General features: G+C 41.8%; 1 protein-coding gene across 2 annotated transcripts; it reads left to right on the forward strand.

Moving 5' to 3' along the window:
* Positions 1-3,791: 3,791 nt before the first annotated feature.
* GPR83 (G protein-coupled receptor 83) lies at positions 3,792-32,827 on the forward strand. Of its 2 annotated transcripts, XM_049889528.1 has the most exons (4): positions 3,792-4,178; positions 8,078-8,203; positions 21,266-21,399; positions 32,203-32,827. In XM_049889528.1, the coding sequence occupies exons 1-4, from the start codon at positions 3,792-3,794 to the stop codon at positions 32,825-32,827; spliced, it is 1,272 nt and encodes a 423-aa protein (XP_049745485.1). The 2 variants fall into 2 exon arrangements, with proteins under 2 accessions (XP_049745485.1, XP_049745486.1); XM_049889529.1 differs by lacking the exon at positions 8,078-8,203.
* Positions 32,828-72,089: the final 39,262 nt, after the last annotated feature.

Consider the following 72,089-nt stretch of genomic DNA (forward strand, 5'->3'; position numbering starts at 1 on the left):
CCCTATCACTTAGAGTGTTGTACTTCAGGATAGATCTTGAAGTGTTCTTTTTGATTACGAATGCAACACCATTCCTCTTTAATTTGTCATTCCTGGCATAGTAGGCCATATGATCATCCAATTCTAAATGGCCAATACCAGTCCATTTCAGCTCACTAATGCCTAGGATATTGATGTTTCTGATTTCCAATTTTCCTAGATTTGTACTTTTTACATTCTATGTTCTGATTATTAATGGATGTTTTCCACTATTTCTTCTCATTTTGAGTGGTGCCACACTGGCAAATGAAGGTCCCAAAGTCTTGACTCCATCCACATCATTAAGGTCTACTCTACTTTGAGGAGGCCTTCCCCAGTCGTATTTTGAGTGCCTTCCAACCTCAGGAGCTCATCTTCCGGCACTATATCAGACAGTGTTCTGCTGCTTTTCATAAAGTTTTCACTGGCTAATTCTTTTCAGAAGTAGACCACGGGATCCTTCTTCCTAGTCTGTCTTAGTCTGGAAGGTCAGCTGAAGCTTGTCCGCCCTGTGTGACTCTGCTCGTATTTGAATGCCAGTGGCATAGTTTCCAGCATCACAGCAACATACAAACCCCCACAGTGCAACCAACTGACAGACGTGTGGTGGGCCCAGGAAGCTAGAAGTCTGAATTCAGGGTGCCAGCTCTAGGGAAAGGCTTTCTCTCTCTGTCAGCTCTGGGGGAAGGTCTTTGCATTCAATATTCCCTAGTCGAGGAGCTTCTCAGCACAGGAGCCCTGGCTCTGTTTTCTTGGTGGTATAAGGTCTCCCTGTCTTTCTGCTCACTTCTCTCTTTATGTCTCAAAAGAGATTGACTCAAAATACAACCTAATCTTGTAGATTGAGTGTTGCTTCATTAACACAACTGCTTCTAATCCTGCATTAACATCATAGAGGCAGTTTAGAACACATAGGAAAATCACATCAGATGACAAAATGGTGAATAATCACACAATACTGGGAATCATGGCCTATCAAGTTGACACACATTTTTTGGGGGGGATTGGGGGACACAACTCAATCCATAACAATCCTCTTCTCCTGGCATCAGCTTTTCTCCTAGTCCAACCTTAGGTCTGTCAGCAGAATTAAGGACAGCTACTCATTTTCCACTCAAGGATGGTATAATTTGGACATGTTATCAGGAGGGATCAGTCCAGGGAGAAGGACATCATGCTTGGTAAAGTACAGGGTCAGCAAAAAAGAGGAAGACCCTCAATAAGATGGATTGACACAGTGGCTGCAACAATGGGCTGAAGCATAACAAAGATTGCGAGGATGGCATAGGACCCTGCAGTGTTGTGTTCTGTTGTACATAGCTATGAGTTGGAACTGACTTGACTGCACCTAACAACAACAACAACAACAACAACAACAACTCTTACCACCACCCCAGTGACACAGTCACTTGAAGAGTGAATATGAGGTGAAGAACTAGAGACAGCAAGAGTGACTTCTTGGAACTTGCTGATTAAATAATGGAGAAAGATTAGCTTAAATCTTTAGAAAGAGTTGAAGTTAAAGGAGAAACTTTTGTGAGTGTGTGTGTGTGTTATTTTTTGTGCTTGGCTTCAACATAGCTGAAAACTTGACAGTCATTCTGATTCCTCTCTCCAACGTCTGTATCAACCTTGCTTTTTCCTGCTCTGCTAGCATGTAGATCCCGTGTAGCAGCACTTTCTGAATCACTCAAACAGCTTTCAAACCTCCTGCTTTAAGCTGCAGCCCCTCTATTCTTACTGCTACTAGTGTTGTTTCTACAAATGCAAACCTGATCATGTCAGCCCTTACCTTAAGCCCCTTCCATGAATTCCCATTACCCTCAGGTAATCATTCAAATCCTCGGCATGACCTATGAGGCTCTTCTTGTTCTGGCCCCTGCCCACTTCTCCAGCCTTCTCTCTCCACTCCATCTCCTTGTATAACATACTCTGGCTACTTTAAATGACATGCAGCCATTAAATGACTCATACTCACCTCCATGTCTTTGCATGTACCATTATTCTTTCCTTACGGAATACTCCATCTTCTTCCTTCTGCCTCCTCGCCCATGATCCAGCTGTCTCCTGCTGGTCCTTTAGGACTAAGCTGAAGTATAACTTCCTCTGAGAAAACTTCCCTGATTCTCTGCAACCTGGGAAGGTGAACCTTGTGTTTTAGTATGGTGACACTTATCAAACCATTTTCTAATTGCTTTTTTTTTTCTTTACTTGGATAACAGGTGAGCTTAACCTGTGTCCCTGAAGTTCAAGGGGGTACAAAATCTGATTCTAACTTTTCTGGAAAAGATTCAAGGAGAGATGGCCCAGTGAGAAAAGAGTACTTTTGGTGGGGGGAGAAAGGGAACCTGTTCTTCCAGGGTTTGGCTTTCCCTGTATTCGGAAAGGTACTCAGAAGATACTTGGGCTTCAGTCATTTGTTCAAGTCCTTGCCGAAGGGCACTGCTTAACAGGGTAAGATAACTCAGTAGATGTAATCTGAGAGGTAGTTACAAGTGATCTGCCAAAGACGTCATGTCTTGTACCAGAAAAATGTAGTGGGAAATCCAGACAGATTTCTGAAAACCCCACACACAGGAAAAAGAAGGCTTTTAACTAGACCAGAAAAGTTAAACAGCTTGCCCAAGGTTTCACAGCCAGCAAGTGTCAAAGCTGGTGTTTAACCCTGATTCCAGAGCCTGAACCACAGGGTTAAGTGGAGGGGTGACAGGAGAGAGGTGACTGGAAGAGACTTTTCAGTGGGAGTGAAAAAGGGTCAGAGCGATGGCAAGATTTCCAAGAGAAGTAGGCGGAGAACAAAAAACAACCTTGGTGGTACTATCCCTTACAAATACAGCTTCAACAACTTCAGCAGCAGAAAAATCTCTGATAAACAAGAAGTGTTCAGATAGCTATATTCCTAATCTTTTATTCTTTGATCCTGTCAGGAGAACTGCTTTTTAAAGGATTTTCTTGAAAAATAAAGCTCCTCACAGTGTGTTCCTAGGTCTGTCAAAGAAATTGTAAGCCTTTAATAAACGACAGGAAACAAGCCCTCCAACACTTCTGAGATCTGTATATTAAAGAGTGGAGATACCCTACTGTCTCTGTTTCCCGGTTTGCCTTGTTCCCCAAACCGTCAGAACTCAGGGATCCACCTCAATATTGAAATTGTGCCAGTACTAAAGCTCAAATAGAAACAAGCAGAATTTATCAATGCGGCTAAACTGGAGCTGCCCAGGGCAGGCATATCAGTCTTTGCAGCATGACCCGGGCATAATCCCAACTCGCCCCATGGGCTTGTCCACCTGCTCCCTTTACTATAACAAAGAGGCTTAAGCAGCAACCAAGTGAATGTTCGTGTTTTCTAGAAACAGCCTTTGCAGCCCTACCGGAGTTTTATTTCTAGAGTGGGAGCCGGGCTAGCTAGGGGCGGGGAGCAGCCGAGCCATCCAGGCAGGGCGGGGGATGAGTCTTGTCAGAGCCACGGCGCGTCACCGTCGCCGGGAGAGACGCTGCACTGCCCAATAGACAGGCGCTCGTTAGCAGCCTGGTGGAAGCAGAGGTATAAAAGTGCTGCAACAAAACCCGAGTGTGCCAATCGAGAGCTGGTGGCAGCGGGCGCACGGGCGTCCTGCTGGGCACTGAGGGCTGTGAGCTGCGCTCCGTTTAGTCCAGAAGGGTGCCCTTCCCTGGGACAGCCCGGTGCCCCCTTCTGCTCACATCCGGCTGCCCACGGGGTCCTGCGGCGAGATCAGGAGTGCAGAGTCCCAGGAAGGAGCGGTCCCTGCAAAATGCTCCCGCACTTCTTGCTGCTCTGCCTCCTGCACTCGGTGCAAGCCACCGAGCTCCCCGAGAGCCGTGGGGACAACCAGAGCCTAGAGGCCGCGCTGGCCGCGCCCAACGCCTCGCACTTCTTCTCCTGGAACAACTACACCTTCTCGGACTGGCAGAACTTTGTGGGCAGGAGGCGGTACGGGGCCGAGTCCCAGAACCCCACGGTGAAAGCCCTGCTCATTGTGGCTTACTCCTTCATCATCGTCTTCTCGCTCTTTGGGAACGTCCTGGTCTGTCATGTCATCTTCAAGAACCAGAGAATGCACTCGGCCACCAGCCTCTTCATCGTCAACCTGGCCGTGGCGGACATCATGATCACGCTCCTCAACACCCCCTTCACTTTGGTAAGGCGAGGGCAGCTGGCTGTCGCCCTGGCTGGGCTGGCTCTCCCTGGCTCCTGCTCGCTGGCTCTCCGAGTCTCTAGCTCATCTCTGAATTCTCAATTCTCTTTGCTTCTGTTTTTCCATTTCTCTCCGTCTCTGCTTTTCGCTCTCTCTGTGTTATTCCCTCTGTCTTCTGCATCTCTCTTTTGTCTTTCTCTGCCGGTCACATACCCCCCGCCCACCCACCCGCATTTCTGTGTCTGTCTTTCTTCCCTACTTCTATCTCCCTCTCTTAATCTCTTTCCTCTCTTGCTCTCTCATTTCTCATCTCCCAACTCTCTGTTTTTCTGCGTCTCTTTTAATGTCTCTCTCTGTCATTCCCTATCTGTCTTCGTTCTCTTTTCTCTCTTTCTGAAGTCTTTCTGTCTCTCTGCTCTGTGTCTCCCAGTGTCTTCATCTTTCTGTCTCTCTGTGACTCTCTTTCTGTCTCTTTATTTGTTGTCTCTATCTCTCTCCTCACCTCTTTAGGACTTTTCCTCCCCCCTCTCTTTTTCTCCTCCCACCTTTTCAGCTAGAGCTTCTATATACTGCTGGTGCCACCGGGTCAGCGATTGGAGTGTCTGCAGTCAGCTATGAATGAATGACCATCTTCTGTGTCATCCCACTGGGCATGGGTGTGTTTGATCAGTAACTCGAAGCCCCTGAAGTGTCCACAGACATTGTTAAGTCACCTCCTCTCCCCAAATGCAACCCACTAAATATTCCCCTTCCACCATGGGATGCTGCTTTGTGCCAGGGCTGGAATATCAAACAATTTCTAATTGTTAAAGGCGCATTAAGTGCATTTTCCTAGACAGCTCATTTAAATTGCACTCCCTTCTGTGGTGTGGCAGTGCAGCTCTGTCTGAGGTGTGTGTTGGGGAGGAGATGAGGGTGAGATGGGCTTGGCCATTTGCACACAAATGGTGAATGGGCTTCCTCCCCGAACCCTGGCTGGTCTGTGTTGCTTGTGTGGTTTCTGCCCCTCGTAGTGGTTAAGTGCTACGGCTGCTAACCAAAGGGTCGGCAGTTCGAATCTGCCAGGCGCTCCTTGGAAACTCTATGGGGCAGCTCTACTCTGTCCTATGGGGTCACTATGAGTCAGAATCGACTCGAGGACACTGGGTGGGTGGCTCTCAAGGGTGATCTGGGTCTTTGAGGGCTATGATTGAGGAATCATAATGAGTTACATCTCATGTTTCTGTGGCAAAAGTTACTTTTTTAAAATTTATAGAATAATATTATTCTCATTTGAGTTATTACCAAAGTTGTATCTGTTCGTCTCTCTCTCTATCTCTTACTCACACAACCAGGAACAGCAGACAAACAAAAAGAAGAAGGTGAAGCCCCACAAATCCATCCACCTGTGTGAATGTCCTTGCACACCCTGTGTTTTAAAAGTACTCTCACATTTCCTTTCTTGTCCTCACTTCTGGGAAGATTATTAAGATTTTGCAAGTGAGGAAACTAAGGCACAGAGTGGTCCAATTGGCAGTAATTGGCAGAGCTAGGACTACTATTACTCCCCGACTCAAGTCCAGAAGTCTGTCTGCTAAGCTTCCCAACCAAGTGGTGGGTAACCTTGGACTATGCTTAGTCTCCACTGCTCCAAGCCACAGACTTTTCTTGCTCTCCTTCCAGCCTACGTCCATTCTATTCATGGCTAGTCAAGATTCTCTGGGCAATGACCAAGGGCAAAAGGGCTTCCAAACACACCCCCTTCACTGTTTCAAAGCACAAGAGGGCTGGGTCTCTGGCTCCCGTTGGCTGCCCACTGGTTTCTGACCTAAGAATCTGCAATGGTAGGGTGGGGCTTGGCCACCCAGGACAGGGCCTGGAAGACCCCAGGGCATGTTTGATCAGTAAATAGAAGCCCCTGAAGTGTCCACAGAGATTGTGAAATCACCCCCTCTCCCTAAAGTACACCCCATAAAATATTCCCCTCCCCTACGGGATTCTACTTTGTGCCAGAGCTGGAATATCAAACAGTACCGTTAATGCTGCACCAGGCACAAATGGGGGGTGGGGGTGGGGAAAAAAGTCACAAACCCAAAGCCAGGCTGCAGCTAAGAGCTGGCAGCCCCTGCCGCAGTTCTTGAAAACCTAGCACCCCCAACAGGATGGTACACAGCATCTTGGCCTTGGAACGTGGCCCATGCATCTGCCCCAATCCATCCCCCAATTAGGGTTTATAAGATGCTGGTAACTGGGGAGTACAGACAGGGAGGGTGTCCTAACCCCTCAGTCTGCTCAGCCCAGGCTCCCCAACTGGGTAATATGTCCTGCTTTCAGCCTGATTGGTGACAATATCCTTCTTCCCTGGTCCCCCCTTCTATCCACTTTACACGTGATCATCAGCAGGAATCCCAGCTCTGGCCATTGAGAGAAAAGCACACCATTACTTACAGTTCCTGTAGTAGGGACATACACAGTACGTGTTGGAATCTGGAGGAAGGAGTCATTCCACGAGAGGGTCAAAGGAGAGTTTACAAAGGACATGCCATGTCAGCTGGGCCTGGATGAGTAAAAATTTCCCCGGTCAAGATGAACATCAGTGCGGACCAGGACATCAGTGCAGGACTACCAGGGAGAGCCAAGGCAAGGAGGCATCGAAGTTCATGATGCATTGAGGGAATGTTGAGTGGTTCAACGTAGCTGGAACAGAGAAGGCTGGAAGCACAGTGAAGGAGTGGGGCAAAGGGAGGGAAGAACAGGAAGAGGGCCCAAAAGGACCTTTCACCGACCTTTTGGTTAGCAGCTGAGCTCTTAACCACTGCACCACCAAGGATCCAGAGGGACCTAAATACTTGCCCAAGGTAACAGCTGTAAGTGGCAAAATGATGCTGTAAGCCACAACACTACTCTTTCTGTCAGGCTGATTTCTTTATTCCTATCTCTTTCATCTCTCTCTCCCTGCCTCTACTGGCCCCCACCCATACCTCATGGCCCGTTTGCCCTTGATCTGGGCCTTCTGAAGGGCACTGCTTACTTTCTGTCTCACACCCGGGTTACTTGAGTCCTTTCTACGTAAACTGGATGCTCGTTGGTCAGAATCCATGTTCCACCTCTCTCAGGCGTGGGGCATTCCTCACAGAGGCTGCTGAAGTACTAATTGACTGAACAGCCCTGAGTGTGTGGTCAGAGCCCTCGGCCTGCTCCTGGTGGCCCACACTGTCCTGTGAGCATGTCTTCTCTCCCCACTGGAGAAAATTTCTCTGCCTCCCCCACCCCCGCTCACACCTCTCCAGAACCCTGGATCCCCTTCCCAAATGATGAGTTTCAAGGCCTGCTTTAGCCAAGATTTGCTAGCTCAGACCACACACGAAGTTGTGAGTTTTCAGATATGTCTCTCACATTTGACAGAAGTCTGTATAGACCAAGAATGAACTTTCTTATTACCCATAAAATATAGCTACTATTTATTTCTAACAATAGCTTTCTAACAATCTGCCAGACACTGTTTTGCCCTTCACAGACTTTTACAAAATTTAGCCCTTAACAGTAAGCTTATAAGGTACAGGTTTTTAAGCCTTTTTTGCAAATAAGGAAACTGAGCTTCAGAGAAGTTACATACCTTGCCCAAGGTTGCACAGCTAGAAAGTTTTAGAAATGGGGAGCCTGACTCCAAAGCCTACGTTCTTCCCAAGATCTCCCAGCACCTAACACAGGGCCCGGCCCCAACAGCATGATCAGGGCTCGTGGAATTGAATGAATGGAGAATGAGGAGTGCTGGAGAAGGTCATGTGTGACCTATGTTTCAGCAGCATAGAGAGGGAAAGAAGGGAGGAGTGGGGAGAGAACTCTGTGGGGCCAGGGAGGCCTCCCACTGGGTGTCAGGGTCAAGGCCATGTGTCTCCTGACCTCTGTGGGCTCATCTCCAGGTCCGCTTTGTGAACAGCACGTGGGTGTTCGGGAAGGGCATGTGCCACATCAGCCGCTTTGCCCAGTACTGCTCCCTGCACGTCTCAGCCCTGACGCTGACGGCCATTGCTGTGGACCGCCACCAGGTGAGGGTACCTACCCCAACGCTCTGTCCTGCTCTGGCATTGCTTTCCAGGGGGCTGCTGGGATCTCTCACGGCAGTGTTTTAGCTCCCTTTTTTAAATATCTATTTTTAAGGTCTTTATTCTGGCAAAATACTTATAATAAAACATCTTCCATTTCAACCATTTTTACATGTACAGTTCAGTGGCATTAATTATGCTTACTATGTGGTACAGCCACCACCATGATCTATTTAAATATTTTTTAAGAGTTTTTTTTTTAATTGTGGGTTAGGTGAAAGTTTATAGAGCAAATTAGATTCTCATTCAACAATTTGTACATAAAGTGTTTCTTGGCCTTGGTTCATTCCCCACAATGTGTCAGCACTCTCCTCATTTCCACTCTGGGTTCCTCGTTTCCTTTCATCCTGATTTTCTACCCCTTCCTGCCTTTTCATCTTTGCTTTTGGGCAAATATTACCCTTTGGATCTCATATAATTGATTGTTCTAAGGAGTATATCTCGGGTATTATTGTTTATTTTATGGGCTCGTCTATTGTTTGGCTGGAAGGTGGTCCCCGGGGATGGCTTCAGTTCCAGTTCAGAAGGGTGTCTTAGGGCCACAGACTTGGGGGTTCCTCCAGTGTCTGTCATAGTAAGTCTGGTCTTTTTTCTGAATTTGATTTCTTGTACTACATTTTCCTCCCTTCTGTTGTGATCCTAGGCAGAGCAGTTAGTAGTGGTAGCCGGGCATCATCTAGTTCTTCTAGTCTTGGGGTCGTGTAGGCTGTGGTTCATGTGGACCACTAGTCCTTTGGACTAATTGCTCCAGTGAGTCTTTGGTTTTCTTCACTCTCCTTTGCTCCAGATGGGAAGAGACCAATAGTGGTATCTTAAATGGCCACTCACAAGCTTTTAACACCCCAGATATTACTCACCAAAGCAGGATGCAGAACATTGTCTTCACGAACTGTGTTGTGTCAGTTGACAGATGTCCCCTGAGTCTATGGTCCTTTACCTTCGAACCTAGGAACTTTGTCCTGCAAAGTGTTTGGTTATATCTGAGAGGTTTCCCAGGCTGTTACCGTGGAGTGCTCTATTGTCTGTATTAATATATGGGGAGCACCTACGGTCATGTATGTAGAAATATCCACCACCAAACCTGTATCTGCAGGTGGGTGTGTTCTCTTACACCCTCCCAAACCTCTAGGCATATCTGTCTACCTATGTATCTATTCATAAATTACTGTTTGTTAATACTACTGTTGCAGGATTATCTGTGATATAGTGGTTACCGTAGTTGCCCTTTATTCTTGGATTCTTCTCTTGCTTTGGTGTCCCCTCTTGCCTTGGTCATGTTGTGCTGACTTCTCCCATATTGTGTATTGCCTTTCCCTTCACCAACATTAACATGGATCTTCTATCTATTTGGTAAGTTTCCTTCCCTCACCCTGCCATCCCTGGTAACCATCAAAGGGTGTTTTTTTTGTCTGTGTGTAAACTTTTTGTTTGTCACTTTCTAATAGTGGTCTCATACAATACTTGTCCTTTTGTGATTGACTTATTTCACTCAGCATAATGCCCTGCAAATTCATCCATGTTGTGAGATGTTTCATGGATTGGTCATTATTGTTTATTGTGGCAAAGTAGTCTGCTGTGTGTATATACCACAGTTTATTAATCCATTCCTCTGTCGATGGGCACTTAGGTTGTTTCTATCATTTTGCTACTGTGAATAGTGCTGCAAAGAACATGGGTGTGCATATGGCTGTTCATGTCATGGTTTTTATTTCCTTAGGGTATATAGCTAGGAGTGGGATTGGCGGATCATGTGGTATTTCTATTTCTAGCTTTTTGAGGAAGTGCCATATCGTTTCCCATAGTGGGTGTACCATTTTACATTCCCACCAGCAGTGTATAAGAGTTCCAATCTCCCCACAACCTTGCCAACATTTATTATTTTGTTTTCTGTTTTTTTGATTAGTGACAGTAATGTTGGGATGAGATGGCCTCTCACTGTAGTTTTGATTTGCATCTCTCTAACTGCTAATCGGAAATTCTGGTGGTGAAGTGGTTAAGAGCTATGGCTGCTAATCAAAAGGTTGGCAGTTTGAATCTACCAGGTGCTCCTTGGAAACCCTATGGGGAAGTTCTACTCTGTCCTATAGGATCACTATGAGTTGCAGTCAACCGACAGCAGTAGGTTTTTTGTTTGTTTGTTTTAGTTTGCTAATCATCGTGAGCATTTCTATGTATGTTGGTTAGCTGTCTGAATGTCTTCTTTGGTGAAGTGTCTGTTCATATCCTTTGCCCATTTTTTAATTGGATTGTTTGTCTTTTTAATCGTTGAGGTGTTTTCTGTAAATTTTCGAGATTAGACTCTTGTCGGATATGTCTTAGCCAATTTTTTTTTTTTTCCAATCTGTAGGATCTCTTTTTACTCTTTTGAAGAAGTCTTCTGATGAACATAAATGTTGAATTTTTAGGAGGTCCCATTTGTCCAGTTCATCTTTGTTATGTGTACATTTTACATTATGCTTGGTATTCTATTTATGCCATGTATTGAGGCCCCTAGCATTGCCCTTATTTTTTCCTCCATGATTCTTATAGTTTTAAGTTTTATATTCATGTATTTGATCCATTTAGAGTTAGTTTTTGTGTATGGTGTGAGGTAGGAATCATGTTTCATTTTTCCACAGGTAGATATCCAGTTTGGCCCACACAATTTGTTGAAGAGACTGTCTCTTCCCCATTTAAGGGAATTTGGCCCTTTGCTGAAGATCAGCTGTGCATAGGTAGATAGATTTACGCCTGGGTTCTCAATTCTGTTCCATTGGTCTTTGCATCTGTCGTTGTACCAGTACCAGGCTGTTTTGATTACTGTGGCTGTGTAGCAGGTTCTGAGATTAGGTAGTATGAGGCCTCCTACTTTGTTCTTCTTCAATAATGCTTTGTTTATCCAGATTCTCTTTCCTTTCCATGTAAAGTTGGTGATTAGTTTTTCCATCTCATTAAAGAATGCTGTTGCAATTTGGATTGGGATTGCTTTATATCTGTAGATCGCTTTGGGTAGCATTGATATTTTCACAATATTGAGTCTTCCTATTCATGTGCGTGGTATGTTTTTGCATTTCTGTAGGTCTTTTTTTTTTTTTTGATTCTTGCAGTAGCGTTTTGTAGTTTTCTTTGTGTAGGTTTTTATGCCCCTGGTTAGATTTATTCCTTTGCATTTTCTCTTTTGGGAGGCTATTGTAAATGGTATTGTTTTCCGGATTTCCTTTTTTTAATTCTCTTTATTGGTGTAGAGGAATCCAACTGATTTTTGTATGTTGATCTTGTATCCTGCTACTTTGCTAAATCCTGCTATGAGTTCCAGTAGCTTTCTTGTGGCATTCTGAGATTTTCTATATATAGGATCATACCACAGTTTTACCCCTTCTTTACCAATTTGTGTGCCCTCTATTCCCTTTTTTTGTCTTTTGCCTTTTCTTAGGACTTCCAGTACAATGTTGAATAAGCATGGTGATAATGGGGATCCTTGTCTTGTTCTCAAGGAGAATACTTTCAGTCTTTCTCCATTAAGAATAATGTTGACTGTTGTATAAATGCCCTTTATTATGTTGAGGAATTGCCCTTTTATTCATATTTTACTGAGGTTTTTTTTTTTTTTTAATCAGGAACAAGTGTTAGATTTTATCAAATGGCTTTTCTGCATCAATTGAGATGATTGTGTGATTCTTATTTTGTTTTATTTATGTAGTGGATTGTGTTGATTGATTTTTTAATGTTGAACCATCGTTGCATACCTCATATGAATCCCACTTGGTCATGATTTTTTTTTTCTTTTTTAATGCTTTTGAATTCTATTGGCTAGAATTTTGTTGAGAATTTTTACATCTATTTTCATGAGGTATATTAGTCTATAATTTTCTTTTTTTGTGGTGTTTTTGCCTGGCTTTGGTATCAGGATTATGTTGGCTTTATAGAATGAATTCGGGAGTACCCCTTCCTTTTCTATTATCTGAAATAGTTTTAGTAATGTTGGTGTGAACTCTTCTCTGAATGTTTGGTAGAATTCTCCAGTGAAGCCATCTGGACTACAGCTTTTTTTGTTTGGGAGTTTTCTTTTGTTTCCTCTTCAATTTTCTTTTGTTATGGGTCTGTTCAGTTTTTCTACCTCAGTTTGTGTTAGTTTAGGTAGGTAATGTATGTCTAGAAATTTGTCATTTCCTCTAGATTTTCAAATTTGTTGGAGTACAATTTTTCATCATATTCAGTTATGATCCTTTTTATTTCAGTTGATTTTGTTGTAATGTCACCCATCTCACTTCTTATATGGGTTATTTGCTTTTTCTCCTGCTTTTCTTTTGTCAGTTTGGCCAGTGGTTTGTTGATTTTATTGATCTTTTCAGAGACTCAACTACTGGTCTTGTTGATTTTTTTCTATTCTTTTTCTGTGCCTTATTTCATTTATTTCTTTTCTAATCTTTACTATTTCCTTTTTTTGGTTACCATGGGCTGCTCTTTTTTTTTTTTTTTTTGAGTTGTAGGGTTAATGCTTTAATTTTGGCCCTTCTTTTTTGATGTGATGTGTATGTTTATTGCTATAAATTGTCATCTGAGCACTGCTTTTACTGTGCCCCAAGGATTTTGGTAAGACGTATTTTCATTTTCATTTCATTCTAGGAATTTTTCTTTGATTTCTTCTATTACCCGATAGCTTTTAAGTAAGGTGTTGTTCAGTTTCCATGTATTTGATTATTTTTCCTTGCTCTTTCTGTTATTGATTTCAACTTTCATGATATCTTTGTGATCAGAGAAATGCTTTGTATTATTATTCTGAATTTTATTAAGGCTTGTTTTGTGGCCTAAAATGTGGCCTGTTCTGGAGAAGGATCCACGTGCATTGGAAAAGAATGTATACTTCGCTGCTGTTGGGTGGAGTGTTCTGTATGTCTTTGAGGTCAAGTTGGTTGATTGCGACAATTAGGTATTCTGTATCTTTGTTGAGTTTCTTTCTAGTTGTTCTGTACTTCACTGAAAGTGGTGTGTTGAAGTCTCCTACTATTATTGTGGAACTATTTCTCTTTTCAATGCTGTCAGAATTTGTTTTATATATTTTGGAGCCCTGTCATAGGGAGTGTGTATATTTATTATGGCTATGTCCTCTTGGTGGATTGACCCTTTAATCATTATGTAATTTTCTTCCTTATCTTTTTTAAAAATTAAATTCAATTTTTTTCTCATTCAAAAATTTATACACAAATTGTTTTGTGACATTGGTTGCAATCCCTGTAATGTGTCAGCATTCTCCCCCTTTCCCTTTATACCCCGGGTTCCCTGTGTCCATTCATCCAGGTTTCCTGTCCTTTTCTGCCTTCTCACCTTTGCTTTTGGACAGGTGTTGCCCCTTAGGTCTCCTATGCTTGATTGAACTAAAAAGCACATTCCTCATGTATGTTAGTGTTTGTTTTATAGACCTCTCTAATCTTTGGCTGAAAGGTGGACTTTGGGAGAGACTTTAGTTCTGAGTTTGCAGGGCATCCAGGGGCCATAATTTCGGGACCTTCCTTATCTTCTGTGGTGTGTTTTGCCTTAAGGTCTATTTTATCAGAGACTAATATTGCCAGTCCTGTGGGTTTTTTTTTTTTTTTGGTTATTGTCTGCTTGATATATTTTTTTCCATCCTTTGAGTTTTAATTTTTGTCTTTGTATCTAAGGTGTGTCTCTTGTAAACAGCATATTGATGAGTTATATATTTTTTAAAATCTGTTTTGCCAATTTCTGTCTCTTTATTGGTACATTTAAGCCAGTGTGATTATTGATAGGCATATGTTTACTGCCATCATTTTGTTGTACAATTTAGGTTTTGGTTTTTGATGTTGACGATTACTTCGTTCTAATTTTCTGCACTGATTTCTTTTTGTTTGTGGATGTTCTTTTCATTTCTTTTGTTGTTGATTTTGCAATTATTAAGACTTTATGTTTTTCTTCTTTCTTGTTTTGATAAGTTTGTTAACTTTCTTTGTGGTTACCTTGAAATTTACCTGTATCTTTCTAAGTTTAAAATACTCTTTTATTTTTTGATATCACCTTGACTTCCTCTCTATATAAAAATTTGATAACTACTCCATTTATTCCTCCTTTTTGTTTTGGTGTTGTCATCATTTACAGATTGACGTCTCTAGTTTTCTATTTTCAGTCATTCAACTTTTTTTAATTTGGGGAATTCTTGATCTGGGTTGGTATCTGGCTGATGCTGTCCTGTGTCCTAATCTCAGCTTGTTGTCTGATGTTGTGGTTCTCTGTCTGAAAAAAAAAAATAATAATACTTCTTGTAAAGCTGTTCTGGTTTCTACAAATTCCTTTAATTTCTGTTTATCTGGAAAAGTCCTAATTTCCCCATTAATTTGAGAGATAATATTGCTGGATATATAATTCTTGGTTGGCAATTTTTTTCTTGCAAGGGTTTTTATATGTCATCCCACTGCCTTCTTGCCTGCATGGTTTCTGCTGAGTAATCAGAGTTCAGTGTTACTCGTTCCCCTTTGGAGGTGACTTTTTGTTTTTTCCAGGCTGCTCTCAGGAGTCTTTCTTTGTCTTTGGTTTTGGTAAGTTTGATTATGTTATGTTTTGGTGACTTTCTTTTGGGGCCTATCCTGTAAGGGGGGTTTGCTGTGCTTCTTGGATGGATGTCTTCTTGTCTTTCATGATATAAGAGAAGTTTTCTGTCAGTGAATCTTTGACAATTCTGTCTTTCCCATTGCTTCTGTCTGTTCTGAAACTCCAATCACATGCAAGTTTTTCCTTTTGCTAGTGTCCCACATAATTCTTAGGCTTTCTTCATTTTTCTTTATTCTTTTTTTCCTGTTTTTCCTGAAACAAATTGATGTCAAAGTATTTATCTTCAATTTCATTAAGTTTGTCTTTCAGCAATTGAATTCTGTTCCTGTATCCTTCTATTAAGTTGTTTAGTTGTCTATTTCTGAAATTTTATTGTTAAACGTTTGAATTTGTAGTTGTTTTTGTGTGGTTTCTCATTGTCTATTTATTTTGTCCTTATATTGTTTTCCTGAGTTCTTCTATCATTTTGTCTGTGTTTTTCTTGACTTTGTATGATTTTCTTTGTGTTTTCCTTGATCTCTTTCTTAATCTCTCAGAGACCCATGTATATTAGTCTTTTGAATTTCTTAACAGGTGATTCAATTACCATTTCTTCCCCTGGAAGCTTTTCTTGTTCTTTATTTTGGTCACTTGCTGGATCCATCTTGACCTGCTTCTCTATGTGATTTGATATTGTCTGTTGTCTCTGAGGCATCAAGGTGTTACTATATTTATTGATTTATTGTATATTTGTTTGTTGCATCCTGATTTTTTGTTTTGTTTTCATATATCATTGTAGGTGGGCTTGTATGCTACTCTGGTTGCTAGTCTGGCTGCACGGGAGCTCTCACCTCCTGTCTCCAGGTGGGTGGGGCAGTGACTTGGTATTTGAGCATGGTTCTCTGGTGGTTTTACAGGACAGCTGAGAATGTAGCTGGCATTTCTGGTGGGATGCTATGTCTGTCTGGTCAGCCAGCTGGGCGTGGGTCCAGGGAGTGTTCTTACTGATTGCTGGGTTTGGTGTGTGTGTGCACTGTTGGTTGCCAGGTGTTCTGAGCAAGGGTCCCTGGGTTATCGGTCACTGGGTAGGTGGCACAGAAACTCACCAACAGTCCTGGGCAGGGCGGGCTGGGCAGGGGTGGTTGGAGCTGGCACAAGCCTCCAGTTATAGGGGGAGCAATGCAGGGGGCAAGGCAGGGAGATGCCACCAATCCACATGCGCCTGGTTGGAGAGCATGACCCTGTCCACGAGAGCATACCATAAGGGAGGGTGTGTCACTGGTCTTCAGGCCCCTGGTGAAGGTGGCTGAGGGCATAGGAGGTGCTGCTGGACTGCACACCCCAGCAAGGGTGTCTGGGCATAGGAGTGTGTGGGTGCTTCTGCTCACTGGGTTAGTGAGTGAGGAGAGGGGTGATGGGCATGTAAGTGCATGGGCACATGTTCACTGATACCTGCCTGGTGAGGGGGTTGATGGACAGGCTAGCTCGTGAATGCTTGTGTACACAATTGGGCGGCCAGGAAAAGTGGAGCAGATGGCTAAAGCCATGCCAGTGTGGTCTGTTGGTGCTTAGCAGGGTTGGCAGGTGAGAAGGGCAGGGCAGTTGGGTCTATGCTGGAGTGATCTGCTGGTACCCTGCATGGTCAGGCAATGGAAAACGTGTTGTGAGGTGCTAAAGTTGAGCTGGTGTGGCCTGCTGGCACTTGGTGCAATTGGTGGGTGGGAAAGAAAGAGCAAGCAGCTGGGTCCATGCCAGAGCAGCACGCTGAAACTCAGCTTGATCAGGCAGACAGGAAAGGTGGGGCAGGGGGCAAAGCCATGCCTCAGTGGCTTTCTAGTGCTCGCTGGAGTTGGTGAGTGATAAGGGAGGGGTTGGTGGTTGTGTCCATGCCCGAGTGGCCTGCCTGTGCTCTGTGTTGTCAGGCAAATGGGAAAGGCAAGGCGGGGGGGGGGGGGGGTGGGGGCCAAAGCCAAGCCATCACTGCCTGCTGACACTTGGCACAGTCAGGTGGGCAGGAAAGGAGAGGCAGGCCAGCAGGTCTATACTGGAGCAGCCTACAGACACTCGGCTTGATTGGGCAGGCAGGAAAGGCAAGGCGGGAAGCCAAAACTGTGCCAGAGTGGCTTCCTGATGTACAGAGCAGTAGGGCAGGCTAGTAGGATAGGGTGGGTGGCTAGGCCTGTGGTGTAGCAGCCTGCCGGTGCTCGGTACAGTTGGTCAAGCGGGAAAGGTGTGGTAGGTGGTCGGGTTGGGGGGAAGGGGGAGGGTTCCTACCATGGCCCCTGGTGGTCTGGGTTACAAGGATGGGGGGGGGTTTGTGCTGCTGTTCACCTTGTTTCACTCCAGTGTGTCTTCTCGGTTTCTCTGTGTCCTCGTGAGGATTCCATGAAGTTGCCTCCTGTGCTCCTCACCTGGGATCTCTGCTGTTTTTGTCTCAAGATGGCCGCATTGTGCCAGGCCAATTGGCAAGGCACCTCTGCTCTGTTCCTTCTTGTTCACTGTTTTCAGTCAGTTTCTCCTTCCTTTCAGTGTTCAATCTAGCTTTGTCCCTTCATTTGATGTTCAGGTTTCTCAGGTTGACATCTGTATCTGTTTTTCTTTGTTTTTCAGGTCTTTGCTACAAAGGGATGGCATGGCATGTCTGACTAGTCGCCATCTTGCCTCTCCTCTAGTCCATTTTTTCAGTTACTGTGTTTGTCAATATGAACACTCAGGTTAGGGATGGTAAACCCTCTTTCCTAAGTGCAAAAGTTCTTCCCAGTTTGTTGTTCCAGCAAACATTTTTGATGTTGCAAATTCACTGCTGGCAGTTTCTGTCTCAGAAGTCGATGAGCTTATTCTGGGAGTAGAGAAGCAAACATGGAATATCACTAATGAAAAGAGAGAGAGAAATAATTGCAGGTCAGGGACAGGCTCCTCACTGGGCGATGGAGTGATTTTTCATTGGTCCAGGCTGTCAAGAAGGAATGCAGGCTTGGGTGTCCAGGTGACAAGAGTGGGGGTTGGGGTGGAGGACGGCAGAACCCCAGGGGCCGGCAGGCCCTGCTTGCTGTCCCACCCTATGGAAACACCTGGGTTGGCCTGGCGAGGGGAACTGAGAAGGACCGGAGAGTGCTTATCCTAGAGAGTATAGCTCCACGTCATGCACATGATAACACAACAAACCCATGTTGCATATTCAGGCGCCCAGTAAATCATGAAATGGAGGTTCAGAAAAGCATCTATGTAGCTTTCCCCAGATCATACACCTGAAGAACAACAAAACCAGATTAGGACTGAGATCTGCCTGGCTCCAAGCCCAGGCTCTGATCTCTAGGCAACCATGCTTTGAGAAGATTCAAGAGAGCCTACAGGTCAGTATTGTAAGGGCCATGGGGACAAAGAGAGATGGGATTTATTCTGAGTAGCACCAAGAGGTGCAACAAGGGTGAAGGAGTAGCAGGCTACAAAGACAGAGATTCCAAGACACAGTTCAGTTTTGATCAAAAATTCTATAGAACCTTGATCAAAGTGGGTGAAATGTGAAAAAGAATTTCAAATTGTCATGGAATCCAGACTTTCTAGAGCCATTAAGGCTGGATGAACCCCCCAAACTATTACCCTAAGATAGTCTTTAAACCTTAAACCAAAAATATCCCTGAAAGTTTTCTTTAAACCAAACAATAGTTTAACTTAATTGGTAAAGAATGTCTACCTTGACAGTTCCTGTCTGGAGGCGAGATGAAAAGGCAAAGGGGGACAGGAGCTGGTTGAATAGACACAGAGAATACAGAGTGGAGTGGAGCAGCGTGCTGTCTCATTAGGGGGAGAGCATCTATGAGTACATAGCAAGGTGTGTATAAGTTTTTGTATGAGAGAGTGACTTGATTTGTAAACTTTCACTTAAAGCACAACAAAAAAAAAAAAGTGCCTGCCTTTAGCTTTGTTCTTTTTTAAAGAACTATCTATATTGGATCAAATTTACAACAGCATCTAGAGAGGTTAGATAGGAAGCAATCTTAGGGGGCAGTAAGTTTACGTTAATGGGAGGAACGATCCAGAAAAAAGGGTGAGAATGGTTGCACAACTTGAAGAATATAATCAATGTCACTGAATTTTACTTGCAGAAATTGTTGAACCGGTGTACGTTCTGCTGTGTATATTCTTAACAACGACAAAAAAAATTAATTATTTTAAAAAAGCATGCAGTTCAATATAAGGAAGACTTTTCTAATAGAAGTATTCAAAGGTAGACAAAGCTATCTGCGGAGTTGATGAGTTTCATATTACCAGCCATATTTCAGCAATGGCTGGATGATAACATGATAAGGATGTTTGAGATGGGAATCATGCAACTGATAGGAGATTGGGCCAGGCCAACTCTGAAGTCTTTTTATCCCTGAAATACCATCATTTTTTGAGAATCAACTCATGTTTATATTACAAATGCTTAGTGCAAAATGCAAAAAGTTTGCATGGAAATATTTCCTACCTTTTCTTGACCTTCTCCCCTGATTCGTTGAAGGAGGCTCTGGATTACCTTTACTTGTTCTATGCTTAACCCCATTTAACACAGCTAACTGAGAGTGCTCCTTGGAAACTCTATGGGGCAGTTCTACTCTGTCCTATAGGGTTGCTATGAGTTGGAACTGACTCGACGGCAGTGGGTTTTTTGGAACTGAGAGTTGACTCTTGGCCAAAAGGTGTGTAAATCTTGTCCATGTTGTCCACATTGCTGTATCATATACGCAAACATGGGGCACTGAGGCCCTGTCCCAAAGCCAAAGGAGCCTATGAGGGGTGTTTGGGATCTCTGACCCAGGCTGCCACTCCCTGCAGCTCCCAGAACAAAGAAGGAATATGAGGGGCAGACGTCAAAATCCAGAGTGAAAATGTGCTTCTAAAGCCCCGCCACCTCCTCCCATAAAAACTTAAAAGAATTGGGGGGAAAAATAGCAAAATCCTTAGGACATAGCCAGATGGTTCACTGTGTTCTGGGATGACATCTTGAGAAAGGGCAGCTCTTTATGAACTCTCTCTCCAGAACTTTGACCCACTTATCCCAAAATAATTTTTTCAAGAAGTAACCATTCTACTCTGCCTTGAGAATTGTGCTCTTTTACTTTAAAGAACTATCTGTATGGGATCAAATTGACAACAGCAACTCGAAAGGTTAGACAGGAAGCTTGGGAGGGGTGAGTTTATGTTAATGGGCAACAATTCAGTTGAGAAAGGTGGGTGAGAATGGTTGTACGACTTGAAGAATATGATTAACGTCATAGAATTGTACATGTAGAAATTGTTGAATTGGTGTATCTTCTGCTTTGTATATTTTCCATAACAAAAAACAAAGTAAAATATTTTTTTTTAAAAAAAAAGAACAATTCTCTTCCTAAAATGAGAATGCTTTTAAATTCCAAAGTCTTTATTTCACCCTCTTAGGAGAATTGATTGACATGCAGTAGCAATTGCAAGATGAATTTCAACCTGAAGCCTGTCTTAATTAAGGCATGTGACAGCTGGGCCCCATTGCAATTTTAGATACAGTTTTCATGAGCAGTGTTGTGAACATCCCAGTAAGCATCAATGCAGCTTTCCATCATAAGTGATGAGAGTCCCTGCTCCATGTCTGTCACCCTCAGATCCTCTCAGAACCCTTCAAAACCTAGGTGAGCTAGGATTATGGGAAGATAAGCTCAGATCCCAGGGTGGGCTTGCTTTTCTGCTGGCCTTGGTGTGAGTGCCATGCAAGCTGACCCCTTCCAGGTCCTCTCCCTGTACCCTGGCTCTACCTGGATATGACTGGCAAGAAGCATTTGATTCTCATAGATTTCAGACCCTTTGGAGTCATGGAGGCTGGATGAAACCCTCAAAATATTGCCCTGAGATAATTTAAACCTTAAACCTTAAATCAAAAATATCCACTGAAATCTTAAACTTCAGCTTAAGTAAGAATGTCTGCCTTGAACATTGCATTCTTTCAAAGAACTGTCTATATGGGATCAAACTGATGACAGGAACTCAGAAAGTTTAGATAGAATGCTTAAGGAGCACTGAGTTTATGTTAATGGACAGGAACAATTTGGAAAAGGAGGGTGAGAATGGTTGCTTAACTTGAAGAATGCAATGAATGTCACTGAATTGTACATGAAGAAATTGTTGAATTGGTGTATGTTCTACTGTGTTTATTTTAAACATCAACAACAAAAATAAATTATTTTTTTAAAAGTCATATCAAGCACACACACACACACACACACAAAAAGGCAGTTGAACTGCCAAGTGTCTATGAGCCCAGGTTAACAGCCTCTTTCTGCCCCCTGGAGAAGGGCTGTGGGGTGGGGCATGGCCAGTGCAGCTCAGGGGCTCAATGATGAATGTAAAGGCTGCTTGACTAAGCAGTACCTGCCCTGCTCGGCAGTGACAACTGAGCTGCGCCTTCCAGGTTTCTCATTTGCTTCAAAACTTCTTCAGCCAGTAATGCATGGTTTGCTTGTGTTCCAGGTCATTATGCATCCCTTGAAACCCCGGATCTCAATCACAAAAGGTGTGATCTACATCATCATCATCTGGACCATGGCTACGTTCTTTTCACTCCCACACGCTATCTGCCAGAAATTATTTACCTTCAAGTACAGGTGAGGTCCAGCTAACCAGTAGGGAGTAGCCCGGGGACTCTGAGAGGCTGGCTGCCTCTGTGCTCCTGAGATGGGCGACAGACATCCATTGGGGCCTGGATAAGGGAAAGCTGAGCCCCCTCTGAATCTATGACATGGCACAGTCACGGATGCACTCCCTTTGCCTCTTTCTCATTCTGTGACTTCTTGGTGCATGCTAGCCTCTGATTTTCTTCTGTTTTCTTTCTTCTCCTTAACAGCTTTGTTATTGTTAGCTTCTGTCAGGTTAGTCTTTACTCACGGCGACACCACAGCAGAATGAAATGCTACCTGCACCATCACCATGATCAGTTGGAGACTGGATCATTGTGATCCATAGGGTTTCCACTGGCTGATTTAAGGAAGTAGATAACCAGGTCTTTCTTCCTAGTCTGTCTTAGTTTAGAAGCTCTGCTGAAGCCTGTTCAGTATCATAGGCACATGCTAGCCTCCACTGACAGATGGGTGGTGGTTGTACATGAGGTCCATTGGCTGAGAATTGAATCCAGGTCTCCCCCTTGGAAGGAGAGGGTTTTACCACTAAACCCAACAACTGTAACTTCTTCCTTATTCTCTTTCCAGCATCTCTGAGAGGGGACAGCAACAGTTACCAGCACCTGTCACTAAGGGGGATGTACTCACAGACAGGGATTTGAAACCACTTTTTAAACCTTGTTTAAAAAGAGCAATGTTTAAATTCTCTCACACAATGTACAAACAGAAATATGTACAGACAGTTCCCGGATTATGAACAAGTTCTTTTCCTAAATCTGTCTTCAAATCAAATTTGTACATAAATTGGAACAGTTAGGTACAGATTTATCTAACATCAATCAGTTAGTCAAATGTTTGTCTTAGTATATAGTGTACCTTTCTATGCATAAACAACATTAAAGAAAGACTTTAAAATACACTAAAACATCTTTAACATAATAATACAGTAATAATAACAACAATGTTTTGATGCACATCGTCAAGTAATGCCCATTTGTTACTACAAACCATTGTACGTACCTCAGATTTTTAATGTAATAGGCTTTGGGGGGGTTAGTTCATAACTACAGGTTGTACTTAAGTTACAAATTCATGAGGCGGGACCGAGATGGCAGAATAGACAGACGCTTCTGGCAAGCCCTCTTACAACAAAGACCCGAAAAAATAAGTGAAATGATTATATTTATCGCAAGCTAGGAGCCCTGAACATCAATGGAAAAGTTAGGAAATGGACCGAGCGTCAGGGGGAGGAAGAGACTATTCAGAAGCAGAGAGGAGTTACCAGACCAGAATCACTGGGAACCTTCAGACACCATTCCCGGGAGCAGCTGTGGTGGGCTGGTACTAGCGTTTGGTACGGTTTTCTCAGAGAGAAGCATCCAGCCGCACAGCCTACTCACACCTCCGGAACCAGAGAACAGTGCTCTCGACAAAAGCTAAGTACTTGTGTATATTTTACTGTAAACCACCCCCTCCAAGCTGACTTCAGTGGCTGTTGATTTCCCTGGGCCTGAGATAGGCCTTGCTGAGCTCCTAGAGCCATCCTCCTGGCCTTGGAGAAAGAATAAATTTGCATTTGGGGGAAAAAATAATTTTCCAGCTCCACTAACCTAGGGAGCTCAGGACAGAAGCGGATCTTGTCCAGGCATAAATGGTCCATGGACTTTGAGTACCTTTCCCCCCTGCATGGACCTTTGTGGGCCTATTTCAGGAGAATAGGCCCTTGTTGGCAGACTACAACTGTTTCAGCTGTGTGGTGGAGAGGTGGGTGTTTGATGTTTGACACCACCCTGCCTGCTAAACAGGGTCCTCACCTACCCACATCAGGGGTCTAACAACTGGTGGCTCCACTCAGGCCACTCAGTCACCCGTGACAGGGGTTCAAGGATAACTGGTACCTCCCAGTCATTACAACCAAAAGCTTTGGGTGCCCATGGATCTTCTGCAGAACCCACCCACCTGTACACTCTAGGGAAGAGGGATGTGCTTTCCTCAGAGACACTTGGGGGATGATTCAGCCCCCTGCCTTGTTCAGAGCATGACCCCCTGCTGCAACCAGATACCAGTATCTACACCAACCACCCCTGCCCCTCTAGGACTGTAGGACAGAGCTTATATCACACACTTGATGAGCAGCTAGCTGGACACCTGAGCTCTGAGTCCATACAAGAAAAGTGAATGGACTCCTAGACTAATACCTGATAACAGCTCTAGCCACCTGGTGACAGGATGTCAGAGCTTCAAAGGTGAAAATAATCAAGCTAGCTCACTCAAGCAACCCATTTGGGCATATCAAAACAAAACAAAACAAAGCAAGAAGCTAGGATATAGTAAGCAAACATAAGCTAATACAATAACTTATAGATGGCTTGGAGACAACAGTTAATATCAAATCACATAAAGAAACAGACCATGATCATTTCAACAAGCTCTCAAACAAAGAATCAAGGGATCTTCTAGATGAAAGTGCCTTCCTGAAATTACCAGAGGCAGAATACAAAAGATTAATATACAGAACTCTTCAAGACATCAGGAAGGAGATTAGGCAATATGCAGAACAAGCCAAGGAACACACAGATAAAGCAGCTGAAGAAATTAAAAAAGTTATTCAGAAACATAATGAAAAATTTAATAAGCTGGAAAAATCCATAGGCAGCAATCAGAAATTCAGAAGATTAACAATAAAATTACAGAATTAGACAACTCAATAGAAAGTCAGAGGAGCAGAATTGAGCAAGTTGAAGGCAGAATTAACTAGAAGATAAAGCACTTGGCACCAATACATTTGAAGAAAAATCAGATAAAAGAATTTTTAAAAATGAAGAAACTTTAAGAATCATGTGGGATTCTACCAGGAGAAATAACCTGCGAGTGATTGGAGTACCAGAACAAGGAGGGATAATAGAAAATACAGAGAGAATTGTTGAAGATTTGTTGGTAGAAAACTTCCCTAACATCATGAAAGATGAGAAGATATCTATCCAAGCTGCTCATCGAACTCCACATAAGGTAGATTTTAAAAAGAAAGTCACTAAGACTTAATCAAACTTACCAAAACCAAAGATAAAGAGATAATTTTAAGAGCAGCTAGGGATAAATGAAAAGTCACCTACAAAGGAGAGTCAATAAGAATAAGCTTGGACTACTTGGCAGAAACCATGCAGGCAAGAAGGCAATGGGGTGACTTATATAAAGCACTGAAGAAAAAATATTACCAGCCAAGAATCATATATCCAGCAAAATATCTCTCACATATGACGGTGAAATTAGGACATTTCCAGATAAACAGAAGTTTAGGGAATTCGTAAAGCCCAAACCAAAATTACAAGAAATACTAAAGGGAGTTCTTTCATTAGAAAATCAATAACTCCAGGTATCAACCTGAGACTAGAACACTGGACAGAGCAATCAGATGTCAACCTAGACAGGGAAATGACAAAAATAATTCAAGATAAAAAAATGCTCAAAACAGGGACAGAGCAATGTTATTATGTAAAAGAAGACAACAATAAAACAATAAAGACGGACTAAGAAATATAGTCATAGATCTTTCATATGGAGAGGAAGACAAGGCGATACAAAGAAATAAAAGTTAGGTTTAAATTTAGAAAAATACGGGTAAATAATAAGGTAACCACAAAGGAGTCTAACTATCTTACACGTCAAAATAAAATAAAAGAAAAAAAAGAGAGACCCAGGAGAAACAAAATCAAGAGAAACGAATAAGAGGAAAAGACGATATATAAAGATAAACTACTCAGCACAAAAAGCTAACTGGGAAAAAGAAACTGTCAACAACACACACAAAAAAAGACGTCAAAATGGTAGCACTAAATTCGTACCTATACACTGAATGTAAATGGACTAAATGCACCAATAAAAAGACAGAGAGTGGCAGAATGGATAAAAAAACATGATCTGTCTACATGCTGCCTACAAGAGACACGCCTTAAACTTAGAGACACAAACTAAAACTCAGTGAATGGAAAAAAATATATCAAGCAAACAACCATCAAAAAAGAGCAAGAGTGGCAATATTAATTTCTGACAAAATAGACTTTAAAATGAAATCCACCACAAAGAATAAGGAAGGACACTATATAATGATTAAAGGGACAATATACCAGGAGAATATAACCATATTAAATGTTTATGCACTCAATGACAGGACTGCAAGATACATAAAACAAACTCTAACAGCATTGAAAAGTGAGATAGACAGCTCCACAATAATAGTAGGAGACTTAAACACACCACTTTCGGTGAAGGGCAGGACATCCAGAAAGAAGCTCAATAAAGACATGGAAGATCTAAATGCCACAATCAACCAACTTGACCTTATAGACATATACACAACACCCCACCCAACAGCAGCCAAGTACACTTTCTTTTCTTGTGCACATAGAACATTCTCTAGAATAGACCACATATTAGGTCATAAAGCAAGCCTTAGCAGAATCCAAAACATCGAAATATTACAAAGCATCTTCTCTGACCATAAGGCCATAAAAGTGGAAATCAATAACAGGAACAGAAATCAAACACTTGGAAACTGAACAATGCCCTGCTCAAAAAAGACTGGATTATAGGAGACATTAAGGATGGAATAAAGAAATTCAGGGAATCCAGTGAGAATGAAAAGGCTTCCTATCAGAAACTTTGGGACACAGAAAAAGCGGTGCTCAGAGGCCAATTTATGTCAATAAATGCACACATCCAAAAAGAAGAAAGGGCCAAAATCAAAGAATTATCTCTACAACTTGAACAAATAGAAAGAGAGCAACAAAAGAAACCTACAGGCACCAGAAGAAAACAAATAATAAAAATTAGAGCTGAACTAAATGAAATAGAAAACAGAAAAACAATTGAAAGAATTAAAGAGACCAAAAGCTGGTTTTTTGAAAAACTCAACCAAATTGATAAACCACTGGCCAAACTGACAAAAGAAAAACAGAATAGGAAGCAAATAACCCAAATAAGAAATGAGATGGGCGATATTACAACTGACCCAACTGAAATTAAAAGAATCATATCAGATTACTATGAAAAATTGTACTCTAACAAATTTGAAAACCTAGAAGAAATGCATGAATTCCTAGAAACACACTACCTATCTAAACCAACACAAACAGAGGTAGAACAACTAAATAGACCCATAACAAAAGAGATTGAAAAGGTAATCTAAAAACTCCCAACAAAAAAAAGCCCTGGCCTGGACAGCTTCACTGCAGAGTTCTACCAAACTTTCAGAGAAGAGTTATCTTCTCTACTACTAAAGGTATTTCAAAGCATAGAACAGGACAGAATACTCCCAAACTCATTCTATGAAGCCACCATATCCCTGATACCAAAACCAGGTAAAGACACCTCAGTTAAAGGAAATTACAGACCTATATCCCTCATGAATGTAGATGCAAAAATCCTCAACAAAATTCTAACCAATAGAATTCAACAACATATCAAAAAAATAATTCACCATGACCAAGTGGGATTCATACCAGGTATGCAGGGATGGTTCAACATTAGAAAAACAATTAATGTAATCCACCACATAAATAAAACAAAAGACAAGAACTGCATGATTTTATGAATTCATGCAGAAAAGGCATTTGGCAAAGTTTAACACCATTCATGATAAAAACTCTCAGCAAAATAGGAACAGAAGGAAAATTCCTCAACATAATAAAAGGCATTTATACAAAGCCAATAGCCAACATCACCCTAAATGGAGACAATCTCAGAGCATTCGCCTTGAGATGGGGAACCAGACAAGGATGCACATTATCACCACTCTTGTTCAACACTGTGCTGGAAGTCCTAGCCAGAGCAATTACGCTAGATAAAGAAATAAAGGGCATCCAGATTGGCAAGGAAGAAGTAAACGTATGTCTATTTGCAGATGACATCATCTTATACACAGAAAACCCTAAGGAATCCTCAAGAAAACTACTGAAGCTAATAGAAGAGTTCAGCAGAGTATCAAGATACAAGATAAACATACAAAAATCAGTTGGATTCCTCTACACCAACAAAAAGAACCTTGAAGAGGAAATCACCAAATCAATACCGTTCACAGTAGCCCCCCAAAAGATAAAATACTTAGGAATAAATCTTACCAGAGATGTACAAGACTTAAACAAAGAAAACTGCAAGACACTACTCCAAGAAACCAAAAGAAACCTACATAAGTGGAAAAATATACCTTGCTCATGGATAGGAAGTCTTAACATTGTAAAAATGTCTATTCTACCAAAAGCGGTCTATAGATACAATGCAATTCCGATCTGAATCCCGACATTTTTTAATAAGATGTAGAAACACATTACCAACTTCATATTGAAGGGAAAGAGGCCCCAGATAAGTAAAGCACTGCTGAAAAGGAAGAACAAAGTGGGAGGCCTTACTTTACCTGATTTTAGAACCTACTGTACCATCACAGTAGTCAAAACAGCTTGGTACTGGTACAACATCAGATGCATAGACCAATGGAACAGAATTGGGAATCCAGACATAAATCCATCCACATATGAGCAGCTGACACTGACAAAGGCCCAAAGTCGGTTAAATGGGGAAAAGACAGTCTTTTTAACAAATGGTGCTGGCATAACTGGATATTCATCTTCAAAAAAATGAAACAATACCCATACCTCACACCATGCACAAAAACAAACTCAAAATGGATCAAAGACCTAAATATAAAATCTAAAACAATAAAGATCATGGAAGAAAAAATAGGGACAACGTTAGGAGCCATAATACATGGTGTAAACAGTATACAAAACATTTCTAACAATGCAGAAGAGAAACTAGATAACTGGGAGCTCCTAAAAGTCAAACACCTATGCTCATCCAAAGACTTCACCAAAAGAGTAAAAAGATTACCTACAGACTGGGAAAAAGTTTTTAGCTATGACATTTCTGATCAGTGCATGATCTCTAAAATCTACGTGATACTGCAAAAACTCAACTACAAAAAGACAAATAACCCAATTAAAAAATGGGCAAAGGATATGAACAGGCACTTCACTAAAGAAGACATTCAGGTAGCTAACAGATACATGAGGAAATGCTCACGATCATTAGCCATTAGAGAAATGCAAATCAAAACTATAATGAGATTTCATCTCACTCCAACAAGGCTAGCATTAATCCAGAAAACAGAAAATAATAAATGTTGGAGAGGTTGTGGAGAGACTAGAACACTTATAAATTGCTGGTGGGAATGTAAAATTGTTCAACCACTTTGGAAATCGATTTTGCACTTCCTTAAAAAGCTAGAAATTCAACTACCATATGATCCAGCAATCTCACTCCTTAGAATATGTCCTAGAGAAATGAGAGCCTTTACACGAACAGATATATGCACACCCATGTTCACTGCAGCACTGTTTACAATAGCAAAAAGATGGAAGCAACCAAGGTGCCCATCAACGGATGAATGGATAAATTATGGTATATTCACACGACAGAATACTACGCATCGATAAAGAACAGTGATGAATCTGTGAAACATTTCGTAACGTGGAGGAACCTGGAAGGCATTATGCTGAGTGAAATGTCAGTTGCAAAAGGACAAATATTGTATAAGACCACTATTATAAGAACTCGAGAAATAGTTTAAACAGATAAGAAAATATTCTTTGATGGTTATAAAGGGGGGAGGGAGGTAGGGAGGGAGAAGAATATTCACTAATTAGATAGTAGATAAGAACTACTTTAGGTGAAGGAAAAGACAACACACAGTACAGGGGAGGTCAGCACAACTGGACTAAACCAAAAACAAAGAAGCTTCCTGAATAAACTGAACGCTTCAAAGGCCAGAGTAGCAGGGGCGGGGGTTTGGGGACCATGATTTCAGGGGACATCTAAGTTAATTGGCGTAATAAAATCTGTTAAGAAAACATTCTACATCCCACTTTGGAGAGTGGCATCTGGGGTCTTAAACGCTAGCAAGCAGCCATCTAAGAAGCATCAATTGGTCTCAACCCACCTGGAGCAAAGGAGAATGCAGAACACCAAGTGCACAAGGTAATTACAAACCCAAGAGACAGAAAGGGCCACATAAACCAGAGACTACATCAGCCTGAGACCAGAAGAACTAGATGGGGCCTGGCTACAACCAATGACTGCCCTGACATGGAACAAGACAGAGAACCCCTGAGGGAGCAGGAGAGCAGTGGGATGCAGACCCCAAATTCTCATAAAAAGTCCAGACTTAATGGTCTGACTGAGACTAGAGGCACCCCGGTGGACATGGTCCCCAGACCTTCTGTTAGCCCAAGACAGGAACCATTCCCAAAGCTAACTCTTCAGACAGGGATTGGACTGAACAATGGGATAGAAAATGATACTGGTCAAGAATGAGCTTCTTGGATCAAGTAGACACATGAGACTATGTTGGCATCTCCTGTCTGGAGGGGAGATGGGAGGGTAGAGGGGGTCAGAAGCTGGCCTAATGGACGCGAAAAGAGAGAGTGGAGGGAAGGAGTGTGCTTTCTCATTACGTGGAGAGCAATTAGGAGTATATAGCAAGGTGTATATAAATTTTTGTATGAGAAACTGACTTGACTTGTAAACTTTCACTTACAGCACCAATAAATATAAAAAAAGAAATTCATAACCTGGGGACTGCTGCTTTGTGTCTAAGGTCTACCTCCCCACCTCCCCATTCTAACTCAGGTTTCTTTATGATTATGCTCACATAGAATGAGAATTTTTTCTCTCAAAGCACTTAGTTTTTTTAATTTAAACCCTCATTTGTGCTATCAGTACATTCAAAGCAGTTTTATCTGCTAGAATGTAAGTTTGGGGAGTGCTGGTCGCATTTCTGATTTTGTTATCAGCACCTGGCTGACTGTGTCCACGTAATAAACCCTCAATACATGTTTATTGAACAAATGAATGATCCTAGAGTGATTTTCATTGTTTTATAGCGGTTTTATATGGGATTCATTAGAAGCAGACCCTGAGATAAAGGTACCTGTGCAAGTGAGTTATTAAGGAAGTGCTCCTAGGACTAGAGGGTAAGGGAGTGGTGGGACAGGACAGGGAACGGGGGGGGGGCCAAGGAAGGGAGCAATTTCAGCCTGAACCACAAGGGCTGGCTCTGCAGCATAAATTGTAACACCAAGTTTGTCCCACCTTGAGGCAAAGGAGTTGGGTTTTCATATTCCTCCATCTATAAATCATTGGTTCCAGGCCATCTGGGGAATGCAGAAAACTTCCAGCCACTTCTGGCTCCTGTGAACCAGGGAGAAGTGGCTTCAGTGGCCCTGTTGTTGTTGTTGTTATGTGACATCAAGTCAATTCCAACTCATACAGATTATAGAACAGGGTGGAACTGCCCTATAGAGGCTTCTCGGCTGTAATCTTTACAGGAGCAGATCACCAGGTCTTTTTCCTGCAGAGCTGCTGGGTGGGTTTGAAATGCCGACCTTTGGGTTAGCAGCTGAGTGCGTTCATTTTTTGCACCACCGAGGAACTCCCTGTGACATTAGTAGGGTCAAAAGAAATCCAACCTGAAGGCCGATTTCGATTAATTTATAATTTTAATTAATTTGTAAGTGCTCCTTCCCCAAATTCAAGGCTATTGGAATCCCCCAGTATTTAGACTCCCCACCAGCATTCAGACATGGAGCACTTTTTTGCTGCTTTTTCTCTTACTTTCTCTAAGGATGTCCACCAGCACATACAAGAGCAGCCACGACATTAAAAAAAAAAAAAAAAAAAGACACGACATGGATACCCCTAAAAAGCATAAAGAGGATGAGAGATGCATTCCATATAAAATAAATACGTGTTATATGTGTGTGGCAAAAGGTACAAATAATGGATTAGTTCAGGCTTTGCCACTCAACAATCTCAAAGCCCATCATTTCTTCACCTTCCTTCTCCTCTGGTTTGAGAATGGATAGTACAATAGGGAATTCCAAGTTTCATGAATCCATGGTGCTCCAAGGATGAGTTAGTTCTAAGATTAGGAACACTAGTGTCTTCTTCCTTCATTCAACAAATATTCATTCATCTTGACTATGGACTAGAATGAGGGCATTGGTGGTTCAGTGGTAGAATTCTTGTCTTCCGTGTGGAAGACCTAGGTTAGATGCCTGGCCAATGCGCCTGATTGCATAGCCACTACCAGTCTGTCAGTGGAGGCTTGTGTGTAGCTATGATGCTGAACAGGTGTCAGTGAAGCTTCCACACTAAGACAGACTAGGAAGAAAGGCCTGGTGGTCTTCTTCCAAAAATCAGGCACACACACACACAAAACTCTGTGAATCCACAGTCAATCATGGTGCAGGATAGGGCAGAATTTTGTTCCATTGTACATGGGGTCAACATGAGTTGGAGCCAACTCAACAGCAGCTAACAACAACTATGAACTAGAAATAATAAAAGGTTAAGAGGATACAACTATATTCCTTGTCTTTATAGAGCTTCCAGCCTAGAAAAAAGAAAACCAAACCTGTTGCCGTTGAGTCAATTCCGACTCATAGAAACCCTATAGGACAGGATAGAACTGCCCCATAGAGTTTCCAAGCAGTGCCTGGTGGGTTCAGACTGCTGACATTTTGGTTAGCAGCTGTAGCATTTAACCACTACACCACCAAGGTTTACCTCAGCCTAGTGAGGGAGCCAAAAACCATAATGTAATCAGATAATTAGACTACAGTATAAAAAGTGCTGTAACAGAGAAATGAACCAGGAGTCCAGTGGAGGGACAGTCAGTGCTTATTGGGATGAGACCCTTCCACACTAATACCTTTGTCTCTGTCTTCTCTATGCCCCCAGTGAGGAGATTGTCCGCTCCCTATGCTTGCCAGACTTCCCTGAACCAGCTGACCTCTTCTGGAAGTACTTGGACTTGGCCACCTTCATCCTGCTCTACATCCTACCCCTCCTCATCATCTCGGTGGCCTATGCCCGAGTGGCCAAGAAGCTGTGGCTGTGCAATACAATCGGTGACGTGACCACGGAGCAGTACCTTGCCCTGCGGCGTAAGAAAAAGAAGACCATCAAGATGCTGATGCTGGTGGTGGTACTTTTTGCCCTCTGCTGGTTCCCCCTTAACTGCTACGTCCTCCTCCTGTCCAGCAAAGTTATCCGCACCAACAATGCCATCTACTTTGCCTTCCACTGGTTTGCCATGAGCAGTACCTGCTACAACCCCTTCATCTACTGCTGGCTCAATGAGAACTTCAGGGTCGAGCTGAAGGCATTACTGAGCATGTGCCAAAGGCTCCCCAAGCCTCAGGAGGACAGGCCACCCTCCCCTATTCCTTCTTTCAGGGTGGCATGGACAGAAAAGAGCAATGGCAGGAGGGCCCCACTAGCCAATAACCTCCCACCCTCCTCCCATTTCCAGCCTGGGAAGTCAGACCTGTTGTCTGTGGAGCCCATTGTGGCAATGAGTTAGAGGAGGTTGGGAAGAGGCAGGGGGAGGGATCTATCTCCAGCTGAGGTTAGAAGAGAGCCTGAGGAGATGGCCTGCCTTCTCACACACAACCTTAACAGTACTGGAAACAAGTCCATGCAGAAGCTATAGGATTCTGGAGTTTCTAGAATACTCTGCCCAGCCTCCCAGCCCTATCTGATGTGAAAACTATAAGGCAACTACCAACTAGACACATGATTATAAATTCCCATCTAAGAAATGCTGAGCGACATATCACCCTGGTCCCATGAGCAAGAGACCTGAGGACAACTTCAGGCCAGATGGGTGCTAAGTCAGTCATTGCTCCAACTGTCTGGCAACTGGCTTTTGTACAACCCTCCCTACTGCTCAGCTCAAGTAAACCTAAGTCATAGCCAAATAAGGTAGGGTTTTTAGTGTACTGGCCCAGATACACAGAACACTGCTTTGAAAATGTTCATTGGCGAGGGAAAGTAATGAAGCTAGAGTTGGCTTCAAGGTTTTCATGTCTTGCTTTCTAAAGTATTTGGACCAGGATGAATCACAATCCTGTGATGGCCTGACCATTTATATGCAAGAAGAGACCAACTTGGGTACGTTAAAGAAAGAGGAATTACTTCATTTTTCATACCAGAAGAAATTATTAGTAAGACTATGGAAAATTCAGACATGCCAAAAAAGAAAATAAAAATCACTCTATATCTCACCAACTTGTGATAACATCTGTTACCATGCTCTGGATTCACTTGCAATTTTTTTTTCTCTACTTGTGTAGAGTGCCTCTGTGTGTATACGTAGTTTTCTTCTGAGTTATGCTTTTCTATTTAGAGTGTAATGATAATCAAGAAGCAGGTACATAGTGCAGTACTTGTGAGGTGAAAACTGTCCTTGCATGGGCAGAGTGGCCCCATCTTGTACCAATCTTGGACCCTGGAGTCTGGCTGAAGTACCCCATCGAGGCACTTTGATCTGGGGAACAAAATTCAGCCAGGACACATACTTCCTTCTCCCCTTCCATCACTCAAAAGCAAGAGCCAATGAAAAATTGTTCTGCTTTAAGAAGAGCTGAGGGAGCAGGCTTCCCAACATGCTGGAAATAATTGTGCTTAGACACCTCACCCTCCCAAGCTGTCTAGATAGGCCATTTCTTTGTGTTGTTTGAATAATATGGCTTCTTCAAGCCAGTTCCTGTAAGAAGACTCACTGTCAACACCACCTTGGCGCTCAGGCTGTCAGGATCCCACTTACAGAAAACTATGGGATCGTGATATTCCTTAAAGACCCAGTTTGCCAGAGAAACCTTACTCCAGAGACTGAATGTTTTCATCACCTTCCATCTGGTCCTGAGTTACTCACTGTGTCACTCAGAAGAGAGAGGTGGCACTGTGTCACCCAGAAGAGAGATGTGCCAGGCTTATTTCACCAGCCCTATTTTTTATAGGGTTGCTACTTTCATGCTACTTTTAGGTTTCCTTCTAGCACCAGCTAGAGCAGGACAGCAAACATGGATACAGAGCTGAGCGTGAAGCTGTTTTGAGTGAGAAGGTGTTTGTCCAATGATCACTTGGCTCTCTTGACTGTTAACTGAAACTGAACAATACCACACCATCTGCTTCCCTGGGCGATGGTACATGAGGGCTCATTATACTATTCTCTGTGTTTATGAAGATGTTTGGAATTACTCACAATACAAAGTTTTTAATAATCATCTTCTGAACAGCCAGTAACAATTCCACCCATCTCTCACAGGGCAGACAGAGCCTTCTAAGCCCATGTTGTTGTTGTTAGTTGCCACTGAGTTGATTCTCCATGTGTGCAGAGTAGAACTGTTCCGTAGGGTTTGGAACCACCAACCTTTTGGCTCTTAGTTGAGCACTTAACTGTTTGCACCACTCAGAGACTTTTCTTAGCCCACAGGGATCCTCAAATGGATTTTGCAGAACAAAAATCTCCTGTGACAGTGGGACTATGCCTGTCCTTGTTGTCTGGAAGTAGCTTCTTTTATTATTTATTTATTTTTATTGTGCTTTAAGTGAAAGTTCGCAATTCAAGTCAGCTTCTCATACAAAAACTTATACACACATTGTTATGTGACCCTAGTTGCTCTCCCAGCCACCTTGACAGCACACTCCTTTTCTCTACCCTATATTTCCCATGTCCCTTCAGCCAGCTTCTGTCCCTTCTGTCTTCTCATATTGCCTCCAGACAGGAGCTGCCCACATAGTCTCATGTATCTACTTGAGCCAAGAAGCACACTCTTTACCAGTATCATTTTATGTCTTATAGTCCAGCCTAATCTTTGTCTGAAGAGTTGGCCTCAGGAATGGTTTTAGTTCTGAGCTAACAGAGTCTGGGGGCCATGTCTTCTGGGGTCCCTCCAGTCTCAGTTACACCATTAAGTCTGGTCTTTTTACTAGAATTTGAGCTCTGCACCCCACTTTTCTCCCGTTCCATCATGGGACTCTCTGTTGTGTTCCCTGTCAGGGTGGTCATTGGTGGTAGTGGGGGCACCATCTAGTTCTTCCAGTCTCAGGCTGATGGAGTCTCCAGTTTGTGTGGCCATTTCTGTCTCTTGGGCTCATATTTTCCTTGTGTCTTTGGTGTTCTTTATTCTCCTTTGCTCCAGGTGGAAGTAGCTTCTTAGTGATGCCATAGAAATTCTACAAGCCAGAATGAGAACAGCCAGCGAGGATGCAGAAAGTTTATCCTGCTTTCGAACTTCACTTTGTTCCTCTAAGAGGGTGGGGAGTAGAAATACTGCTAAGTCACAGAGAGGACACTTCTCTGAGAACCCACCATTGATCCATTAAGTTCTTCGTCTCCTTGCAAAGAGATGTCAGCACCCTTCCCCATGAGCCCTGTATACCTCAGAGCAAAAAGTGATTTGTGTTTGTGAATGTGTCATTTGTATAATTTGAGTTTTTCCATTGTGCTATAAAAAGTACTATATTGTAAATGGCTCTGTCTCAATAAAATATATTTTGAGTACATGGACTCTGCCTCCTGGGTGTGTGATTGTATCACATTTGGTAACCTTTAAAGTGGGTGTCTTAGTTATCTAGTACTACTCTAACGGAAATGCCACAAGTGGATGGCTTTAACAAAGAGAAGTTTATTCTCTTATAGGCTAGAAATCCAAATACAGGGCGCCAGCTCCAGGGGAAGGCTTTCTCTCTTTCAGCTCTGGAGGAAGGTTCTTGTCATTTAACTTCTCCTGGTTGAGGAGCTTCTCACCACAGAGACCCCGCTTCCAAAGGACTCACTATGCTCTTGGTGCTTCTTTCTTGGTGGTGTGAGGTCTCTGTGTCTGCCTGCTTGCTTCTCTCTTTTATAGCTCAAAAGAGATTGCCTTAAGACACAATCTAATCTTGTAGATCTCATTAACATATAACTGCTGATAATCCATCTCATTAACATCACAGTGATAGGATTTACAACACATAGGAAAATCACATCAGATGACAAAATGGCAGACAATCACACAATACTGGGAATCATGGCCTAGGCAAATTGATACACCTATTTTTTGGGAACAGTATTCAATCCATGACATTCCATCTTTGGCCCCCCAAAATTTGTGTCCTTGCCACATGTAAAACACATTCACCCCACCATATCATAGCAAAAGCCTTAAATCAACTCCAAGTCCCAAATTCAAAAATTCTCCTTTATCTGTGAAGTATAGAATACAAGTTACCTGCTTCCAAAGTACAATGGTGGAACAGGCTTAAGCTAGACATTTCCATTACAAGTGGAAGAAATTGGAGGGAAAGAAGGGATAACAGGCACCAAGCAAGTCAGCAGAATGCATTACATTAGCTCTCAACATTAGAAAATAATCCTCTGTTCTCTGATACCATTTACACAATGGCCCTGCTCTCCAGACTCTAGGTATTTGCCACACTCTTTTGCATTCTGAGTGGAGGCCGCTTGGCCCTGGGATTCAGCTTCACCTTCCAGGCCCACTGAAACAACAACTCTGCTCTCTTGACAAGTGTTCAGAGGCACCCTGCTCCACTAGGAAGCCTCCTGCATATAGGCACTCAACTCTCTCGATCCATGGGTTGGCTCCAGCACCATCTTCAGCTTGTCTCATGGCTCTTCTGCTGCAGGTTCTCTGCTGCTCCTTTCTCTTCTGCTGCCTCTCACTGTCTGTGCTGCCTCCAGTGTAATAGCTCTCCTCATTTCCTTCTGAGTCTTCTATCCATTCACAGTTTCAAAATCTCTTCCATATTTTAGGAACCTGTTTGAGCAGCACCCCACTCCCAGTACCAAATTCTGTCTTAGTTATCTACTACTGCCGTAACAGAAATACCCCCAAGAAAGCAGTGTTGGGAGCAGAGCAAGTCCTTTGGACCTGAGGTTCCTGCACGGAGAAACTCCTAGTCCAGGGGAAGATTGATGACAAGGACCTTCGTCCAGAGTCGACAGAGAGAGAAAGCCTTCACCTAGAGCTGGCACCCTGAATTTGGACTTCTAGTTTTCTAAACTGTAAGAATAAATTTCTCTTTGTTAAAGCCATCCACTTATGGTATTTCTATTATAGTAGCAAACTAAGATGGTGGGTATTGGAGTACATTAGACCAAGAGAGCCTGGAGACCCTTTACCCAAAACCCTGCCTTTTTGTTTTGTTTTGGTATATATATATATTTTAGTTTATGTTTTTGTGAACATATACACAGCAAAGGATTTCCTGTTTCAACAAGTCGTACATGCACAATTCAGTGACACTGTCTACACTCCTCAAGTTATACAGCCTTCTCACTATATTCTTCCAAATCATTCTACCACCATCAACACAAAGTCACTGACCCCCAAGCCTCCCACCCAACCCATTGGAGTTGCTGCTGTCAACCTGATTCCGTATAGACAAATCTTTGAGAGAGCACAGTGCCTAAGGCAGACACACCTCACTAACTAGGCTAAATTGTTGTTTCAAACCCCTGCATTTTACAGGTAAGGAAACTTAAACAATCAGAGGTTCCAAACCCAGTTCAAAAACCTCTGACTCTTAATCTAGTGCTTTTCCCACGGAGCAAGCTGCCAACTCATAAATTCTGCCAATTCATAATCCCCACTTGTGATTATGAATCTGTGCTGTGAGTTTTAACCTGGGACTCCATCTGTTCTTCTGTGCTTCAGGAGGCGCAACACTACCGCTTGAGCCTTGAGAGCGGTTCTCACATCTGGCCCTATGAGGTGGGAAAACGTACCCTGTGTTTTTGAAGATTTCTGCTCCATGGGCCTGGTATCCTACTATCCTGTAACCTGATGGCAGCTTTCATTGCAGACATATTTACCTTGATGCCATCCAGAGGCCCCAAAATTAGTCTGAAATAATTCTACAGAAGATTGTAGATAGGGGCAATTTGCTGGACCTAGTAGAAATTTTGAGGAAAAAAAAAAAAAACAGGCAGGCATAGGAGAAGGGAAATAAGATTTGTTGATGACTTTTATGAGCAGTACTGTCCTAAATGCTTCTGAGTGCATGATCTTCTTCACCCTCAGAGCAATCCCCTGAGGTGGGTATTATTATCCCCATGTTGCAGATGAGGAAACTGAGGTTCAGCAAGCTGAGGTAACTTGCTAAAGATCACACAGCTAAGTTTGGAAAATGCTTAGAGATTAGAACCTTAAAATTTCTGAGAAGCTACATAGAAAAGAGTCTTAAATTTTTCTTTAATTCTCCTGATTGTCTTGATTACGAAATATTTGAGGGGGGTAGTAAAACATCTTTTAACTTCCCTGTGAACTAGTGTTTGAGTTACACATTTTGGGAAATGCTTGACTAGTAAAGCCCCAAGGCCCCTTGTGGCTCTGCAGATCAATAGATCCATGGTTCTAGTAAGGCATGCTTTCCTGGCGCCTCCTGAGCTCAGCTCTGGTTAGAATCTTCTTCCAAACACGCTCCTAAGTGACTCCCAAGTTGCTGGTGCCCTGCTTGACTGACCGTGGCAGGTTGCCAAAGCCAACAGCCATCTCATTGCCAGCTGGGCCACGAGATCCTCAGAAACCACAGGCAGAGCTCAGCCAAGGCTTCACCATTTCCAAGTGTGGTTGTGAGGTGTCACCAGGGCCTCTATGCTGATTTGCAAGCAGTAGGCTTGATGGTGATGGGAATGATGCCAGGGTGTCTGGGGCCAGGGAGAATTCTTGGAAGATTGAGAATCTCTGAGTATCCATTGGTGGAACATCCTTGTCTTATAAGGAGCATAGCCTGAAGATGGTAGACTGATGCTGCCTGCCTCCTAGTGCTGTGGAATCTGATCATTAGCCTCTCGATTGAGCATCTCTGTGCAACCCCAATTCTATCTCATTCCAAGGGGTAGGGAAGGAACAAATAAAATACATGCAATGCTGGATGGATGTGCTTTGAAAAAAAGCAGTGGTATCAAATGCGAGAAAACCCTCACTTAAAAGTTTTTGTAACCTCTCTTGCAGAGAATAAACTATTTGCTGCTTCATGGGGACAAAGTGCTTGACTTGAACAGCTCTTCCTCTCTCCTATTTCTGGTCCAGCAGGGGCTTTGATTTCAGACAGGTCATGAATTGAAATGTTCACCTTTAATACGAGGAAAAAACAAAGGAATTATGAACACAGGATTTAGGATATTGGATAGCTCAGCCAGGGTATGGGTTGGTGTGTGTTGTGGGGGGAGGGCAGGGGCTATGTGGTTAGATGTAGATGACTGTCAAGGTTCTAGCATTAGTTTTGGACAGTGGGTTCACAGGTGCTTACAGTGTGATTACAAATACCTAAAGAAATAACTAACCAGATGGACCAACATGAAGAGTGTACCATGAACCAAGGATTATAATGCATCCAGTTTTTGGTCCCTTCGGTCTATAAGGGAGTCCCTGGGTGGTGAAAATGGTTAATATGCTTGGCTGCAAACCAAAAGGTTGGTGGTTTGAGTCCATCCAGAGTCTCCTTGGAAGAAAGGCCTGGCAATCAGCCACTGAAAATCCTATGGAGCCCAGTTCTACATGGCTTCTAGCCTTGGCAGGGTATAGGAAGTTAACCAGACATAGTCACTTCAAAGGAGAGCTGTCTAGCTCTGCCCTCAGACGTGCTGCACACATTTTTAGATCTTATTCACACAAAGCAATTTTATCAGCCAAAGTCTTGATTTGCTTTGTGGGGGAAGCTAAGACCTCTTCCCTCTTTTATTATGCGGCTTTCCTGAAGCATTTTTTTTTTCTCTCATCCTAATTTCTATTTTATTTATTTATTTATTTATAATGTTCTTTACCTCTGCCAGACCCCAAAGGCATTTGTTAAGCCATCAGTTCTAGAACTTCTCATTCCTTCTTGCAGATCCAAGATATATAAAACCAATTTTTTTTTTTGACTGGACTTTTTATCCTGCAACCATGTTAAATTCACAAATTCCTTCTGTTAGGTTTTTTTTTTTTTTTTAATAAACTCTTCAGGATTGACTATATACACGATAATGTCATTTGCAAATGAAGACAGTTGATCTGCAAATAAAGACATTTTTGCTTTTTCTTTTTATATGTATCACTTTTATATCTTTTCCTTGCCTTATTGCACTAAATAGGTTCTCCAGTACAATAATGTATTGAAGTGGTGAGGAAAGACACACTTGCCTTGTTCCTGTTCTTCAGTAGAACACATTCACTCTTTTCACCATAAGGTATGATGTTTGCTGTAGGCTTTCTGTACATACCTTTTATCACATTGAGAATATTTTCTTCTATTCCTAGCGTGCTAAGAGTACTTATAATGAATAGGTGCCGAATTGTGTTAAATGATTTTTTTCCAACTACTGAGATGATCATATGATTTTCCTCCTTTATTCTAAGAATAAATTACATTAATTGATTTTTTTTTTTAATGTTAAAATAACCTTGCATTCCTGGGATAAACCCATCTAGCCACGTGTGTGTGTGTGTGTGTGTATCTGGATATATAATTCTTTTTTTTTTTTTAATAACTTTTATTAAACTTCAAGTGAACGTTTACAAATCCAATCAGTCTGTCACATATAAGTTAATATACATCTCACTCCCTACTCCCACTTACTCTCCCCCTCTTGAGTCAGCCCTTTCAGTCTCTCCTTTCTTGACAATTTTGCCTGCTTCCCTCTCTCTCTATCCTCCCATCCCCCCTCCAGACAAGAGTTGCCAACACAATCTCAAGTGTCCACCTGATATAATTAGCTCACTCTTCATCAGCATCTCTCTCCCACCCGCTGACCAGTCCCTTTCATGTCTGATGAGTTGTCTTCAGGGATTGTTCCTGTCCTGTGTCAACAGAAGGTCTGGGGAGCATGGCCTCCGGGATTCCTCTAGTCTCAGTCAGACCATTAAGTTTGGTCTTTTTATGAGAATTTGGGGTCTGCACCCCAATGATCTCCTGCTCCCTCAGGGGTCCTCTGCTGTGCTTCCTGTCAGGGCAGTCATCGATTATGGCCGGGCACCACCTAGTTCTTCTGGTCTCAGGATGATGTAGGTCTCTGGTTCATGTGGCCCTTTCTGTCTCTTGGGCTCTTAGTTGTCGTGTGGCCTTGGTGTTCTTCATTTTCCTTTGTTCCAGGTGGGTTGAGACCAATTGCTGCATCTTAGATGGCCGCTTGTTAGCATTTAAGACCCCAGACACCACATTTCAAAGTGGGATGCAGAATGATTTCATAATAGAATTATTTTGCCAATTGACTTAGAAGTCCCCGCAAACCGTGTTCCCCAGACCCCCGCGCTTGCCCCACTGACCTTTGAAGCATTCATTTTATCCCGGAAACTTCTTTGCTTTTGGTCCAGTCCAATTGAGCTGACCTTCCATGTATTGAGTGTTGTCTTTCCCTTCACCTAAAGCAGTTCTTATCTACTGATTAATCAATAAAAAACCCTCTCCCACCCTCCCTCCCTCGTAACCACAAAAGTATGTGTTCTTCTCAGGTTTACTATTTCTCAAGATCTTATAATAGTGGTCTTATAAAATATTTGTCCTTTTGCCTCTGACTAATTTCGCTCAGCATAATGCCTTCCAGGTTCCCCCATGTTATGAAATGTTTCAGAGATTCGTCACTGTTCTTTATCGATGCGTAGTATTCCATTGTGTGAATATACCACAATTTATTTACCCATTCATCCGTTGATGGACACCTTGGTTGCTTCCAGCTTTTTGCTATTGTAAACAGAGCTGCAATAAACATGGGTGTGCATATATCTGTTTGTATGAAGGCTCTTGTATCTCTAGGGTATATTCCTAGGAGTGGGATTTCTGGGTTGTATTTTTTTTTTATGGTAGTTCTATTTCTAACTGTTTAAGATAACGCCAGATAGATTTCCAAAGTGGTTGTACCATTTTACATTCCCACCAGCAGTGTATAAGAGTTCCAATCTCTCCGCAGCCTCTCCAACATTTATTATTTTGTGTTTTTTGGATTAATGCCAGCCTTGTTGGTGTGAGATGGAATCTCATCGTAGTTTTAATTTGCATTTCTCTAATGGCTAATGATCGAGAGCATTTTCTCATGTATCTGTTGGCTGCCTGAATATCTTCTTTAGTGAAATGTGTGTTCATATCCTTTGCCCACTTCTTGATTGGGTTGTTTGTCTTTTTGTGGTTGAGTTTTGACAGAATCATGTAGATTTTAGAGATCAGGTGCTGGTCGGAGATGTCATAGCTGAAAATTCTTTCCCAATCTGTAGGTGGTCTTTTTACTCTTTTGGTGAAATCTTTAGATGAGCATAGGTGTTTGATTTTTAGGAGCTCCCAGTTATCGGGTTTCTCTTCATCATTTTTGGTAATGTTTTGTATTCTGTTTATACCTTGTATTAGGGCTCCTAGGGTTGTCCCAATTTTTTCTTCCATGATCTTTATCGTTTTAGTCTTTATGTTTAGGTCTTTGATCCACTTGGAGTTAGTTTTTGTGCATGGTGTGAGGTATGGGTCCTGTTTCATTTTTTTGCAAATGGATATCCAGTTATGCCAGCACCATTTGTTAAAAAGGCTATCTTTTCCCCAGTTAATTGACACTGGTCCTTTGTCAAATATCAGCTGCTCATACGTGGATGGATCTATGTCTGGGTTCTCAATTCTGTTCCATTGGTCTATGTGTCTGTTGTTGTACCAATACCAGGCTGTTTTGACTACTGTGGCTGTATAATAGGTTCTGAAGTCAGGTGAGGTGAGGCCTCCCACTTTCTTCTTCTTTTTCAGTAGTGCTTTGCTTATCCGGGGCTTCTTTCCCTTCCATATGAAATTGGTGATTTGTTTCTCTATCCCCTTAAAATATGACATTGGAATTTGGATCGGAAGTGCGTTAAATGTATAGATGGCTTTTGGTAGAATACACATTTTTTTTTTTTTTAAATTTTTATTAAGCTTCAAGTGAACATTTACCATTCCAATCAGTCTGTCACATGTAGGTTTACATACATCTTACTCCCTTCTCCCACTTGCTCTCCCCCTATTGAGTCAGCCCTTACAGTCTCTCGAGAATACACATTTTTACTATGTTAAGTCTTCCTATCCATGAGCAAGGTATGTTTTTCCACTTAAGTATGACCTTTTGAATTTCTTGTAGTAGAGCTTTGTAGTTTTTTTTGTATAGGTCTTTTACATCTTTGGTAAGATTTAGTCCTAAGTATCTTATCTTCTTGGGGGCTACTGTGAATGGTATTGATTTGGTTATTTCCTCTTCGGTGTTCTTTTTGTTGATGTAGAGGAATCCAAGTGATTTTTGTATGTTTATTTTATAACCTGAGACTCTGCCAAACTCTTCTATTAGTTTCAGTAGTTTTCTGGAGGATTCCTTAGGGTTTTCTGTGTATATAATCATGTCATCTGCAAATAGTGATAACTTTACTTCTTCCTTGCCAATCTGGATACCTTTTATTTCTTTGTCTAGCCTAATTGCCCTGGCTAAGACTTCCAACACGATGTTGAATAAGAGCGGTGATAAAGGGCATCCTTGTCTGGTTCCCGTTCTCAAGGGAAATGCTTTCAGGTTCTCTCCATTTAGAGTGATATTGGCTGTTGGCTTTGCATAGATGCCCTTTATTATGTTGAGGAATTTTCCTTCAATTCCTATTTTGGTAAGAGTTTTTATCATGAATGGGTGTTGGACTTTGTCAAATGCCTTTTCTGCATCAATTGATAAGATCATGTGGTTTTTGTCTTTTGTTTTATTTATGTGATGGATTACATTAATGGTTTTTCTGATATTAAACCAGCCTTGCATACCTGGTATAAATCCCACTTGATCAGGGTGAATTATTTTTTTGATGTGTTGTTGGATTCTATTGGCTAGAATTTTGTTAAGGATTTTTGCATCAATGTTCATGAGGGATATAGGTCTACAATTTTCTTTTTTTGTAATGTCTTTACCTGGTTTTGGTATCAGAGAGATGGTGGCTTCGTAGAATGAGTTGGGTAGTATTCCGTCATTTTCTATGCTTTGGAATACCTTTAGTAGTAGTGGTGTTATCTCTTCTCTGAAAGTTTGGTAGAACTCTGCAGTGAAGCCGTCCAGGCCAGGGCTTTTTTTTTGGGGAGTTTTTTGATTACCGTTTCAATCTCTTTTTTTGTTATGGGTCTATTTAGTTGTTCTACTTCTGAATGTGTTAGTTTAGGTAGGTAGTGTTTTTCCAGGAATTCATCCATTTCTTCTAGGTTTTCAAATTTGTTAGAGTACAATTTTTCATAATAATCTGAAATGATTCTTTTAATTTCATTTGGTTCTGTTGTGATGTGGTCCTTCTCATTTCTTATTCGGGTTATTTGTTTCCTTTCCTGTATTTCTTTAGTCAGTCTAGCCAATGGTTTATCAATTTTGTTAATTTTTTCAAAGAACCAGCTTTTGGCTTTGTTAATTCTTTCGATTGTTTTTCTGTTCTCTAATTCATTTAGTTCAGCTCTAATTTTTATTATTTGTTTTCTTCTGGTGCCTGATGGATTCTTTTGTTGCTCACTTTCTATTTGTTCAAGTTGTAGGGACAGTTCTCTGATTTGGGCTCTTTCTTCTTTTTGTATGTGTGCATTTATTGATATAAATTGGCCTCTGAGCACTGCTTTTGCTGTGTCCCAGAGGTTTTGATAGGAAGTATTTTCATTCTCGTTGCTTTCTATGAATTTCCTTATTCCCTCCTTGATGTCTTCTATAACCCAGTCTTTTTTCAGGAGGGTATTGTTCATTTTCCAAGTATTTGATTTCTTTTCCCTAGTTTTTCTGTTATTGATCTCTAGTTTTATTGCCTTGTGGTCTGAGAAGATGCTTTGTAATATTTCGATGTTTTGGACTCTGCAAAGGTTTGTTTTATGACCTAATATGTGGTCTATTCTAGAGAATGTTCCATGTGCGCTAGAAAAAAAAGTATATTTTGCAGCAGTTGGGTGGAGAGTTCTGTATAAGTCAATGAGGTCAAGTTGGTTGATTGTTGTAATTAGATCTTCCGTGTCTCTGTTGAGCTTCTTACTGGATGTCCTGTCCTTCTCTGAAAGTGGTGTGTTGAAGTCTCCTACTATAATTGTGGAGGTATCTATCTCGCTTTTCAGTTCTGTTAAAATTTGATTTATGTATCTTGCAGCCCTGTCATTGGGTGCATAAATATTTAATATGGTTATGTCTTCCTGATCAATTGTCCCTTTTATCATTATATAGTGTCCTTCTTTATCCTTTGTGGTGGATTTAAGTCTAAAGTCTATTTTGTCAGAAATTAGTATTGCTACTCCTCTTCTTTTTTGCTTATTGTTTGCTTGATATACTTTTTTCCATCCTTTGAGTTTTAGTTTGTTTGTGTCTCTAAGTCTAAGGTGTGTCTCTTGTAGGCAGCATATAGATGGATCGTGTTTCTTTATCCAGTCTGTGACTCTCTGTCTCTTTATTGGTGCATTTAGTCCATTTACATTCAGGGTAATTATAGATAAATAAGTTTTTAGTGCTGTCATTTTGATGCCTTTTTATGTGTGTTGTTGACAATTTCATTTTTCCACATACTTTTTTGTGCTGAGGCGTTTTTCTTAGTAAATTGTGAGATCCTCATTTTCATAGTGCTTGACTTTATGTTAGTTGAGTCGTTACATTTTTCTTGGTTTTTATCTTGAGTTATAGAGTTGTTATACCTTTTTGTGGTTACCTTATTATTTACCCCTATTTTTCTAAGTAAAAACCTAACTTGTATTGTTCTATATCGCCTTGTATCACTCTCCATATGGCAGTTCAATGTCTCCTGTATTTAGTCCCTCTTTTTGATTATTGTGATCTTTTACCTATTGACTTCCATGATTCCCTGTTATGTGTATTTTTATTTATTTTTTTTAATTAATCTTAATTTGTTTGTTTTTGTGATTTCCCTATTTGAGTTGATATCAGGACGTTCTGTTTTGTGACCTTGTGTTGTGCTGATATCTGATATTATTGGTTCTCTGACCAAACAATATCCTTTAGTATTTCTTGTAGCTTTGGTTTGGTTTTGCAAATTCTCTAAACTTGTGTTTGTCTGTAAATATCTTAATTTCGCCTTCATATTTCAGAGAGAGTTTTGCTGGATATATGATCCTTGGCTGGCAGTTTTTCTCCTTCATTGTTCTGTATATGTCGTCCCATTCCCTTCTTGCCTGCATGGTTTCTGCTGAGTAGTCAGAACATATTCTTATTGATTCTCCCTTGAAGGAAACCTTTCTTTTCTCCCTGGCTGCTTTTAAAATTTTCTGTTTATCTTTGGTTTTGGTGAGTTTGATGATAATATGTCTTGGTGTTTTTCTTTTTGGATCAATCTTAAATGGGGTTCGATGAGCATCTTGGATAGCTATCCTTTCATCTTTCATGATGTCAGGGAAGTTTTCTGTCAGGAGTTCTTCAACTATTTTCTCTGTGTTTTCTGTCCCCCCTCCCTGTTCTGGGACTCCAATCACCCGCAAGTTATCCTTCTTGATAGAGTCCCACATAATTCTTAGGGTTTCTTCATTTTTTTTAATTCTTTTATCCGATTTTTTTTCAGCTATGTTGGTGTTGATTCCCTGGTCCTCCAGATGTCCCAGTCTGCATTCTAATTGCTCGAGTCTGCTCCTCTGACTTCCTAGTGCGTTGTCTAATTCTGTTATTTTATTGTTAATCTTTTGGATTTCTACATGTTGTCTCTCTATGGATTCTTGCAACTTATTAATTTTTCCAGTATGTTCTTGAATAATCTTTTTGAGTTCTTCAACAGTTTTATCAGTGTGTTCCTTGGCTTTTTCTGCAGATATCCTAATTTCATTTGTGATATCATTAAGCATTCTGTAAATTAGTTTTTTATATTCTGTATCTGATAATTCCAAGATTGTATCCTCATTTGGGAAAGGTTTTGATTCTTTTGTATGGGGGGTTGGAGAAGCTGTCACGGTCTGCTTCTTTAAGTGGTTTGATATGGATTGTTGTCTCCGAGCCATCACTGGGAAACTAGTTTTTCCAGAAAATCCGCTGCTTCCAGTCCAAATCCCTGCGGGACGGTTCCCCGGCTCGGATGCTGCTCTTTCTGCTCCAAGACCAGTCACTGCCTCCCGGGGACTTCTCCTACCGGCTGCGTCCCACACCGCCCGTGGAACCGGCTGGTCCCCCTCCCGGGGTTAGTTCAGGAGGGTGGAGCAGGTCTCTGTGCTTGTGCCGTACCTGACTGGTACGCTGGCTCCAGGCTCTGGAAACAATCGCTGCTTCCCCGTATTAGTTCGTTCTCCGTCTCTAAATCTGTGTTTGTTGTTCAGGGTTCGTAGATTGTTATATATGTGATCGATTCACTTGTTTTTCCGTGTCTTTGTTGTAAGAGGGATCTGAGGTAGCGTCTGCCTAGTCCGCCATCTTGGCTCCTTGGATATATAATTCTTGATCAACACTTCTGGCCTCCTTGATTTTTTAAAAAAAAACTTACTGTCAATTGAATTATTTTTCCTTTACATGTAATATTTTATTTTTCTCTAGCTACTTTCAGGATATTGTATTTATATTTGGTTTCATACAATTTGATTATGATATACTTATGCCTTTGAATATATTCTGTCTGAGGTTCATGGAACTCCTTGAACCTGAAAATTGATATCTTTCTCGAAAGTTTTCAGCCATTGTTTCTTCAAAGATTTTTTTTCTGCCTCAGGCTCTTTCTCCTCTCTGTCTTGGACTCCAATTGCACATATGTCAGACCTTTTGAAATTGCTCCACAAGTCCCTGAGGCTTTATTTACTTTTTGGTCAAGGGTTTTTCTCTTTGTTCTTCAAATTGGATGATTTTTAAAACTCTATTTCAAGCTTACATATTCTTTCCTGTCATCTTCATTCAAATATTGAAGCCATCCAGCAAATATTTTAGTTCAGATGCTGTATTTTTTTTAATTCTAAACTTCTCAGTTGGTTCTTTTAGTAGTTTTTGCTTCTCTGGTGAGAATTTCTCTTTACATTTATTTCAAATGAGTTTAACTTTATCTCATGGAGCATATTTATAACAGATTGTTCAAAATGTTTGACAATTTCAATATATGAGTCCTCCCAAAGTGGTGTCACTAGGGTTGGTGTCACCCAGAGCAGTAATTCATGGTGTCACTCCTGGCCACCGCCTACCACGGGCTTCCTCCCATACTATAGACCAGATAGAATCCTTAGTGATAATTATCATACATTTTAATCATAGAATAATATGTGATAAATACATTTGTAAATTTCTCAAATGTAATATTTCTTAGAATATATGAATACTAGCAACAAAATTTTTTTTGTAAAATCTTTCTACGTGGAGTTATGACTATTAGTGATTATATTACTTTCTTTTAACTAATTGGAAGTCAGGCGCTCCTTGGAAACTCTATGGGGCAGCTCTACTCTGTCCTATAGGGTCGCTATGAGTTGGAATCGACTCGACAGCACTGGGTGTTTGGGTAATTAGAAGCCTTTTTGATTTTTCTCCTTCTTTTCCTTTAATTACTACTTCATTCTCAAAAAAGTTATTGATATAGGTACACAAATACTAATTACCATAATATTGTAGCTAAAACACCAGAATATCTGACAAAATCAACGACTATAAAAACAGCAGCCAACAAAAACAACAGCTGTGTTTGTAGCGTGTGCACACGAAACCACATGATTGGAAGCATCATTGTAATTGGGTAATAATTACAGCCCTGACCAGAGCGCATTAGAAGGTTCAAGAATTAAATTAGCATAAAGTTTTAGCCTTGTATGTATATTGAGACATGTAAGCTGGGCTTGTGAAAAATGTTTTTGTTGTTTTAACTAACTCCAAAAGCAAACCTGTTGCCAGAGAGTTGATTCCAACTCATAGCAACTAACTATGGGGACATTTTTATAAAAAATAATAAATTACTGCTGAAACTCTGCACAAAAATTTTATAGAGAGTCATTCTGGCGTCACCCCTTCTGACAGTGTCACCCGGTACAGTCCACACTCTCCACGTCTCCCTAGTGATGCCACTGTTCTCTCAGGGTTGGGATCTGTTGTCTGTCTTTTCCCTTGAGAAATGGTCACTTTTTTTTTTTGGTTCCTTGTACATCACGTAATTTTTGGATTGTATCCTAGCCATTTTGAATATTATGTTATATAGACTCTGTGCCCTGTTATAATCCACTGGAAATGGTGTTTTTTTTTTTTTTTTTAGCAGAAAATTAACCAACTTAGATTCAGACTGAAAGTTCTGTCTCACACTTTTTGACCAGTAGTTTCAATCTCAGTTCAGTTTTCAAAGTATTTGCTTCTTTGGGTCTATTTCATGCATCCATTTCTCAGGAGCTAGTCTGAAACTAGGAAACGCTGGTGGTGCAGTTGTTAAGAGCTACAGCTATTAACCAAAAGGTCAGCAGTTCGAATCCACTAGACGCTCCTTGGAAACTCTATGGGGCAGTTCTCCTCTGTCCTATAGGGTCGCTATGAGTCAGAATTGACTTGACAGCAATGGGTTTGGGGTTTTTTTTTTTTTTTTTTTGGTTTAGTCTGAACTAAGGAGCCCTGGTGGTGCAATGGTTAAGTGTTTGGCTGCTGACCAAAAGGCTGGCTGTTCAAACCCACCAGCTGCTCCTTGGGAGAAAAGACCTGGTGACCTGTTCCTGTAAAGATTATAGCCAAGGAAATCCTATGGGTCAGCTCTACTCTGTCCTATAGGGTTGCTATGAGTCAGATTCAACTCGATGGCACATGCAACAAGAGTCTGAGACTTGGGCAGTGATTCAAACTTCAATTCACTTCTCAATGAGTTTACTATTGGTTCTGTTCCATGCACAAGCCCCTCACAGGTGAACCTGAGACTTGTGCTGATTTATACATAGAATTAGGAGATCCCCTTCTCTAGCTATCTCCTCACCAGGATTTCTTCCATACTCCCCAGCACACAGAGACCCCTTTGTCTGGTCCCTTTGACCAGAATTGTGAGATTTCTATTAAAGGTTTACCTGTCTTCACTGGTGCTCCACCATGCAACTCTGTGATTAAGGCAAAACTATGAAGGAAAAAACAGAAAGAAAAGAAAAAACAGGAAACACACCCTTTTGGGTGTCACTTCTCTAAGTTTTGACTCCTGTCTTAGGCTGCCTTCTCTAGAGGAACAAAACCAGTGAAGTGTGTATATAAATATAAAACCAAAATCAAACCCATTGCCGTCAAGTCGATTCAGACTCAGGGTAGAACTGCCCCAGAGGGTTTTCAAGGAGCGGCTGGTGGATTCGAACTGTCCACTTTTTGGTTAGCAGTGGAGCTCTTAGCCACTGTGCTACTAGGGCTCAATATAAATACACATAGAGAGATTTATTTAAAGAAAATGGCTCATTCAACTGTGGAGGCTGGCAAATCCCAAATCCATGGGTCAGCGGCAGGCTGGAGGCTTCTCCCGACTCATATAATAGCAGGGGCTGACACACCCAAAATCTGCAGGTCAGACAACAGGCTGCTGGGTCACAGGATTGCAGGTGCTGGTGAATGGATGCAGGTCACACCCTCAAGGAAACTCTCCTTGCAACTCAACTGATTGGCTGCTCACATCAGGTCCCAAAACAGAGGATTATTACAGGTATGCGTTGCTTAACACCCACAATACGTTCTGTGAAATAGGATGTTATGTGATTTGGCTATTGTTCGAACACTGTATTAAAACTATATGGGGGACCATTTCCGGTTGTCCTGTGGAGGCAGGAGGAATGGGGATCCGCTGAAAGGAGAAGGGCCAGAGGAAGCGAGCGAGAAGGAGGTGGATCGTGGCCAGTCCAGCCCGCTGTTCACTGGCCTAAGCAGCAGAAGCAGCCTGGGCACTGAAGCCCCCACCGCAGCCACCCACCTGCCCACTGAACCAAGCCCTACAGCCTATGACAGAGCCGTGTCTTCTGCCTCACCTGCCTGTATCCTGCCCTTGGTCCAGTGCTACAGGAGTCTGGATTTAGGGTCTTTAAAACCATTCGGGGAAAATAAAATAAAATAAAAAAAAAGGACAACTGCTTTCCCTTAAAAAAACAAACAAACAAAAAAACCCTTATTAGACATTGCCCGAACAGACCTTAAGCGACACATACCCGTATATAACATCTGCCAAACCACTAAGAATCATGGCCTAGCCAAGCTGACACATAGCCTTAACCATCACAACTCCCCTCCACAATCTGTTTTTGTTTACTTTTCAGAGTCCTCAGGTAGTTGCTTTTTTAATTTTGTCAAAATTACTTATTGTAATCAGTTCAAGAGATAGGCTGTAGTGGGCTTTTGCCACTATAAGGCAGCCGGACTTCTCTGCTTAGTTATTTTGCTGCTGACCTGCTACTTTTTCAGGCTGGCTCCTTGGAGGTTTTCCTTGTGCTCGCATATTTGAGTTGTCAGCCAAGTATCTGGACAGAATTTATACTCAGATTTTGGATCGCAGCCCTTCGGCAGCTCTCTCCTTTCCAGAACTCCCTCTTAAATTTCCAGCTGTTCTGCTGCTCTAAACCTAGTCATATGCCACCTACAGCTGGTAAACCTATGGTTTTTCATTTCCTGAGCTTGGCAAGTTGGGAAACTCCTCCAGGAAAGAGGCTGCAGACTTTGACTCTTACCTAATGCATTAGTAGTTATTCAAGAGTAAACTCTTTACAAGATTCTGCCTGACATTTGGGCATCTTAAAGTGCCTTAAGTAGTTGTTTTAAATAATTTTGTCCAGTATTCATCATCATTGTTATCTGTAAAAGGAATTGGCCTAACCTTTTTATGCCACCTTTACCAGATATTCCATACTTCCTGCATTTGATTATTTTTTATAATTTCTGTTTCTCTTTTGAGATTCTCCATTTGTTTATTCATTATGAAGATATTTTCTTTTAAAATATTTGAATATTTGTAATAGTGGTTGCTTTAAAGTCCTTGTCTTCTCATTGCAGCATCTAGGTCATCTCAGGACGGTTTCTATTGCCTGCTTTTTCTCTGGAGTATGGGTCACATTTTTCCGTGCCTTTGCCTGTCTAATAATTTTTTATTGTATTCTGGGCATTGTGATGGTATATTGAAGAGACTTGTATTTTATTATGTTCCCCTTTAGTGCTTTTTTCTTCTAGCAGGCAGTAATCTTGGTGTTCCCTGTGATGGGCAGCAGCTAAAATCTCTTTCAGCATCTAGCTGTTGCTTTTCAACTGAGCTCCCTAGGGCCTCTTCAGCACAGGCATGGTTTAATCTTGCTCCCAGGATTTGGGCTCAGTTTATATTTGTGTTTTAGGGTTCAACCTCCTGCAGATCGCTCTCATCTCAATTTCTCCCCTAACTTCCAAGCCACTCTGAAAGCCCTGAACTTTGTCCTGTGACACCTCAAGACAGTAAGGCTGTAGCTTTCTGCCACTCTGAGCCTCATGCAAATTGGAAAATCTACAATCAAAATGCTTCACTCTCCCAAATCAAACCAATTGTAATTTTTGCGTTTTAGGGGTAGGCTTCCCTTCATTTTCTACATGCTTTTTGTTCCCCATCAGTTCCTTCATATAGTTGTTTTAAAATATTTTTCCAAGATGTTATTTATTGCTATAGAAGGATTAATCAGATCAAGCAGTTCTGCCATTGCCACACTGAATAAGTTTTTTAAGTTGTTTCGTAACTTAGGCTTCACATGCCCCATGAGTAGTATCAGTTTGGTCTACAACTAAGCACAGAGCGAGCTTAGATTTCCAATTTCTTGTGGGTAACTCTATTTTCCACCCACGGTCCAGGATGAGTGGAAAGCTTTCATAACAATTTCCTTGTTGTTGACTTTATTCCTCTCAAAAGTTAGCTAGCCAGAATATTTCCAGAAAGCCTATGGGCTCCACTCCCCTCCCTTCCTCTCACAGCATGCTCCCAGGAAGAACACTCACTCAGGCTGGCCCCCCAAATATCCATAGATTAACAAAATGTTAACTGCCTCAAATTTTATAATTAATAAAGCAATGTCTAAAGGATCTTTGTAATTGTCTTGTGTCTTTTAAAGCATGATTTTGCAAATGTCAACCAATCAGAATTTTTTCCTTATAAGTTCCTGAATTTTCTGTATTTAAACTCTATGAAAAATTCCTTTCTCTGGGATGCTTTTGTGAATCGTCATGGAGTGGTGCCCAGTCCAGATCTCTCTATTCCTTCAATAAAACTCTTTGCTTTAATTTTAATGGAGATTCCAGTTCACCATTTGACATCACAAAGGCAATATAACCTCAGCATCTAAAATGTATATTAATCCTGATATCCTCACACATAGTTCCGATATCAACTCCTGCTTATGACTTTAGCTGTTAGTTTACTACTTGTTTATGGCACCAGAATTTTTTTGTTCTTAGTTTTAAACAACATTCCTATGTGTTTGTAGTGGCCAACATCATTCCTTATCATCCTAGTCATTCATTTTGAACAAAAGTCTAATAATTTACTTTGCATAAGTACTCATTAAATTTTTTAAAAATCCAACTTCTATTATATGTTAGCTACTTGAAAGGTGGTGTGCAGTTTAGTCAACTTCAATGCTTTCTTAAGAGTCACCAAGCAGAAGAGATGTTCACATTTCATACACGATGAGAATTCCATGCAAAATTGCAAGTTTGTAGACAAATGGAAACATTCAGAAATTTATTCAACAAGTATGTATTGATCCAGGCATTTTAAGCTTTAAAAGTACAGTAGTGAGTCTTCATTACTGTATCTATTTGAGTAACTTGTCCAAGTTCACACAGTTTGTACAAAGTTTGTTTTGGATGTCAGAACCAAGTCTTTCTAGTTCCAAAAGTCATGCTTTTGCCCACTACTCTATGCCACTATGGGTCTTGCCAAGAATAATTTTATAGCCATCTGTAAGGCCTGAAGAAGGAGCCCAGATGGTGCAATGGTTAAGCACTCAGTTATCAAATCAATAGAAAGTTCAGCAGTTAGAACCTACCAGCTGCCTCACAGGTGAAAAGACCTGGCAATTTGCTTCTGTAAAGATTACAGCCTTGGAAACACTTTGGGACAGTTCTATTCTGTCCTATAAGGTTGCTATGAGTCAGAACTGACTTGACAGCATCCAACAACAACCACAAGGCCTGAAGTAGATAAAGTAGGAAGCTGATCTAAAGAATGGCTTAAATGCCTTACAGCAATTAGACCTTTGGATTCTTTGTGATGCTAAAGAAATTTGGAGCCTCCCTGGGAAACTTCACATCTAATACTTTACAGCCACAGATTTAAATTCTTGGTGCCAACAATTCACGGAAGACCCAGAGGTCCATGGAATGCCAGTAATTTGCAGGCCTGAGGCATGTGCGTTGTTTTCCATCCTTCAAAGTTTTTCATTATTATATTTAAAGTTTTTAACAATTATTGAACATGGAAAAAATCAAACAATATGAACAAATGTAAAATAAAAGCAAAAATCTCTAGATCAACCACCTTTATCCACTCACTGCCTCACACTTTGGAGGCAGCCAATTTAGCCATTTCTGTGACAAATTAAAAAAAAAAAAAGTTGCCATCTAGTTGATTCTGGCTCATAGCGACCCTACAGGACAGAGGAGAACTGCCCCATAGGGTTTCCAAGGAGTGTCTGGTAGATTCAGCTGCTGACCTTTGGGTTAGCAGCCACAGCTCTTAATCACTGCACCACCAGAGCTCCATTCTGTGACAGATACTTAGGATATTATATAATACCTGTATTAACCTCCTTTTCCTTTGCAGCTAAGGGTGACCGTATGCCATAGTTCTGGTCAAAGATATAAGCTAGTCTTTTGGTGCCATCCCTTCTTCCTTCCTCCTTCTTATTTGAAATGAGATCTTAATAGCTGGGACTACAACAGCCAATTTGTGACCATGAGGAAAAGGCCAAGAGAATTACAGAAATATCTGCCCTCACGTTGGGTGTTTCTGAACTAGTGGCAGCAGCTGCTTAACGCTGAACTGCTTGTTATAAAAAAAAAAAAAAGCTTGTTATGGGGGAAAAAATGCCTCTATTTCTTTAAACCACAATAGTCAGTTTTTTTAATAACTGAAGCTAAAGTATTCATAAGTGACTAACTTCTGTAATTGTAAAGCCTGTGTTTAAAATCTCTGTTCTTGATTTATTTATTTCATCCAGTATCTATTGATTCTCTGCCATAAAATATGATTAGCTCAGTTACAATCCCTGTTTCCTTGCTTCTCTCAGACTTCTGTCACTTCCTCCTTTTGTTGCTTAAATAATCATTTTAAATTAATCTAGTGATATCATCATAAATAATTTGCTTAAACTTCCTTTTCTTGTATTGTTGCCAGGTGAAAATTCCAGGTTTTGCTTGGCGTGACTTGTTACAGCCAATAAACAAGAGGCCAAGGTGGGAGATCAGAAAGACACCTTTATTTCACTGTACAAGGAAAGCAGCCATCAGGGCTATTGTTTCCAAGACTGCTGGCCAGCAGCTTGGGGAGGTGGGCTTTTACAGAGAGCAGGCAAGGAAATGTAAATTAATCATGAATATTCACGACTGACCTTTGCGCAGGTCCTCAAACTTGAGGATGACCATGCATTTTCATTAGACAAGGGTTGCAACCTGCAGGATGGGGGAAGAGGTTGATTTTCTTTCATTAGGATGGTAAGTCTCCACCCAGAGGTGGGTTGAGGCCATCTATGGCCCATTCTCTGGTTATCTTATCTAGGACAATTTCAGAAGAATGTGCGACTTATTCTGCTTGGTGTAGGAGGATAAGCCAGAACAGGTGTTTCTTAGAAGGGTTGGGCTCTGAGGCTGCCTGCGTCAGTGTTATCATAATCATACCACTTATTGGTTTCATAGACCTTTTCAACTAGGAAGAAAAACCCAGCAGTCTACTTCTGAAAAGAATCAGCAAGTGAAAACCTTATGAATAAAAACGGAACATTGTCTGATATAGTGCTGAAAGATGAGTCCCCCAGGTTGGAAGGCATTTAAAAGACAACTAGGGGAGAGCTGCCTCCTCAAAGCAGAGTTGACCTTAATGACGTGGATTGAGTAAAGTTTTCAGGACCTTCATTTGCTGATGTGACATGACTCAAAATGAGAAGAAACAGCTGTAACCATCCACTAATAATCGGAACCTGGAATGTATGAAGTATGAATCTAGGAAAATTGGAAATTGTCAAAAATGAAATGGAATGCATAAGCGTCGATATCTTAGGCATTCGTGAGCTGAAATGGGCTGGTACTGGCCATTTTGAATTGGACAATCATATAGTCTATTATGCTGGGAATGACAACTTGAAGAGGAATGGTGTTGTTCATTCATCATCAAAAAGAACATTTCAAAATCTATCCTGAAGTATAACACTGTCAGTGATAGGATTATATCCATATGCCTACAAGGAAGACCAGTTAATATGACTATTATTCAAATTTACAGACCAACCACTAAGGCCAAAGATGAAGAAATTGAAGATTTTTATCAGCTTCTGCAGTCTGAAATTGATCGAACGTGCAACCAGGATGAATTGGAATGCATAAGTTGGAAACGAAGAAGGATCCATAGTTGGAAAATATGGCCTTGGTGATAGAAACAATGCCAGAGATAGAATGATAGAATTTTGCAAGGCCAACAACTTCTTCATAGCAAATGCCTTTTTTCAACAACATAAATGGTGACTATGCACATGGACCTCGCCAAATGGAATACATAGGAATCAAATCGAGTACATCTGTGGAAAGAGACTATGGAAAAACTCAATATCATCAGTCAGAACAGGGCCAGGGGCCTACTGTGGAACAGATTATCAATTGCTCATACGCAAGTTCAAGTTGAAACTGAAGAAAATTAGAGCAAGTCCACAAGAGCCAAAATACGACCTTGAGTATATCCCACCTGAATTTAGAGACCATCTCAAGAATAGCTTTGACTCTTTGAATACTAATGACAGAAGACCAGATGAGTTGTGGAATGACATCAAGGATGTCATACATGAAGAAAGCAAGAGGTCATTAAAAAGACAGGAAGGAAAGAAAGAAAAGACTCGGAAACTTGCTCTAGAATGTCAAGCAGCTAAAGCAAAAGGAAGAAATGGTGAAGTAAAAGAACTGAAGGTTTCCAAGGGCAATTTGAGAAGACAAAGGAAAGTATTATAATGACATGTGCAAAGAGCTGGGGATAGAAACCAAAAGGGAAGAACATGCTTGGCATTTCTCAAGCTGAAAGGACTGAAGAAAAAATTCAAGCCTCTAATTACAATGCCAAAGGATTCTATGGGGAAAATATTAAATGACGCAGGAAGCATCATTATACCAAAAAGAATTAGTCGATGTTCAACCATTTCGAGAGGTAGCATATGATCAGGAACCGATGGTACTGAAGAAGAAGAAGCCTGAGCTACACTGAGGCCCTGACAAAAAACAAGACTCCAGGAATTGATGGACTATCAATTGAGATGTTTCAACAAACAGATGCAGTGCTCACTCCTCTATGCCAAGAAATTTGGAAGACAGCTGTCTGGCCAACTGACTGGAAGAGATCCATATGTATGCCTATTCCTGAGAAAGCTGATCCAACTAAATGAGGAAATTATCAAACAATATCATTAACATCACACACAAGCAAAATTTTGCTGAAGATCATTCAAAAGCGACTGCAGCAGCATATTGACAGGGAACTGCCAGAAATTCAGGCCCTGTTCAGAAAAGGACGTGGAACCAGGGATATCATTGCTGATGTCAGATGGATCCTGGCTTAAAGCAGAGAATACCAGAAAGATGTTTACCTGTGTTTTATTGACTATGCAAAGGCATTCTGCTGTGTGGATCATAGCAAATTATGAATAAAATTGCAAAGAATGGGAATTCCAGAACACTTAATTGTGCTCATGAGGAACCTATACGTGGATCAAGAGGCAGTTGTTTGGACAGAACAAGGGAATATTGACTGGTTTAAAGTCAGGAAAGGTGTGTGTCATGGTTGTATCCTTTCACCATACCTATTCAATCTGTATATTGAGCAAATAATCCAAGAAGCTGGACTATATGAAGAAGAACAGGGCATCAGGGATGGAGGAAGACTCATTAACAACCTGTGTTATGCAAATGACACAACTTTGCTTGCTCAAAGTGAAGAGGACTTGAAGCACTTCCTGATGAAGATCAAAGACCACAGCCTTCAGTATGGATTTCGCTTCAACATAAAGAAAACAAAAATCCTCACAACTGGACCAATAAGCCACATCATGATAAAGGGAGAAAAGATTGAAGTTGTCAAGGATTTCATTTTACTTGGATCCGCAATCAACACCCATGGAAGCAACAGTTAAGAAATCAAAAGGCGAGTTGAATTGGGCAAATCTGCTGCAAAAGACCTCTTTAAAGTATTGAAAAGCAAAGATGTCACCTTGAAGACTAAGGTGCGCCTGACCCAAGCCATAGTATTTTCAATTGCATCATATGTGTGCGAAAGCTGGACAATAAGTAAGGAAGAGTGAAGAAGAATTGACGCCTTTGAATTGTGGTGTTGGTGGAGAATATTGAATACACCATGGACTGCCAAAAGAATGAACAAATCTGTCCTGGAAGAAGTACAACTAGAATGCTTCTTAGAAGCAAGGATAGCGAGACTGGGTGTTACATACTTTGGACATGTTGTCAGGAGGGATCAGTCCCTGGAGAAGAACATCATGCTTGGTAAAGTACGGGGTTAGCAGAAAAGAAGATCCTCAACAAGATGGATCGACACAGTGGCTTCAACAATGAGCTCAACCATAATAACGATTCTGAGGATGGCGCAGGACAGGGCAGTGGTTCATTCTGTGGCACATAGGGTTGTTATGAGTCAGAATGGAGTTGACAGAACCTAAAAACGACAACACCACCATGAAAATGGTAAGGAGCCCTGGTGGAGCAATGGTTAAGTGCTCGGCTGCTGTCTGAAAGATTGGTGGCTCAAACCCACCAGTCACTCTATGGGAGAAAAGATCTGGTGATCTGCTCCGGTAAAGGTTACAGACTGGAAATCCCTGTGGGGAATTTCTGCTTTGTCCCTGTGGTCACTATGAGCTAGAATTGACTCAATGGCACCCAACAACAACAAAAACAGCTCCTGCACTTGAGACAACTTTGGCATCTCGTGCCTGGAGGGGAGATGACAGGATATGGGGGTTAGAAGCTGGCGAAATGGTCATGAAATGAGAGTGGAGGGATGAAGCTGGCTGTCTCACTAGGGGGAGAGCAATTGGAGTAAGTAGCAAGGTATATATAAGTTTCTGTGTGAGAGACTGACTTGATTTGTAAACTTTCACTTAAAGCACAATAAAAATTAAAACAAAAAATCAGCTTCTGGCTGCTAACCAAAAGGCCAGCAGTTCAAATCCACCAACTGCCACTCCTTGGAAACCCTATGGGGCAGTTCTCCTCTGTCCTATAGGGTCGCTATGAGTCAGAATCAACTTCACAGCAATGGGGTTACACTTACTTCTAAGAATTAATCATGCCAGAGATTAGAAGTTGGTGTGACTTCAAAGATGAAAATATTAGAAATGTTGATCTTTAATGTGAACAAAACCAACCCATACAGAAATAAAAAGTTAAAAAGACATTTTATGGCACTTCCAGTGAGTGCCCAGTCAGCCCCAACTTGCTTACTAAGTGGAAGATAAAACTCACATAGAAAACAAAAGCATGGTTAGATTGGATTGTGAGGTTGAGTAAAGGAAATGTGACTGTTGACTAAAATGTAACATGAGGGGCAATTAGGTACCACTCTAAACATTTTCACATATGTCATTGTGAGAGATTTGTCTAAATCTTGGGAAAATCCCTTGAAAATGTCAAGGTTCTACTGTCTAGTGTCAGTGAGACCTGAATAGCTTGTTTTGTCTCCTTTGAAGGTAAAATAATAAATAAACCAGTGTACATTGTTTAGTGAATATTTGACACTGGAACCATATGGTGCTAGAAATAGACATATCTGTGGAGGCGTAAAATGTAAGGTCACCCTCAGACTTCATTTCAGCATGAGAAAAAATAAAGTATAACAGTAGGTAGAAAAGGCAAAACAGAGGAGACCAATAGCTAGGAAAACATGTTAATTTTTTTGTTTCACAAATTCTATTAAAGAAAAAAAAGCTTGATCAGTAATGAGCCTCGGTCCCTTAATAGTAAGGAATAATTTTATTTTGCTCCCTCCACCCAAAAAAAACCTTTCATTTTTACCAGTTGGGACACGATCTTGAAAATAAGAAATGAATCACAACGAGTCCAGAGAAAGTTGGAGCTGTTTTTAATGAAAGAGGGCAACATAAGTATTTTGAAATAACACTTTCATTTCAATTTATTCTAAGTTTTTACGACTCAACTAAATAAGAAGAAATGAGTTGAAATTACAGCAAGAAGCAATTAAGTTTTTTTTTTAATTAACTTTTATTAAGCTTCAAGTGAACATTTACAAATCCAATCAGTCTGTCACATGTAAGTTTACATACATCTTACTCCCTTCTCCTACTTGCTCTCCCCCTATTGAGTCAGCCCTTTCAGTCTCTCGTTTCGTGCCAATTTTGCCATCTTCCCTCTCTCTCTATCTTCCCATCCCCCCTCCAGTCAAGAGTTGCCAACACACTCTCCCGTGTCCACCTGATTTAATTAGCTCACTCTTCATCAGCATCTCTCCCCCCGCCCCCCGCCGCTGACCAGTCCCTTTCATGTCTGATGAGTTGTCTTCGGGGATGGTTCCTGGCCTGTGCCAACAGAAGGTCTGGGGAGCATTGCCGCCGGGATTCCTCCAGTCGCAGTCAGACCATGAAGTATGGTCTTTTTATGAGAATTTGGGGTCTGCATCCCACTGATCTCCTGCTCCCTCAGGAGTTCTCTGTTGTGCTCCCTGACAGGGCAGTCATCGATTGTGGCCGGGCACCAACTAGTTCTTCTGGTCTCAGGATGATGTAGGTCTCTGGTTCATGTGGCCCTTTCTGTCTCTTGGGTTCTTAGTTGTCGTGTGACCTTGGTGTTCATCATTGTCCTTTGCTCCAGGTGGGTTGAGACCAATTGATGTATCTTAGATGGCCGCTTGCTAGCATTTAGGACCCCAGACGCCACATTTCAAAGTGGGATGCAGAATGTTTTCATAATAGAATTATTTTGCCAATTGACTTAGAAGTCCCCTCAAACCATGTTCCCCAGACCCCTGCCCCTGCTCCGCTGACCAGTGAAGCATTCATTTTATCCCGGGAACCTCTTTGCTTTTAGTCCAGTCCAATTGGGCTGACCTTCCTTGTATTGAGTGTTGTCTTTCCCTTCACCCAAAGCAGTTCTTATCTACTGATTGATCAATAAAAAGCCCTCTCCCTCCCTCCCTCCCTCCCCCCTTCGTAACCACAAAAGTATGTGAAGAAGCAATTAAGTTTTGACAGAAGAGAGAAGTTCTCGAAGTAGTCCCAGTGTGAGGCTTTAAGATAGGGAATTGTTTCCTCAGAAAGGCTGATGGATCTCTTTCCTTGAAGTGCTTGTTTGGGGAGCAGGACTTGGTGAAGAGGCCCTTTGGGGTGGGGGGGAATCTGTTTCATCCTGTGTTTCTGAAGCCAGAAGAGGCAGAAGGGTGTAGTGCTTCCTATCATGGCTCTGCTAGAGTCAGATGGACTGGGATTGAAATCTCCCTCGGCCACTTACAACATGAGTGCCATTTGCAACTAAATGAATGTCTCTGAGCTTCCATTTCACTATCTGTAAAACAGGATTGTGGGGATTAATTATGACCTCATGTTAACTTGATTACACCTACAAAAATGCTATTTCCAAATAATGTCACATTCACAGGTACTGGGGGTTAGGACTTCAACGTATCTTTTTGCGGGGGAGGCACATTCACCCCAAAACACTGCCTATTGCTAAAGCTGGTGGCAGACTGGATGCCATCACTCTGCAAACAGTAATGCCTAGCAATCACGCAGCACTCACCGAGTGTCAACACAGTGTTAAATGTTAATGACTTAATTCTATCATTATGCCTACTTTGCAGATAAAAAAAGTCAGCTAGAAGTTAGAATAGCCAGTCCAAGTTCACAAGGCTGGTGAGAGGTGGAGTCAGGATTTGAAGCCAGCCCACCTGGTTTTAGAGTCACAGACTATACATCTTAAAAGGACAGCTCCCTGCCTCCCACCCCGAGGCTGCAGGTCTGTCTGGCTTCCCAGACTCCTCAAGCTGGTCACAGCTATTTTCTCTGGTGAGTCTCCCCTCATCATCCACGGCTTCCTCTGCAGTTTGCATCCATCTCATTACGAAGTTGTGTTTGCAGCTCCTTGATGACCTTAGTGTCGACCACGATGCTCAGTCATCCCTGTCATTTCTTGGTAAATCCCTCTTCCTGCTGAGAGTGTACTACAGGCTGTGGCTCCCCAGGCCTCTACTTCCCTTCCCACCCTGCCTTCCATTCTTCTGTCTCTCTGCCTTCTACATGCCCCACACCTCATTCCACACTCTGTGTGGGAGCCTGCTGGCCGCAAGGCCCTCAGCCAGATTTGGGGCTTCGGGAGGAATATATATATATACACACACACATATATATGTATATAGAGAGAGACAGAGACATACATGTATACATATACACCACATCTCTATATAGATACATGCATACATGTATTCACACATATACATACATTACACACACATATATATACATACATATATACACATATATATGCATTTCACAAAAAAGATTCATTATGAAAACAGGCTGATGTGGGGACATGGGGACAGACAAGTACCTTTCGGTTGGGTGGCTGTGGTAAAGTGGTATGGCTTCTTCACACTGATGTTATACTTGCCTAGGGCAGGGGTCTAATCCTCCATGGTTAGGGTGTACTTGCAGTCCTTTTGCTTTGGGAACTGCCGGAGGCTGGGCCCTAAATTTTGCAGTGCTGTAGGGAATCTTCGCCCCTATTTGAGATAAATTTTTGGACTGCTAGGGTGATGACTAGGATTGGGCATGGATCTCAGGTCTCAAAGTAAGCAGGGTCAGGCAGTAACCTGTCAGTGCATCTGGGATAGCTGCATCAGGAGGTTTACCAGAGACGTGCTGGACACCACCAACCGTCATTCCATGCTCTGATCACCAGCGGGCTTGGAGGTCTCCTTTCTCACTCCCAAGCAAGGCTTGAAAAGCAGCCAGAAGGCTGAAAGGCCAGAGAGCAAATGATTCAAACTCTCGCCTCAAAAGAGCCTCTCTCTACAAATCGTCAATCACATACTAAAGTTCAAGAAAAAAGACGCCAACTCCAGTCCTTTCTTTCAGGCTCATGCTCCTCTCACATGGAGCTCCTGTGGAGAGAACCTGTGCAGACACACTGAGGGACTGGATTCAAGTCACTGTTATTGAAGCCCATGGCTTTTTTTTTTTAATCTAAAAACAGGATAGGTATGGATTTTCATGAGATCTGGGATTGAGGGGAGGGATGGAAGAAGGTATAGGTGCCTGAGCTCAGTTGCATACAGGTGTTCCCACTTCCTGATGAACACCCTCCCCCGCCCCAATGGAGCAGAGGTACATGCTGGGGAACATCAGGTCCCAGCATGTACCTTAGATCCTTAATAGCTACAGGGGCAAAAAGGAGGAGAGGAGGAGGAGGAAGGGAAGGGGCTTTCATCATTCTCACTCACACACCCACTCAGGCCCAGGAGCTCTCACTTCTCCTTGCTTGGAGCGGTGGCAGGCTCTGCAGATTCAGCCCACCTGTTACACTGGGACTTGAGGGCTGTGAGTGGCCTGGCTGGTTCGGCCTGGAGGAAGATGCCATCAGCCAACAGGGAAGATGCAAACACTTTTAACTGAAGGAGCTGAAACAGCAAATTCTTCCCTCTAAGCAGTTGCTGCTGCCCCTAGGTGTACTGACAAAATATAGTGGAGAGAGTAGAGAAAAGGGGAGGAATTAGGAGAGGGTGAAGAGAGGGGAAGTGAAGGGGACTGTGATCCTTAAGGTTGTGTGTCACCTAGGTTGGGTCATGATTCTCAGTGGTTTGGCAGTTATGATGTATTTTGGCAGTAGTATAATGACTCGAGGGCACTGGGTTTTTTTTGGATATAATGATGTAATCACCTCCATGATGAGATCTGATATAGTGTGATCACTTCCATGATGGGATCTGCTGTTACTCACAGTAGCCAATCAGTTGAAAGGGAGTTTCCTGCATCCAATATGGATGGACTTTCTGGCAAGGCTTTTGGGCTTTTGCTCACTCTGGATCCTGCAGCTGGCTCCTGTTCATCTGACCTCCAGTTCTTGGGACTTGAGCTAGCAGCTTATCTGCCGATCTTGGGATTTGTTGGCCTCCTTAGCCTGTGAGCCAGGGGCCTGTTGTTTGACCTGCAGATCTTGGCTTCTCCAGCCCCTGCAGCTACATGAATCAGGAGAAGTTTCCAGCCTGACCCTTGGGACTTTCCAGCCTCTACAGCTGTGAGTCATTTCCTTGATATAAATCTCTCTATGTATATATGTGTATACACAGAGATGCTTCACTGGTTTTGCTTCTCTAGAGAATCCGGCCTAAGACAGGGAAGGAGGACTCCAGGGGACCGTGGCCTCTTATCCTGCTCATTAGAGCAGTTGTAGTCTTCAAACAGTGGTTAAAGCTGTGGCTGCTAAACAAAATGTAGGCAGTTCGAATCCACCGGCCACTCCTTGGAAATCCTATGGGGCAGTTATACTCTGTCCTATAGGGTCACTGTGAGTCAGAATTGACTAGATGGCCACAGGTTTGTTTTGGTTTAGAGGTGCACAAAGGTTGTCTAGGGGTACATAGTCCAGGATGGTTTTATTTTTGCTGTTGCTAGGTGCCGTGGCGTCAGTTCCAACTCACAGCGACCCTATGCACTACAGAACGAAACACTGCCCGATCTTGCACCATGCTCACAATCATTGTTAGGCTTGAGCCCATTGTTGCAGCCACTGTGTCAATTCATCTAGGATGGTTTTAAGAGAACCTATTTCCAAATGTTTATCTTCTATTTATCCCTTTTGCCTAAAATCCATCTGCCTAGGAACAGGTCTATAATGTGCCAGTCCTCTTTTTCCACTTCTCTTTTCACAATTGCTCTTCTCTCAATTTAGAATGGTAAGGCAAATTTCTCATCCACCTAGATTTCACTGTGGCACACTGCTCTGGGGTATGAAAAACTCAGGAGCACCAGGAGAAAGGACAATTCAAGAATGCAGAAGAATTCCTTGAGAAGAAAGCCAAGAGAGTTTTGATAAGAAATATTGAAGGGGAAAGCATCTTATTTCATCCAGAGGACAAACTCATAAAAAGCTGTCTATATATCCGCCTATCCACCCACCCACCCATCCATACATATGCCCACTCACCCATTCACCCATCCATGCATTTATGCATCCATCCATCCATCCATCCATCCATCCATCCATCCATCCATCCATCCATCCATCCATCCATCCATCCATCCATCCATCCATCCATCCATCCATCCATCCATCCATCCATCCATCCATCCATCCATCCATCCATCCATCCATCCATCCATCCATCCATCCATCCATCCATCCATCCATCCATCCATCCATCCATCCATCCATCCATCCATCCATCCATCCATCCATCCATCCACCCACCTATCTACTCATCTACCTTAGAATAAAACTCACGAGTGAACCAGTTGTCATGGGGATGTTGGTAATAATGCATTCATTTCCACTGTATTGTAAAACTAGATTTTTTTTCTGATAGACTATAGAACTGATTTGCCTTATCAATTTGTTTGGGGGTATGTGAGCAAATAGGCTTGAAGGCCATTGCCCTGGAGCACACTGAGGGGTGGCAAGAGGCACAGGCTCAGGTCTGTGGCTGCCTTGGACACAGATGGGCACTGTCTTGCTTAGCATTACCTTGGCACTTAAAACTAAGCTACTGCCAGTTTTTTTTTACTGCCAGCACTAAGGAGCCACCATCTCTTTTTGGAAAACTTGCTCCCACATCAGAAGGAAAAAAAAAAAAAATCCTTTCTCTCCTCTGATGCCATTATCCTCTCCCAAGAGCCTCATCTTGAGCCCTCAAACCCACTTCCTTGACCACAGGAGAAAGGAATGGAGTTCTTTTTTGTCACATGCATGGGCATGTTTATGAGTCTGCTGTGTGTTGGGCACATTAGAAATTTTTTTTTTATCTCATTTTCTAGTAATCAATCCTCTAGCTTGAGGGTTCTTTTTGCAAAAACAAATACCTCTGCTAGCACCTAAATTATCAGTTATCAATGCATTAGTCCAGGGCTGGGACCAGAGTGAGGCAAGTGAGGTGCCCAGGGCACAAAATTTAAGGAGGCATGCACACAAACCTGAGAGTGAGTACCTCCTAAAACTTCATACCACTCACTTGCCTCACCCTGGGTAGTCTAGTGGTCTCTAAGCTGGCTTCAGGTACCAGCCTTGCCCCTTCCAATGCATTCTTCATGCTATGGGTTAAACTGACTCAAAGCTGAGTTTGTCACCCCTCTCACCTCCCACTTAAACTCTTTAATGATTACCGTTGCATACAAAAGCCAACCTATCTATGTAGCCTCATCTGCCACCTCCTCTTCTTGCCTTTGCTCCTGCTAAACTAAACTACTTATTTGAAGTTCCTTAAGTGTTCGGGATCTTTGCACATGCAGGTCTCCTGCTTGGAGGACTTTTGGCTCTGTCTTTACCTGGCTAACTTCTTTTCAAGTATCAGCTCAGGATCATATTTCTGCTATCCTGATCCTCAGGTTTGGGAGAGGAGCCTTCATCTGTGAAAGCATAGAACCCTGATCTTCCTCCAGCCCTCTGCATTGTAATTGCTTCGCTTGTCTGTCTCTCCCACTAACTTGAGAGGAGATAATTCTTACCTTTCAGTTAAATTTCTCTTGAGTGCTTAGCACCGAGTAATTGAGAATAATCATTTGCTAAATGCCTGTGTAACATAGATAATATTTTACAAATACCTTTGCTGTGTTTCTCATTTTAGAAATCTTTTCTTCTGCATCCCCAGTAGCTCTTAAGACACCAAGACCAGACCATGAGACCTATTGCCTCAGAGGAGATTTTAAACACCACCTAGAATAAAGAAGTCCACAGAGCAAGGAGAAAAGAAGATATGACATAAAAGGGAGTTCCTTCAAGACAGGAAAAGGAAGGAGAGAGGCCTTATGATGCTGAAAACAGTGAGAGAGAGAAAAAGAAGAGCAAGCGTCCTCCCTAACCCATGATTCTACCGCTCCAATTCTGAAGGGGCTGAAGGTAGAAACATTCATATGGGTTTTGAAGGGGATCCAGGAATTCCTAGGCCATGTTCTGCTTTCTCAGATGTGGATCAAGGAAACTCTAATCTTCATGGAGAGGCACGTGCCATGTCAGGCATGGCAAAGGAGCAGAAGAGCAGCAAAAATGGGATGAGTGTCTCTGCAGCAGGTCTGAGATAGTACCCTTTATTTTCCATGGCCTGCGTGTGGAACACGAGGTGTAAAACTTGCAGTGTGTATGTGGAAGGGGGGCTATGGAATCAGAAGCTCTGAAATGATCAAGAAGAGGCATGAGGTCAAAAAGAATATGTGGAGTGTGGGGAACTTGTGATGTGAAGCAGTTGCAAATGCCAGTACAATGTCTGGAGCTCCGATCAGGCTGTACTCCAGTGAACATCAACAGTGGAGGCCCAGGGACCAGGCAAGTGAAGTATAGCATAGCAGAGGCCAGTGAGGGCCCAAGGACAGACAGCAGATGGACTACTCAGATGGGTATTTATTACTTCAAATACTTCTGTTCCATTCTCTTGTTTTTCTGGTGTTCTTATTACTTTTATGTTATAGCTATTATAATTGTTCCACAGTTCTTGGATATTCTATTCTGTTTTTCCCCCCATTCTTTTTTCTCTTTGCTTCTTAGTTTAGGAATTTTCTATCAACATATCTTCAAGTTCACTGATTCTTTCTGTTGCCCTGTCTAGTCTACCAATTCACCCGTCCAAGGCATTCTTCATTTCTGTTACCATGTTTTGTTTTGTTTTCTGACATTTCCTTTTGAGTCTTTCTGAGAATTTCTATCTATCTACTTGTATTACTCATAGGTTCTTGCATGTTGTACACTTTTTCCATTAGGACCCTTAGCATATGAATTAATTCATATGCTAAGGAAAAGCTCAATTCCAACTCCTAGAGACCCTATAGCACTCAGCAGAACTGCCCAGAGGGTTTCAAAGGCTGTAAACCTTTACAGAAGCAGACTGCCACATCTTTCTTTCATGGAGCAGTTGGTGGGTTCGAACTGCCAACTTTTTGGTTAGCAGCCAAGTTCTTTAATCACTGAGCCACCTGTGCTTCTTTATATGAATAATACCCTGTTGCCATCGAGCCGATTCCAACTCACAGCAACCCTATAGAACAGAGTAGAATTGCCCAATAGTGTTTCCAAGGAGCTGGTGGGTTAGAACTGTCGATCTTTTGGTTAGCAGCCGAGCTCTTAACCACTGGTGGTGCAGACATAAGGAATTTCCCCTAGAGCCAACAGAGAAGCAAGGCTTCCCCTAGAGATGGCGCCCTGAATTCAAGTTTCTAGAGCCTTGGAGTCACAGTGGTTAAAAGCTGTAAGTTGAAATCAACTCAACGGCAACAGGTTTTACAACACTTATTTTAAATTCCCAGTCTGATAATTCCAAAATCTCTGCCATATTTGAGTCTGGTTTCGATGTTTCCTTTGTCTCTTCAGACTGTTTTTCTCCTCCTACAATGCCTTGTAATTTTTTGCTGGACACCAGACATGATGTATTGGGTACGAGAAACTGAGGTAAATAGGCTTTCAGTGAGTTTTTATGTTTATCTGAATAGGATTTAGGCTAGGTTTACTGTTTTCTGTACCTGTAGGTGTCAGAGGCTAAAGTTTCCTCTAGTGTCCTTAATTTTGTCTCCTTCGTTGTCTTTGAGTTTCTCTAGAGACTTCTTCTTCTTTTTTTTTTTTTGTTACTTTAGCCTTCCCTTTTTTTTTCATAATTTTTATTGTGCTTTAATTGAAAGTTTACAAATCAAGCCAGTCTCTCACACAAAAACCCATATACACCTTGCTAAACCAACACCTTGCTACACACTCCCAATTATGCTCCCCCTAATGAGACAGCCCGCTCTCTCCCTCCACCCTCTCTTTTCGTGTCCATTTAGTCAGCTTCTAACCCCCTCCACCCTCTCATCTCCCCTCCAGGCAGGAGATGCCAACATAGTCTCAAATGTCCACCTGATCCAAGAAGCTCACTCCTCACCAGCATCCCTCTCCAACCCATTGTCCAGTCCAATCCATGTCTGAAGAGTTGGCTTCGGGAATGGTTCCTGTCCCGGGCCAACAGAAGGTCTGGGGGCCATGACCACCGGGGTCCTTCTAGTCTCAGTCAGACCATTAAGTCTGGTCTTTTTATGAGAATTTGGGGTCTGCATCCCACTGCTCTCCTGCTCCATCAGGGCTTCTCTGTTGTGCTCCCTGTCAGGGCAGTCATTGGTTGTAACCGGGCACCATCCAGTTCTTCTGGTCTCAGGATGATGTAGTCTCTGGTTCACGCGGCCCTTTCTGTCTCTTGGGCTCATAAGTACCTTCTGACCTTGGTGTTCTTCATTCTCCTTTGATCCAGGTGTGTTGAGACCAATTGATGCATCTTAGATGGCCACTTGCTAGCATTTAAGGCCCCAGACACCACTCCTCAAAGTGGGATGCAGAATGTTTTCTTACTAGATTTTATTACGCCAATTGTCTTAGATGTCCCCTGGAACCATGGTCCCCAAATCCCTTACCCTGCTATGCTGGCCTTCGAAGCATTCAGTTTATTCAGGAAACTTCTTTGCTTTTAGTTTAGTCCCATTGTGCTGACCTCCCCTGTATTGTGTGTTCTCTTTCCCTTCACCTAAAGTAGTTCTTATCTACTATCTAATTAGTGGATACCCCTCTCCCACCCTGCCTCCCTCCCCTCTCTCATAACCACAAAAGAATGTTTTCATCTCAGTTTAAACTATTTCTCAAGTTCTTATAATAGTGGCCTTATACAATATTTGTCCTTTTGCCACTGACTAATTTCACTCAGCAGGTTCTTCCATGTTATGAAATGTTTCACAGATTCCTCGCTGTTTTTTATTGATGCATAGTATTCCATTGTGTGAATATACCATAATTTATTTATCCATTCATCAGTTGATGGGCACCTTGGTTGCTTCCATTTTTTTGCTATTGTAAACAGTGCTGCAATAAACATGGGTGTGCATATACCTGTTCGTGTAAAGGCTCTTATTTCTCCAGGATATATTCCAAGGAGTGGGATTGCTGGATCGTATGGTAGTTCTATTTCTAGCTTTTTAAGGAAGCGCCAAATCAATTTCCAAAGTGGTTGTACCATTTTACATTCCCACCAGCAGTGTATACATGTTCCAATCTCTCCACAGCCTCTCCAACATTTATTATTTTGTGCTTTTTGGATTAATGCCAGCCTTGCTGGCGTGAGATGGAATCTCATTGTAGTTTTGATTTGCATTTCTGTAATGGCTAATGATCGAGAGCATTTCCTCGTGTATCTCTTAGCTGCCTGAATGTCTTCTTTAGTGAAGTGTCTGTTCATATCTTTTGCCCATTTTTAATAGAGTTATTTGTCTTTTTACAGTTGAGTTTTTGCAGTATCATGTAGATTTTAGAGATCAGGCGCTGATCGGAAATGTCATAGCTAAAAACTTTTTCCCAGTCTGTAGGTAATCTTTTTACTCTTTTGGTGAAGCCTTTGGATGAGCATTAAAAAACAACAACAACAACAAAAAAAAAAAAACCCGTCGAGTCGATTCCAACTCATAGCGACCCTATAGGATAGAGCAGAACTGCCCCATAGAGTTTCCAAGGAGAGCCTGGTGAATTCGAACTGCCGACCCTTTGGTTAGCAGCCGTAGCACTTAACTACTACTCCACCACAGTTTTCTTTGGATGAGCATAGTTGTTGATTTTTAGGAGCTCCCATTTATCTAGGTTTTCTTCTGCATTCTTAATAATGTTTTGTATACTGTTTATGCCATGTATTAGGGCTCCTAACGTTGTCCCTATTTTTTCTTCCATGATCTTTATCGTTTTAGATTTTATATTTAGGTCTTTGATCCATTTTGAGCTCATTTTTGTGCATGGAGTGAGGTACGGCTCTTGTTTCATTTTTTTGCAGATGGATATCCAGTTATGCCAGCACCATTTGTTAAAAAGACTGTCTTTTCCCCATTTAACTGTTTTGGGGCCTTTGTCAAATATCAACTGCTCATACGCGGATCGATTTATGTCTGGATTCTCAATTCTGTTCCATTGGTCCATGTGTCTGTTGTTGTACCAGTACCAGGCTGTTTTGACTACTGTGGCAGTATAATAGGTTCTAAAATCAGGTAAAGTAAGGCCTCCCACTTTGTTCTTTTTTCAGTAATGCCTTACTTATCTGGGGCCTCTTTCCCTTCCATATGAAGTTGGTGATTTGTTTCTCCATCTCATTAAATAATGTCCTTTGGATTTGGATCGGAATTGCATTGAATATATAAATCCCTTTTGGTAGAATAGATGTTTTTATAATGTTAAGCCTTCCTATCCATGAGCAAGGTATGTTTTTCCACTTAGGTAAGTCTCTTTTGGTTTCTTGCAGAAGTGTTTTGTAGTTTTCTTTGTATAAGACTTTTACATCGCTGGTAAGATTTATTCCCAAGTACTTTATCTTCTTGGGGACTACTGTAAATGGCGTTGATTTGGTGATTTCCTCTTTGATGTTCTTTTTGTTGGTGTAGAGGAATCCAACTGATTTTTGTACATTTATCTTGTATCCCAATACTCTGCTGAACTCTTCTATTACTTTCAGTAGTTCTCTGGAGGATTTCTTAGGGTTTTCTGTGTA

The sequence above is a fragment of the Elephas maximus genome, chromosome 7 (assembly GCF_024166365.1).
Source record: "Elephas maximus indicus isolate mEleMax1 chromosome 7, mEleMax1 primary haplotype, whole genome shotgun sequence".
In the NCBI taxonomy this organism is placed as follows: Eukaryota; Metazoa; Chordata; class Mammalia; order Proboscidea; family Elephantidae; genus Elephas; species Elephas maximus.

Bases quoted from the DNA above. Each gene is read 5' to 3' on its own strand.
- GPR83 (XM_049889528.1), top strand. From the start codon at position 3,792: ATGCTCCCGCACTTCTTGCTGCTCTGCCTCCTGCACTCGGTGCAAGCC. The intron at 8,204-21,265 runs GTGAGGGTACCT...CTTGTGTTCCAG, and splicing joins TTGCTGTGGACCGCCACCAG to GTCATTATGCATCCCTTGAA. The intron at 21,400-32,202 runs GTGAGGTCCAGC...CTATGCCCCCAG, and splicing joins TTATTTACCTTCAAGTACAG to TGAGGAGATTGTCCGCTCCC.